Source organism: Pristis pectinata, chromosome 34 (assembly GCF_009764475.1).
Source record: "Pristis pectinata isolate sPriPec2 chromosome 34, sPriPec2.1.pri, whole genome shotgun sequence".
Classification (NCBI taxonomy): Eukaryota; Metazoa; Chordata; class Chondrichthyes; order Rhinopristiformes; family Pristidae; genus Pristis; species Pristis pectinata.
Window position 1 is genome coordinate 5,798,910 of NC_067438.1, and position 71,267 is coordinate 5,870,176.

Sequence of the window (71,267 nt, forward strand, 5' to 3'; positions counted from 1 at the left end):
GTATTGTTTCTAAGAAAAAGGGAGTGAATAGTTTTGCAGGGAAGGTAGGGAGAGGGACAGAGGGAACCGCTCGGATTGGATGATGTCAGGGTTGCCATGGGGATGAATTAGTGGTGGTCCATCTGTGATATTGGCCTAGTTTTATACCCCCCTCCATGAACACACCCCGACCTGTTATTTGCGGCACATCGTGCTGCTTTGTCGCCCTCTAACTGCCCCTATCCTTACACGCAACCCTGTCCTGACTCAGGGCTCGGCAGGACACCACCTACACCCCCTTGCAGACCCACCTTTCACACCTCAGCCGGTCCCTGCCCTCTCTCTGCCCAGTCGTGTAACCCCCATCAGTGGGGGAGGCTGGACAAGACTGAGCCACAGCCCCCTCCCACCCCGACACAGACCCTTCCTCTTATTTGCCCTCCCCCTCCTTTCTCTGCAGCTCAACTTTTTGATGTAAGGCCGTTAACCAGAAACGTTCAGGATGTCCCTCCCTCGCTGGTCGCTGACTGACCTACTGGACGTTATCCATTCCTTGGAAAAAAACTAACATACATATTAGGTTTTATACACAGGTAAAAATGAACAGCAATGATGTGCAGAGGGATCTTGTGGTCCAAGTCCATAGCTCCCTGAAAGTGGCCACACAAGTAGATTTGATGTAAAGAAGGCGTACGGCATGCCTATCTTCATTGATCGGGACATTGAGTGTAAGGGTCAGGAAGTCATGTTGCAGCTGTATAAAACTTTGGTCAGGCCACACTTGGAGTATTGTGTGCAGTTTTGGTCGCCCCCATTACAGGAAGGATGTGGAGGCTTTGGAGAGGGTGCAGAAGAGGCTCACCAGGATGCTGCCTGGATTAGAGGGCATGAACCATAAGGAGAGGTTGGACAAACTTGGGTTGTTTTCTCTGGAGTGTCGGAGGCTGAGGGGAGACCTGATAGAGGTTTATGAAATTATGAGAGGCGGATATAGCGTAGACAGAATCTTTTTTTCCGGGCTAGAAATGTCACGTACTAGAGGATATACATTTAGGGTGAGAGGGGGAAGGTTTAAAGGAGGTGTGCGGGGTGAGATTTTTACACAGAGAGTGATGGGTGCCTGGAATGTGCTGCCAGGAATAGTGGTGGAAGCAGATACGATAGTGGCATTTAAGAGGCGTTAGACGCATGAATATGCAGGGAATGGAAGGATGTGGATCATGTACAGGCAGAAGAGATTTAGTTTAATCTGGCATTGTGTTCAGCACGGACATTATGGGCTGAAGGGCCTGTGCCTGTGCTGTACAATGTTCTATATTCGATTCTCTGGGCAATCTCGCACTGTGGATCTTGCTGTGCAAGCATTGGCTTCCATGTTCCCTACGTTGCATCACCCATCTGTAAGTGCTTTGTCTGCTGGTAAAAGCTTCGGGCGACCGTCCCATGCCTGTGAAGTGAGTGTGCTTCTTCTTGGCCTGGTCTGTCTCAGTGTTACCTCCCCTTCCCTAATCCCACTGGAGAGGCTGCTGATTGCATCCTGGGTTCTGGGGGGGCAGGGCTCCTTTGCCAGGCCTCATTTGAGTAAACAGAGCACGCTATAAAAGGTGTGGAATTTGGGAAGTATTTGGCGGAGGTACAAGGTTAGCCATAAAAGGCAAGAGATTACCAAGAGGTGGATTCTTGTAATGCACTAGTCCTGTGCACTGTGGCTGAGACAGTCCAGTGGTGGTGACCTCAGTGAGTCACACAACACAGAAACAGGCCTGATGCAGGGTTTCAACCCAAAATGTCGACAAATCCTTTCCCCCCACAGATGCTGCTCGACCCGCTGAGTTCCTCCAGCAGATTGTTTGTTGTCTCCACATACTAGCATCTGCAGTCTTTTGTGTCTTCATAGAAACAGGCCCTTTGGCCCACTGAATCCGTGCTATCAAACACCCATTTACACCAATTCCATTTTATTCTCCCCACATTCCCGTCAACTCCCCCCAGATTCTACCCCTCACCCTACACACTGGGGGCAATTTACAGTGGTCAATTAATTTACCGACCTGCACGCCTTTGGTATATGGGAGGAAACCAGAGCACCCTGGGGGAATTTAGAATTGGTATTGGTCATTGTCACTTGTACCGAGGTACAACGAAAAACTTGTCTTGCATACCATTTGTACAGATCAATTCATTACACAGTGCAATGAGGTAGTACAGGGTAAAACAATAACAGAGTGCAGAATAAAGTGCCACAGCTACAGAGAATGTGCAGTGCAGGCAGACAATAAGGTGTAAGGTCATAACAAGGTAGATTGTGAGGTCAAGAGTCCATTTTATTATACTAGGGAAGCGTTTAATAGTGGGATAGAAGCTGTCTTTGAGCCTGGTGGTACGTGCTTTCAGGCTTTTGTATCTTCTGTCCGATGGGAGAGGGGAGAAGAGAGAATGTCCGGGGTGGGTGGGGTCTTTGATTATGTCGGCTGCTTTACCGAGGTAGCAAGAAGTGTAGACAGAGTCCGTGGAGGGGAGGCTGTTTCTGTGATGCACTGGGCTGTGTCCACAACTCTCTGCAGTTTCTTGCGGTCCCGGGCAGAGCAGTTGCCGTACCAAGCCGTGATGCATCCAGATAGGATGCTTTCTATGGTGCATCAATAAAATTTGGTGAGTGTCAAAGGGGACATGTTAAATTTCTTTAGCCTCCTGAGGAGGTGGAGACACTGATGAGCTTTCTTGGCCATGGAATTTATTGGTTGGACCAGGTCAGGCTATTGGTGATGTTCACTCCTAGGAACTTGAAGCCCTCAACCCTCTCGACCTCAGCACCATTGATGTAGACAGGAGCATGTGCACTGCCCCCCTTCCTGAAGTCAATGACCAGCTCTTTTGTTTTGCTGACATTGAGGGAAAGGTTGTTGTCATGACACCATGTTACTAAGCTCTTTATCTCCTTCCTGTACTCCAACTCATCGTTATTTGAGATCCGGCCCACTACATTGGTGTCATCTGCAAACTTGTAGATGGAGTTAGAGCAGAATCTGGCCACGCAAACCTGCAAACTCCACACGGGCAGATCCGGAGGTTGGGATTGAACCCTTTACTTTTAATCTGTGACCAACTCTGCCGCTGGTGGGGGGGGTGGGGGGGGCACTGGAACACGGAGTTGGAGCAGCATGAGCAGGCCACTCAGCCCCTCGAGCCTTCCCCACCATTCAATAAGATCGCGGCTGATTTGACTGTAAGTTCAACTGCACCGTCCTGCCCGCCCCATCGTTTATCCAGGATCTATCTACCTGTGTCTTAAAGACATGAAAGGAGTCTGCTTCCACTGCTGTTTGAAGGTGTTCGAAAGACTCCGACCCATGAGAGAAAAGGATGTACCTCTTCTCTGACTTAATTATTTTAGAAAATGACCCCCAGTTCAAGTCAAGTCGAGTTTATTGTCCTGTGCGCATGTACGGTGAGGTACACGTACAATGAAAAGCTTGCTTGCAGCAGCATCACAGGTACGTAGGTACAGACAACACACAAAATATCAATTTTTCACAAATTATACATAAAATTATACCGTCTAGTGAAAAAAAAGACCGTGCAAAAGCAAGACCTTAGTGCAAAAAGAAACCAAAGACACAATCGAAGACAGATGCCGCCTTCTTGAGGCAGCACCTCCTGTAGATGCTGCCGACGGTGGGGAGGGCTGTGCATGTGATGGACCGGGCTGTGTCCACTACTCTCTGTAGCTTCTCGTGTTCCTGTGCTTTGGAGTTGCCTTACCAGGCCGTGATGCACCCAGACAGGATGCTTCCAGCAGTCCATCTGTAGAAGTTTGTTGGTGTATTTGGTGATGTGTCAAATCTCCTTAAACTTCAAAGAAAGTAGAGACGCTAGCATGCCTTCTTTGTGATTGCCAACAGCCGATTCATTTCTCTCTGTATCCTAACCACCACCCCATCCAGTCCCTTCCCAATCAAGATAAAACCCAGAGTCTTAACTTGTTCTTTTAGTACTCTGCGCCAGCTTTTACTCTAGAGGTTTGATCTAATCATCTGCAAGATAAAATCTCTGATGCACACAATCATGTGAAGAGTGTCACAATGCAACTCTTCAAGCAACAGGAAGAGTTAAGCAAGATCACTGCACATTAGGCACCAGCGATTGTAGGTTAATCCCTCTGTGTGGAGCCAAACCATGCTGGGATTACACTGCCGCCCCCACCCCCCCCCCCCCCCCCTGTTCAACAGCCCACAGCCAGTGGCAGCACAGGGCCCACTATTGCAGGGTGGGAGGAGGGAAAGAAGGGACTGTTATTGAAGGGAAAGAACAGGCCAGAGGTTTGAGGAATTTCATCAGCCAGTCGCTTGATTCCTTCACCACTTCCTCACTGTCTGATTAACCCTTTCTCTGCCTCGCTTTCAGTGGTCAAAAGGGAAGTGGATTGGGTGCTGGAGAAGGAATGACTTACAGCTAAACTGCCACTGACCAGATTACAGAACATTAGAACATTACAGCACAGTACAGGCCCTTCAGCCCACAGTGTTGTGCTGACATTTTATCTTGCTCTAAGGTCTATCTAATCCTTCTGTCCCACATAGTCCCCCATTTCTTTATCACTCATGTGTCTATCTAAGAGTCTCTTAAATATCCCCAATGTATCTGCCCCCACAACCTCTGCCGGCAGTGCGTTCCATGCACCCACCGCTCTCTGTGTAAAAAACTTACCCCTGACATCCCCCTTATACCTTCCTCCAATCACCTTAAAATTATGTCCCCTCGTGTTAGCCATTGTCGCCCTGGGAAAAAGTCTCTGACTGTCCACTCGATCTGTGCATCTTATCATCTTGTACACCTCTATCAAGTCCCCTCTCATCCTTCTTCTCTCCAAAGAGAAAAGCCCGAGCTCACTCAACCTATCCTCAAAAGACAAAGACATAATGCTTCAAGTGTCCAGCATGGTCACAGAGGAAGATACGGATCAGGCTGGACAGGCTACGTTTGTATCCTCTGGAGACACATGAGACTGCAGATGTGGAACCTGGAGCATCACTGCTCGGTACGGCGATTCCAACGCACAGGAACAATAAGAAGCTGCAGAGGGTAGGGGACACAGCCCAGTCCATCACGGGCACGGCCCTCCCCACCACTGACAGCATCTACAAGAGGCGCTGCCTCAAGAAGGCAGCATCCATCATCAAAGATCCCCACCATCCAGACCATGCCCTCTTTTCACTGCTACCATTGGGCAGTAGGTACAGAAGCCTGAAGTCCCACACCACCAGGTTCAGGAACAGCTACTTCCCCTCAACCATCAGGTTCTTGAACCGACCTGCACAACCCTAACCCTACCTCAGTAACAGAAAACTACGGACCACCTCTTGCACTACCATGGACCCATCTCTGATTGTGTTTGTTTTTTGTACTGATGTCATGTTTTGCAAGAGTCTTTTTTCTTCACTGCCTGTTACAACGTACATGCAATTTATGTTCTGTGTGTTGTCTGTACCGACATGCCCGTGATGCTGCTGCAAGCACATTTTTCATTGTACCCGTACCTCACCGTATGTGTACACATTTGTATTGGTAATGGTTTATTATTGTCACTTGTACCGAGGTACAGTGAAAAACTTGTCTTGCATACCGATTGTACAGATCAATTCATTACGCAGTGCAGTACAAGGTAAAACAATAACAAAATGCAGAATAAAGTGTCACAGTTACAGAGAAAGTGCAGTGCAGGTAGACAATAAGGTGCAAGGTCATGAGGAGGTAGATTGTGAGGTCAAGAGTCCATCTTATTGTACTAGGGAACCATCCAATAGTCTTATAACAGCAAGATAGAAGCTGTCCTTGAGCCTGGTGGTACGTGCTTTCAGGCTTTTGTATCTTCTGCCTGATGGGAGAGGGGAGAAGAGAGAATGTCCGGGGTGGGTGGGGTCCTTGATTATGCTGGCTGCTTTACCGAGGCAGCGAGAAGTGTAGACAGAGTCCACGGAGGGGAGGCTGGTTTCTGTGATGTGCTGGGCTGTGTCCACAACTCTCTGCAGTTTCTTGCAGTCACGGGCAGAGCAGTTGCCGTACCAAGCTGGGATGTATCCAGAGAGGATGCTTTCTGTGGTGCATTGATAAAAATCGGTGAGTGTCAAAGAGGACATGCCAAATTTCTTTAGCGTCCTGAGGAAGCAGAGGTGCTGGTGAGCTTTCTTGGCCGTGGCACATGACAATAAACTTGACTTGACTAAAGCTTTGGTCAGATCTAATATCTGGGGAACTATGACCAGGGCCAACTGATGGAGAGGATTCAGCCCAGGGTTGCTGAAATGATACCGTGGCTTTAATGTTAGATTGCCAGATCCACAGGAAGCACAAGAGGCTGAGCTGGTAGAGCTGCTGACTCACAGTGTCCCCGGTTCAATCCTGACCTCGGGCGGAGTTTACGGATTCTCCCCGTGACCGCATGGGTTTCCCCCGAGTGCTCCAGTTTCCTCCCACATTCCAAAGACATGCGGGTCAGTGAGTTAATTGGCCGCTGTGAATTGCCCCTGGTGTGTGGGTGAAGGGTAGAATCTGGGGGGGGGAGTACTTGGGAATGTACCATAGTCACGGAACACAGAAAGAGGCCCTTCAGCCCATCATGTCCATGCCGACCCTTCCAAACTATAAGTGCTTGTCCAGATACTTCTTCAATACTGCAAGAGTCTCTGCCTCAACAGCCGCCTTGGGCAGTGCGTTCCAGATTCCAAACCCCCTCCGGGTGAAGAAGTTCTTCCTCAGATCCCTTTTAAGCCCCTTCCCTTAAACCCATGTCCTCTTGTTTTAGGTACTTCTGCCAAAAGATCCGACTGTTAACCCTGTCTATGTTCCTCATCGTTTTGTACACCTCTGCCGGATTCCCTCCCAGCCTTCTTCACTGCAAGGAAAACATTGGAGTGGGAATTGTTTTATTGTTGTCACTTGTACCGAGGTACAATGAAAAACTTGTCTTGCATACTGTTCATTACACAGTGCGTTGAGGTAGTACAAGGTATTGCACTGTACTTTCTCTGTAGCTGTGACACTTTACTCTGTACTGTTATTGTTTTTACCTGTACTACATCAATGCACTCTGTACTAACCCAATGTAACTGCACTGTGGAATGAATTGACCTGTACGATCGGTATGCAAGACGAGTTTTTCACTGAAACTCGGTACAAGTGACAGTAATAATCCAAGACCAATACCAATAAAACAATAACAGAACATACAATAAAGTGTCACAGCTGCAGAGAAAGTGCAGTGCAGGTAGACAATAAGGTGCAAGTTCATGACGAGGTAGACTGTGAGGGCAAGAGTCCATCTTGTCGTACTAGGGGACCGTTCAATAGTTTTATAACAGCAGGATAGAAGCTGTCCTTGAGTCTGGTGGTACGTGCTTTCAGGCTTTTGTATCTTCTGCCCGATGGGAGGGGGCGAGAAGAGAGAATGTCTGGGGTGGGTGGGGTGGGATTATGCTGGCTGCTTTAACGAGGCAGTGAGAAGTGTAGACAGAGTCCATGGAGGGGAGACCCAGCCTCTCCAGTCTCTCCGTCTAACTGAAACACTCCATCCCAGGCAACACCCTGGTGAATCTCCTCTGCACCCTCTCCGGTGCAGTCACGTTCTCCTTGGGGGGTGGGGGGGGGGGTTGCAACCACACAGGGAGACTAGAAAATGGGATTAGTATAAAGCAGTGGTTGGTAGTCAGCATAGACTGAATGAGCCGAAGGGGCTGTTCCTGCACTGCACGACACTCAGACTCACGTCACAGAAGGAGGCCACTCAGCCCATCTTGCCCATGATAGCCAAGCTTGGAATTGCTTCAGTAGCTCCCACAGCTACTGGTCTGGCGTCCTGCCACAGCCCTCCACGTCAGATCGGCCCACCACCAGTTCGGGGAAAATGTAGAGCAATACAGCATGGGAACAGGCCATTCGGCCCAACTAGTCCATGCCGACCAAGGTGTATATCTGAGCTAGTCCCATTTGGCCCACATCCCTCTAAACCTTTCCTAACCATGTATCTGTCTAAATGTCTTTTAAACATTGGAGTTTTACCCACCTCTACAGCTTCCTCTGGCAGCTCGTTCCATGTACCCTCCACCCTCTGTGTGAATAAGGGTCCCCTCAGGTCCCTCTTAAATCTTTCCCCTCTAACCTTGAACCTATGCCCTCTAGACTTAGACTCCCCTACCCTGGAGAAAAAGAGCGTGAACACCTACTTCATCTGCACTGCTCATGATTTTATTATAAGGTCACCCCTCAGCCTCCTTCGCTCCAGGGAAAACAGTCCCAGCCTGTCCAGCCTCTCTTTATAACTCAAGCCCTCCCGTCCCAGTAACATCCTCGTGAATCGTTTCCGCACCCTCTCCTAGCTTAAATGACATCCTCCCTATAGCTGGGTGACCAGAACTGTGCAAAATGCTCCAAGTGTGGTCTCAACGACTTGTACAGTTGCAACATGATTTCCCAACTCCTGGACTCAAGTGGCCTGACCGACGAAGGCAAGCGTGCCAAGCGCCTTCTTCGTCACTCTCTTATCGTTTTCGGGGAACTTGGTAGCTGTACCCCCTCAGTCTTCCTGTTCTGCAACACTCTCCAGGGCCCTGACAATTACTGTACCCCCATCTCCCCTCCTGACCACCTCACCAGTTATATTGGTTGGTTGCTGTTTTAAGGCAGTATCACTTTAAGAAATGTATCATGAGACAAGCTGCATGAGAAACTGGTTTGACTGTGTGGAAATAAAGCCATGACGAGGATGTAGATCCTCACTCTTAATTCTCATGTAATAAAGTAAATTCCATGATCTTATTCTTGGAACATGGTTGCAGTCTCCTTGAGAGTGAACGGAAGATATTGAGCCATAATCCTTTAACCCAAATAATCTGGTTATTACCTCATCCCTACAATCCTGCCTACTTCCTGAAACATTTAACCCTTTTGATTATGAAGAATCTAACTACCCAGCCTTAAAAATATTCTAAGGATCTTCTTTTGACAAAGAGAGTTCCACAGACTATCAAGAGAGGCTAGACAATACAGGTCTGTATTCCCTTGGAGTTGAGAAGAGGAGATTTAGCGGGATGCTGCCGGGATTGGAGAGCATGTTTTATGAGGATAGGTTGAGCAAGCTAGGGCTTTTCTCTTTGGAGCGGAGGAGGAGGAGAGGTGACTTGATAGAGGTGTGCAAGATGATAAGAGGCATAGATCGAGTGGACAGTCAGAGACTTTTTCCCAGGGCGAAAATGGCTAACATGAGGGGACATAATTTTAAGGTGATTGGAGGAAGATATTGGGGGTAAGTTTTTTACACAGAGAGTGGTGGGTACGTGGAACGCACCTCCAGCAGAGGTTGTGGAGGCAGATACATCAGGGACATTTAAGTGACTCTTAGATAGCCACATGAATGATAGAGAAATGGAGGGCTATGTGGGAGGGAAGGGTTAGATCGATCTTAGAGCAGGATAAAATGTCAGCACAACATAGTGGGCCAAAGGGCCTGTACTGTGCTGTAATGTTCTATGAAAGAGGGGTGATCTCATTCAGACATACAAGATCCTAAGGGGGCTTGACTGGGTAGACGTTGAGATGTTTCCACTAGTGGGAGAGTCATGAACGAGGGGATGTAGTTACACGATAAGGGGCTGGTCATTTAAAACTGAGGTGTGTAGAAATGTCTTCTCTCAGAGGGGATGGTAAACCTCTGAACTTCTCTGCCCCCAAGGGTGGCAGAGTTCGGGTCGGCGGCAACAGACAAATATTTGAAAGATCGAGGAATTGAGGGCTATGGAGAACTGGCACAGAAGAGGAGTTGAGACTAGCACAGATCCGCCATGATCATATTGAGAGGGAGGGCAGGCTTGAGGGGCTGGGTGGCCTACTTCCTGTGTTCTTCTGTGACTCACTAACCCCGAGGGGCAACTTTTTCACCCAGAGGGTGGTCTGTATATGGAAAGAGCTGCCAGAGTAAGTGGTTGAGGCAGGTACATTAATAACATTTAAAAGATACGTGGACAAGCACATGGACAGGAAAGGTTTAGAGGGATATGGGCCAAACGCGGGCAAATAGAACTAGTTTAGATGGACATCTTGGTCAGCATGGACCAGTTATACAGTGGAGAGCATTCCGACTGGTTGCATCACGGCCTGGTATGGAGCCTCCAATGCACAGGATCGCAAGAGGCTGCAGAGGGTTGTAGACTCAGCCAGCTCCATCACGGGCACAGTCCTCCCTGCCATCGAGGAAACCTTCAAGAGGCGGTGCCTCAAGAAGGCGACATCCATCACTAAAGACCCTCACCACCCGGGACATGCCCTCTTCTCGTTACTACCATTGGGGAGGAGGTACGGGAGCCTGAAGACCCACACTCAACGATTCAGGAACAGCTTCTTCCCCTCTGCCAGCAGATTTCTGAACGGTCCATGAACACAAACTCATTATTCCATTTTTTTTGCACTATTTATTTAATTTTGTAATTTACAGTAATTTTACATCTTTGCCCTGTACTGCTACTGCAAAACAACAAATTTCATGTCATTTAAGTTAGAGATAATAATTCTGATTCTGAGTTAGGCTGAAGGTCCTGTCTCTGTGCTTTGAGAGAGAATAAAATCGCTTCATCTCTACCTCAGGCGGCTGACCCCTCCGTTTATGGATTCTCCCACAAAGAGGGAACACCCTTTCCACCTTCCACCCTCTCAAGACCCCCGAGGATTTCCATTACCGCCCACAGCACACACCTTCTGACCCAATTACAAACAACAAGGAGGAAGTCTCACGGCGTCTGCCTCCTGATGTTCACATGACACCTGCGACGGGGGGAGTCGTAAAAGTGAATGGAGTTTAGTTAAAAGAGCCGAGAGAGACGGGGCTCAGTGTAGTCACGGTCAGTGTCTGGTGGACTTAGAATCACGGGGAAGGGTGAGTGAATGCGAATCCTGGAACGGGATAGGGAACTTGTGAAACATTTCTGCTTCCTCGTATCCAGTGTCAGTATTACTCTGAAACTTTCTACTGCTGAGAAACTCGCCTGGACTTCTCTGGAAAGTACAACCATCCATTTAACAGCCTTCAAACCAGGTAAATGTAATCACGATTTTTGAAAACTAAACTCAAATCTTAATTGAGAGAGTGAAATATTGTATTTGACAATAAAAGTTTAGCTAAATTGATGTTATGGTTGACGTTTTCTGATTTTATTTTTTATATAAGGTGGGTTTTTTGTTTTTTTGAGTTTTTTTGTATTAAATGTTTTTATTTTAAAGTTTGCTTTTCGCCTTTGGACAGGACGGTGGTTGGGGTCTCCCGATGGCTTTCCTGACGAAAAGGAAGAAGTTCAAGTTCCTGGTGAGGCTGACGGTGGTGAATCTGTCCGCCGTGCCGTTCGTGAACGGGATCCTCTTCTGTAAGATCCGTCTCCTGCAAGGGGGAGGCTTCAGCGAGCTGACAACTCGGTGAGCAAGCAACGCACGCCGGTGTGGCGATGTTCAAAGACGCTATTCGCCCCCCCCCTTCACCCGTCCATCCTAGCCCCTCTGAGAGCCCCACCCCACTTCATTCTTGTGCTCACCCCAGATAACAGGCCATTCTGCCCATCCTGTCGATGTCGGCGCTCATTCCCCTCCCCACTAATTATTCTCCCTACGCTCACAGCGGGCAATTAATCTATCGACCCCCCCCCCCCCACGCAACCGGAGCACCCGGGGGCAAACTCCACACAGACAGCGCCGGAGGTCGGGATCGAACCCGGGTCTCTGGAGCTGTGAGGCAGCGGCTCTACTCGCTGCGCCAACCGGCCAGTATAACGCGCATTCCACTGTTGGAATTGGTTCTATTTAATTAGGTTTTACTCAGAGAATCGTACAGCACAGAAACGGGCCATTTCGGCCCACCTTATCCACGATGCCCATCTATGTTAATTCCATTTGCCTGCATTAGGTCCTTATCCCCCTACACCCCTCCTGTTCAAATACCTTTTAAACGTTGTAATTGAGTCTGTCAGATATTCACCAACTTCTGTGTGGGAAAACTTATTGCTTAGATGTCCTTTAAATTTCTCCCCTCTCACCTTAAACCTGCACTGTCCACTTCTAGATTCCCCTGCCCCGGGTAAAACATGACTATCATATCTGTGCCCCTCATAACTTAAACCTTTATAAGGTCATCCCTCAGCCTCCTATGTTCCAGTGAGAATAAACCCAGCCTCTCCAATCCTTATAAGTAAAACCCTCCATTCCAGGCAACTGCCTGTTGATTCTCTTCTGCACCCTTTCTGTTGGTAAAGATGCGTGACATGCTTGCCTACATCGGCCAGGGTCTGCAGTATACGTGTCAGGAAGTCACGTTACCGCTGTATGAAACTTCGGTTAGGCTGCATCTGGAGTAGTACGTGAAGTTCTGGTCGCCCCCATTACAGGAAGGATGTGGCGGTTTTGGAAAGGCTGCAGAAGAGGTTACCCAGGATGCTGCCTGGATTAGCCATGAGGAGAAGTTGGACAAACACGGATTGTCTTCTCTGGAGCGTCAGAGGCTGAGGGGAGACTTGATGGAGGTTTATAAAATTATGAGAGGCGTAGCTAGGCTCGACAGTCAGGATCTTTTTCCCTGGGTGGAAATGTCAAATACCATAGGTTTAAGGGAAGTGGGGGGGGGGGGAGGGAGTTTAAAGGAGATGTGCGGGGGCAAGTTGTTTTTTAAACAGAGAGCGGTGGGTGGCTGGAACGGGCTGCCAGAGGTGGTGGTGGAGGCGGATATGATAGTGGTGTTTAAGAGGCATTTAGACAGCCGTGTGAACGTGTAGGGAATAGAGGGATGTGGATCATGTGTGGTAGTTTAATTTGGCATCAGGGTCAGCACAGACATCGTGGGCCGAAGGGCCTGTTCCATGTTCTGTGTTATATTGCTGTCACATTTCTTCCCGTAGTCTGGTGACACAGGGCTCCAAGTGCGACTGGATTTTTGTAAAACAAAACCCCAACTTAAGCGCGGGCAGGGTTTCTGGACCCATGGACAATGGTGTTCACTGTGGATTGTACTTTGAAATGGTCACTCAGTCGGAGGGTAATGTTGTTCTGTGAACGGATAGGTGGGGGCTGGAGGATTCTTCCGCAGGGAGCAGTGATGGTTTGGAACTCTCTGACCGTAGGGTCGGTGGAAACAGCGATGGGCACTTTCGAAAGGCAAGTGCATTAAGCGCGTCACGGAATGAACTGCGGACGGAGTTAGCAAAGGGGACTGGCGGCATTGACCAAGAACCAGCACGGATTCAATGGGCCGAATGTGCTAAGTCCACACAGACAGCGTTCCTTGGAGTCTAGATGAATGGGGGGTGGGTGGTGTCTGAATCTTGTGTCTGGTTAGAGAGGGGGTCAGGGCTGAGAGGAAGCTTCCTTCAGTGGGAGGGGCATGTTTTTGGGATAAAGTATTGCTGATTTAGGATGGAATTTCTTAGACAGCTGTGGAGGGAGACCGCACAGCAACAGGCCCTTTCGCCCACTGTCTGTACTATTTAACAACCGCCCATTTACACCAATCCTACATTAATCCCATTTTAATCCTCATCAACTCCCCCACCCCCCCCTGCCCCCAATTCTACCCCTCACCCACAGTAGGGTCAATTTCCAGTGCCCAATTAGCCTACCAGCCTGCACATCTTTGGGATGCGGGAGGAAACCGGAGCACCCGGGGAGAAACCCACGCAGTCACAGAGAGAACGTGCAAACGTCCACATGGGCAGCGCCATTGGTCGGGATCGAACCCAGGTCTCTGGAGCTGCAGCGCCACTGTGCTGCCCTATATCTTTGGGATCCTCTACCCAAGAGATCTGTGGAGCTGAATACATTGGAGGGCGAGATAGATAGACTGGAGTGTTGAGAGGATAGTGGGGCTGAGGTCAAGATCAAATTGACCATGTTGTTCCTGACTGGTGGAGCTCGTTCGGGGCTGAATGGCTGTATGGTTCAGGGTTGGGACTGGCCCTGCCATGGGGGTGCGTGATCTTTTTGTCAATGTTTTTCCCTTCTGGCTCCTCTCCCTTTCCTGTTGGGACTTGCTTTCCTTGGAAGGTTGGCTGCGAGACTTGGAGTGGAGCCCAGTTACCACTGACGGAGGCAAGTCTTGTAGTTACGTACCAAGTTAGCCTGAGGTCCGCTGAGTTTTTTTTTAACCCACTGTTTGAAGGGGTGGATTATTGAAGTACGGACTTGCAGGAAAAGGCCCATCGAATCTGTACAACAATATCATGTCTCATCTTTGATCTTCCTTTCTGGCCAATGAAAATTTATCGCTGTGATTAAAGTTAGCAAACAGAGCAGTGCTGATTGCCACTTGTGGAAGGAAGTTCCAAAGCTGAACCGCTCTCTGGCTACTTCCTGGAAAGGAGGGGTTGTGTAATACAGTGGCGCAGCAGGTAGAGCCGCTGCCTCGCGGCTCTGGAGACCTGGGTTCGATCCCGACCTCCGGCACTGTCTGCGTGGAGTTTGTGTGTTCTCTCTGTGACTGTGTGGGTTTCCTCCAGGTGCCCTGGTTTCGAGCAGGTTGGTAGGTTAACTGGTCTCTGTAAATTGCCCCCAGTGTGTAGGTTTCTGATGGGAGAGTTGGGGGTGGTGGGGGGATATGTGAGAGAGTATGGGTTGTAGGGGAATGAGGGTGCTCTGAGAGCTGGCATAAACCTGATGGGCTGAATGGCCACCATCTGCATTGCATGGAGATATGAATGTAGAATCAGCCCTTCCCCAGATGCCACCCCCTTCACACTGTGAACTGCTTCCAGTGACAAAAGTTACCAAAGTCCAATGTGTGTGGGTGAGAGGAAAATATGTGGGGGTGGGGGGGTGGTGGGAGCTGGTGGGAATGAGGTAGGGAATAAAATGGGATCAGTGTGGCATTCCTGATACATGGGTGCTTGATGATTGGTACGGACTCAATGGACCTTGTGAACCTTTGGACAGGCTAGACTTAATAGAAGTTCCAACAGTCACAAGAATGTTGCAGGAACTGGAGGGTTTGAGATTGGACAGGCTGGGACTGATTTCCCTTGTTTGGAGGAGGCTGAGTGGTGAAGTTGTAGAGGTGTATAAAATCATGAGGGGCCCAGACAAGGTGAGTGCTCACAGTCTTTTCCCCAAGGTAGCGGAGTTTAAAATTAGAGGTCACAGGCTTCAGGTGAGAGGGGAAAGATTTAAAGGGGACCTGAGGGGCAACTTTTTCCACACAGAGGGTGATGGGTATGTGGAACGAGCTGCCAGAGGAAGCTGTAGAGGGGGGTACAATTACAATGTTTGAAAGACATTTGGATAGGTAAATGTATAGAAAAGGTTTAGACGGATATGGGCCAAACATGGGCAAATAGAACCAGCTCAGAGGAGGCATGGACAAGTTGGGCCGAAAGACATGATTCTGTACTGAATAAACTCTGACTAGAAGAGTTTGAGATGAAATATAACAGGTTGATGCAAAATAGATGTGGAGGAGGTGTTTCCCCTTTTCCCTCCCAAATTAGGAGTCACTGCTTTTATATATATTTTAAAAAAAAAGAAGTGACCTATTTGAGACAGATGTGGTGAAATTCCCTTTCTCGGGGTCCTGGTCTTCGGATCTCTCTCGCTCCAAGGGCAGTGGGAGCTGAGGGGTGAAAGGTTACCGGGGGTAGGCGGGAATGTAGAGGAAGTTCCAATGAGATTAGCCAATGGCAGACCAGGATTGGAGGGGCTGAGTGGCCAGCTCCTCCTAGTCCGTATGTAACCTTTCTGCTCGCATCTAGAGCGGACGGACTTCCCCGTTACTCAGACTGAAAGCCACTTCACATAGATTTGCCAGTTGGCTGATTTTAATGCTTGTCTCTTGGTTAGCACGATCGATCTCCCATGTCAAGGGGGGAAACACTACCGAAGCACCCCATTGGCCGGGAATTGAATTGGGATCTCCTCAGGTTAGGATGGATGCACTAGATGTGGAAAGCTGCCTTTCTGATCTTCCCCTTCGAATTTCTTCCTTCTATTCTAAAGAGAGTGAACCATTACATCGGGCGAGGGAGTGGGGCCAGTTTTGAGGCAATGGTGATTGGTATGAGTGCTTAAAGCCATCGTCATACAGACCTTCAACCACTTATTTCCATCTGTCCTGTTTTATTTCTCCCCACGTTCCCATCAACTCCTCCCAGATTCTACCCCTCACCGACACACCAGGGGCAATTTACAGTGGCCAATTAACCCACCAACATTCACGTCTTTGGGATGTGGGAGGAAACTGGAGCACCCGGGGGAAGCCCACGCAGTCATAGAGCGTGCAAACTCCACACCAGAGGCACCTGAGGTCGGGATCGAAGCTGGGTCTCTGGAGCTCTGAGGCAGCGGCTCTACCCGCTGCGCCACTGTGCTTCTGAGCATGGACAGTCCCTGATTTCAAGGGTGCGACCCTTGCTTTACCCTTCTCATCTGTGGTACAGTTTGAGTGTCAATTTAGGAAGCTTGTTCACTGGGGCAGAGAGAGGGGCCACTTTGGGTCTGACTGCACCCTAAACCTGCCACAGCCGCAGAATTACAATTTCCACACACTCCAAAGCTGGAGACTGCAAGAGGAGCAGTTAAGATGACATAATTTCCAAATGTTTACCTTAGCAACGTGACCTCACTCAACGAACCACGTCACCAGATGCAAATAGCTTGTGGCAAGGGTGAGAAACCAGCTGTGCAGTGTACGAACAAGTTGGAGTCAGAGCTCGGTGTGACAGTTGGAGTGGGGGAGATGTGAATGGTTTTATTCATGACTCATGGTGCCTAACTGGTTGCTGCTTCTCTGCAGACTGCACGTCAGGCTCCCACAAGCTGTATAGGAAGGGGTGTCAGGGGTTAATATTGGCCCCAAATGCCACCCCACTCCTCTCCCATTGAACCCTGACCACAGAATCATTTCCAGCTACCTCACTGGCCAACTGGAGTCCCAGCTCTTTGACACACACCTGAGGGATCTGGCATCTAAAGAAGGGGTCGCAGAGATCTCGGAGGGTTGTAGGACTGGAGGGGGGTGCTGGAGGGAGGGCTGGAGGCATGTGAACCGGGAAAATTCAGCATGGGCTGGATACAGATCTGGGACAGTGGGAGCAAGAGGACAGTGTGAGCTGGGAGACTGGCCGGACGGTATTGGAGTAATTGAGCCCCGGGGGTAAGCTAAGGTTGACTGAGGGTTCTCAGGAGGGATGGGAAGAGGCGATGGAGATGGAGCGCGGTGAAAGGGTCACAGCGGTCGGTCTTGATGGTCAGGCAAAAGTATGCGACTTCCCATTGATTCTCCGTCACTGCATTTGGGTAGATTCTCAAAGTTGTTGCCTGTAAACTAGTTGTCAGAAAAGTGATGGCTTAATTCTGGGGTTTGGGGCCAATCCGAGTGAGTTCTCATTGCTGCCCTTCCGTACTCCTCCCCAAATGTACTCTGGGACCGGGTGGGGCAGTGGGTCACACACTGTCCCGTCCCCCTCTGGGACCGGGTGGGGCAGTGGGTCACACGCTGTCCCGTCCCCCTCTGGGACTGGAGAGGGTGCGGAAAAGATTCACGAAGATGTTACCGGGACTCGAGGGCTTGGGTTATAAGGAGAGGCTGGATGGTCTGAGACTGTTTACCCTGGAGTGAAGGACACTGAGGTGTTACTTTATAGAGGTTTATAAGATCATGAGGGGTATGGATAAGTTGAATAGCCACAGCCTTTTTCCCCAGGATAGGAGAGTCTAAAACTAGAGGGATTAGGGTTAAGGGGAAAGATCTAAAAAGGACACATTTTTCACACTGAGGGTGGTGGGTGTGTGGAACGAGCTGCCAGAGGAAGTGGCAGAGGTGGGTACAATTACAACATTTAAAAGGTATTTGGCCAGGTATGTGGATGGGAAAGGATATGGGCCAAATGCGGGCAAATGGGACTGGCTTAGATAGGCATCTTGGTTGACATGGACGAGTTAGTCTGAAGGGCCTGTTTCCGTGCTGTACAACTCTATGTCTGGGTGGGGCAGTTGGTCACGCACTATTCTTTCCCTGTCTATCGGGGCTGTGGGTCACCCACAGTCCTTTCCCCCCCCGATCACACTCCCTATCCCAATGACTCCATTCCCCCTTTGGTACTTATCCAGATCCCGAGCTGCTGAATCTGTATCCACATCCTTGCAATCAGAATTCAAATCTTCATATGAAAACGACCTCCCTTTCTACCTAACCTCTGGACCTTAACCTGCGGTTATCGACGCCTTGGCAACTGGAATCGATTTGAGGCAGAGATAATTTTAGTCTCTGTGAGCCTTTCCATATATTTTCAATTCTCTCTGTATTTCTCTACCCGTGTCTGTGTCTCTCTCTCTGCCCCTAATGGCCTCTCCCTCTCTCTGTCCCGCTGACTGACCTGCATCCCTAATGTGTCTTCCCCCCAACCCCCACTACCATCATTCCCAGGGAAGAAGTTCAGGAAAACTGTGTGCAGTGGCAGAAGGAATCGTGCTTCACGTGCAAAATGAATGCCAGCCCAGTCACGGGAGTCCTGGATCCGAGCATCTGCCGAGTGTCTGTCCGTAAGGTTAGTGCGCTCTCCGCTATCTCCTGTTGGGTGGTGATGAGAGGGGGGAGCTGTGGTCAGTCAGTGCCTTGACCAGCTGGGACGGTGGAAACAAGTTCTACCCCACAGGATCTGGATAAATGGCGCAGTCGACGGTAAATGGCATCGATGTACAGAGGGATCTTGGGGTGCAAGTCCAAAGCTCCCCGAAAGTTCAACACAAATGGCTAGGGTGGTAAAGAAGGCGTACGGCATGCTTGCCTTCGTTGGTTGGGGCACTGGGCATAAAAGTCGGGAAGTCATGTTGCAGCTGGATAAAACTTTGGTTAAGGCCACATTTGGGGCATTGTGTGTAGTTCTGGTCGCCCTGTTACAGGAAGGATGTGGAGGCTTTGGAGAGGGTGCAGAAGAGGTTCACCAGGATGTTGCCTGGATTAGGAGTGTACTAGTTATCAGGAGAGGCTGGTCAAACTTGGGTTGTTTTCTCTGGAGTATCAGAGGCTGAGGGGAGACCTTGTAGTGGTTTATAAAATTATGAGAGGCATAGATAGGGTAGACAGTCAGTCTTTCTCCCCGGGGTAGAAATGTCAAGTACTAGAGGACATGTATTTGAGGTGAGAGGGGGAAAGTTCAAAGGAGATGTGCGGGGCAAGTTTTTTTACACAGAGAGTGGTGGGTGCCTGGAACGGGCTGCCAGGGGTGGTGCTGGAAGCAGATACGACGACAACATTTAAAAGGCATTCGGACAGGCACATGAACAGGCGGGGAATGGCGGGATATGGATCACGTGCAGGCGGATGGGATTAGTTGGACTGGCATTGTGGGTGGTGTGGACACGATGGGCTGAAAGGCCTGTACCTAAGCTGTACTGTTCTGTGTACCAGGGGAACAAGAGGTCATGGGGACAGGGAGTGCATGTGGGTGGGTGTTGAACTAACCTGCAGCAAGCTGACTCTGTCCCCAAACCCTTTCCTTCACTCCTCTCCTCCCCTATCCCGTTATCTCCAGTGACGTTCTGGTCAGCTTGTAGATACGTTTTTTTGTTCCCCCTCTCTGTCCATGGGATGTGTTCCTTCCACTTGCTCCTGGGCGTGATGTGACTTTGCGATTACTGTCACCTGACGGGGGAGGTTGAGACTCCAAGGCACGTCCCAGCAACTTCATCCCGTAAATCGTTGTTGATGAAGCCGCTGAGACATGAAGGGAGCATCGTGCATTCAGCCGAACTTTATATTTAACCCCATTGCCCAAAGAATGTACCTTTTAGCACAGAACATGCTGTTACTGGTGTGTCAATGTGTGTGATTATATTGTCCCATTGGACAGAAGAGTTCTGTTGGTGTGTCTGCAGCTTGGTAATGACGCAGACAGTTTGATGGACATTCAGTCTGCAGCAGGAGTTTGAAGTCTCAACATGTAAATGGTTTTAAATGAACCTTTTGCATCTTTTAGGGGTGGTTTTATCGCTATCTCATTTCTTTCATAAAGACATTACCCCCTCTGCAAGGTTTGAATAGCAACTTAGGAGATCAATCTCTCGTGCCCCAGGATTTTGTCTCCACACTATAGGAAGGGTGAGGTTGTGCTGGAGAGAGTGCAGAGGAGACTGGCCAGCACGTTGCCCGGATTGGAGGACTTCAGTGACGGAGAGAGATCAGATAGGCTGGGCTCCTCCTCCCTGGAGTGGAGGAGGCTGGGGGGGGGCGGGGTGACCTGATAGAGGTGTGAAAGACTAGTTGGGGCAATGAGTATAAAAGTTGGGAAGTCATGTTGCAGCTGTTTAAAACTTTGGTTGGGCCACATTTGGAGCATAAGATAAGATTTCTTTATTAGTCACGTGTATATTGAAACACGCAGTGAAATACATCTTTTTGCGTAGTGTTCTGGGGGCAGCCCGCAAGTGTTGCCACGCTACTGGCGCCAACAGAGCATGCCCACAACTTCCTAACCCATATGTTTCTGGAATGTGGGAGGAAACCGGAGCACCCGAAAAAAAAACCCGCAGACACGGGGAGAACGTACAAACTCCTTACAGACAGCGGCCAGATTTGAACCCGGGTCGCTGGCGCTGTAAAGCGTTATGCTAACCGCTACACTACCGTGCCTGTCATTGTGTGCCGTTCTGGTCGCCCCATTACAGGAAGGATGTGGAGGCTTTGGAGAGAGTGCAGAAGAGGTTCACCAGGATGTTGCCTCGATTAGAGAGAACTGGCTATAAGGAGAGCTTGGACAAACTTGGATTGAAGCTTAAACTGCTTAACAAAGGAAATGTACCAGTAGTCAAAATAAAAATCAGAGAAACACAGTGTTATGCTGTGGAGTTCGAACCAAAGTCTCATAATGTGCTCAGTAGTCCACTTGCCTTCTTCCTGACAGTCACCGTTCCTTCTTCCAGTGGAAGATAGGGAAAGGAGTCAGAATCTTTTTCCCTATGGTCGAGGTATCAAAAACAAAAGGGCATAGGTTTTAAGGGGAGAGGAAGGAGATTTAAAGGGGACCTGAGGGTTAAGGTTTTGTATGATTTATGTCCTGTGTGTTGTCTGAATCTGTGTCTGTGATTCTGTTGCAAGCAAGATTTTGGTATTGGCTTATTATTGTCACTTGTACCGAGTTACAGAGAAAAGCTTGTCTTACAAACCGATCGTACAGGTCAATTCATTACACAGTGCAGTTACATTGGGTTAGTACGGAGTGCATTGAGGTAGTACAGGTAAAAACAATAACAGTACAGAGTAAAGTGTCACAGCTACAGAGAAAGTGCAGTGCAATAAGGTGCAAGATCACAACAAGGTAGTTCGTGAGGTCATAATCCATCTCATCGTATAAGGGAACCGTTCAATAGTCTTATCACAGTGGGGTAGAAACTGTCCTTAAGCCTGGTGGTTCGTGCCCTCAGGCTCCTGTATGGAAGAGGAAAGAACAGGGAATAACCCAGGGGGGTGGGGTGCCGGCTGCTTCACCAAGGCAGCGAGAGGTAAAGACAGAATCCAAAGAGGGGAGGTTGGTGTCCGTGATGCACTGGGCTGTGTCCACAACTCTGCATTTCACTGTATGTGTACCTGTACCTTATCGAACTTGTGCACAGGACAATAAACATAACTCGAGTTGGAATTAATGTCTTTTTTTTACACAGAGTGGTTGATATTTGAAAGGACTGCCAGAGGCGGTGGTGGAGTCCGATACTGTCACTATGTTTGAGTGATACAGACAGGCACTTAAGTAGGCAAGGCAGAACGGTACGGTCCTAACGTGGGATTAGTGTAGATGAGCAGAAAGGTTGGCATGGACATGATGGGTTGAAGGGTTTGTTTCTGTGCTATACGGCTCTGAGGCTTCTAATAAGGATGTCCTGTGTATGAAAATAATGTACAAAGAATGTTACTGGCCTACGTTCACCCTTCACTAACGGCATGTAAAACACAATGACTCTGCAAGTATTGCTCTGCTACTTGTGGGAGCCTGCTGAGCCCAAATTGTTTGCCATTTCCCACGTGACAACAGGAAGCGTTGTTCGTTTGTAAACTAAAGATCCACCTTGGTTGCCAAGTGTTGAGACATCCTGGGATTGTGCAAAGCTGTGGTGGGACTGTATAAACTCGCAGGGAGACGTCACTCTTGGCGTCTGAGCCCTTTCCACATGACCTTTGTCTCATTTCTCTACACCTACACCAACCCCCACCCACAACTCCCGAAAGAGAGGTCGGGTGCCGTGCTGGACTCGGGGCCATCCTTCCACACTACCCGCTGACACCCCCCACCACCCCCCCCCCACACACAGACACAAACACCACCCTCATGCAGGGCCCTAACCTGTTGTCTGGTTTCTTCCCCCACAGGAGCTGAAGGGCGGGAAATCATTCGTGAAGGTAGGGTCGTTTCTCTGTTCTTGTCTTGGGGGGGGGGGGGGGGGACCAATGGTGGGCATGACTGGGATAGGGAGCAGGAGTGCAGGCTGGGTCGAGTTGGGGAGGTGGAGGGAGGGAGGGTAGGAGCCGTGGGAAGGCATTGGTAGGTGGGGTGGGGGGGTGGAGTGGGGAAGTGTTTGGGGGGGGGGGTCGGAAGGTGGGGGAGGGGGGTGGGAAGGTGCGGGGAGAGGTGGCGAAGGGGTTGGAGTGGGCAGGTGGCGGGGGTGTTCGAAGGAGGGGGTGGAAGGCTGTACGTAAGGGGAGGGGTGACGGTGGGGTGTAGGGGAGGGGCAGTAAGCAGAATGAAGGGGGGGGGGAATGTGGGCAGAGGGGCAAAGGTAATGATGAGCAGGGAATGGGAGGGGTTGGGTGGGGAGGGTGGGGGCCATGGCCTACCTGGGATAATGGGGACAGAAGGGAGACTCAGGCAGGTGAGGACTCTGCCACGGGTGGGGGAGAGGGGTTGGTTCTGCAAGTTTATGCAGTGTGTGGGAGGGAGGGAAGTAGGTGGGGGGAGGAGGATTGGGTCAGTGGGGGGAGGCACTGTGGTGGGAAAGAGATTGGGTGGGGTAACTTTCCATTGCCTTGAGTTGGGTTTGTCTGCAGGATGTACTGGCTGGTTCCTTGAAAATGCAAATGCCTCTTTGCATACGCTGTTTTGTTTAGATTGTAAATCAAACCATTGTCTAGTGTGTAATCAATGGCGTGTGTGGTTTTTAGAGTCATACAGCATGGAAATAGGCTCTTCGGCCCATCAAGTCCTTGCCAACCATCAACCACCCATTTCCACCAATCCCACGTTATCCTCCCCCACCTTCCCAACAACTGTTCCCCCACCACCCTGGATCGCACCCCTCACCTACACATCAGAGGCAATTTAGAGCCGCCAATTAATTTGCCAACCCGCGTGTCTCTGGGAGGTGGGAGGAAACCGGAGCACCCAGGGGAAACCCACGCGGTCACAGGGAGACCGTGCAAACCCCACACACGGACAGCGCCGGAGGCCGGGATCGAACCTGGGATGCTGGAGCTGTGAGGCAGCGGCTCTACCCACTGTGCTGCCTAGAGAGGTGCTCAACCAGTCAAGGAGACAAGGGGTAGAGCAGGAAAGTTGATTGGATTAGCCGAGGTCTGATTGAATGGGAGGGCAGACTCGAAGGTCCGAGTGGCCTAATCCTACTTCTATTGGTCTTGGCTCTCATGGCGATGGTGCGGGATTGCTATCCCCACAGTCATGCTCCTGAATAAATCGAGGTTAGGATCCACAAAGACCTCGTGTGCATGAACAAGAGAAGGAACTCGATTACTATGGTAGTTGGTTTATTATTGTCACATGTACTGAGGTACAGTGAAAAACTTAGTTTTGCACGCTATCCATACAGATCATTTCACCCCATCAGTACATCGAGGTAGTACAGGGTAAAACAATACAGAATGCAGAATAAAGTGTTACAGTTACAGAGACAGTGCAGGCAGACAATAAGGTGCAAGGCCATGACGAGGTAGATTGTGAGGTCAAGAGTCCATCTTATTGTACAAAAGGTCCGTTCAATGGTCTCATAGCAGCGGGATAGAAGCTGTCCTTGAGCCTGGTGGTACGTGCTTTCAGGCTTTTGTATCTTCTGCCCGATGGGAGGGGGGAGAAGAGAGCATTTTTGATTAAGCCGGCTGCTTTCCCGAGTGCAGATAGAATCCATGGAGGGGAGGCTGGTTTCCGTGACGTGCTGAGCTGTGTCCACAGCTCTCTGCAGTTTCTTGCCGAGCAGTTTTGGTTGATGGAGGAATGACTAACCAAAGAGGCAATGTGACGCGGGATTAATTCCCCCAGAATATTGATAGTGGGGGATCCAGTGATGGTAATTGAATGTTGGGGGGTGATAGCTGGATTTTCTCCTGTTGGATATCATCACTGCTTGGCACTTGTATGGTGTGGATGTTATTGCCACCTATCCGCTCAGGCTTGGATATGGTCACAAGACTGTAGGCACAGGCAGGAGGAGACAACTCCACAGCCTGACCGTTATATTAAGTGAAACCACACTAAAGGTCCTGACAGTCCAGATTACGGCTCTCGACCTGAAACGTTGACTGTCCATCTCCCTCCACAGATGCTGCCTGACCCGCTGAGTTCCTCCAGCAGCTTACTTGTTGAACTTGAGACAAGATGCACATTAGAATAAAATTCTAAAAGTAGTACACCTGATTAGAAGCTGGAAAGGGTGCAGAAGAGGTTCACGTTGCCGGGACTAGAGGGCTTGAGTTATAAGCAGAGACTGGATAGGGCTGGGTCTTTTTTCCCTGGAGCGTTGGAGGCTGAGGGGAGACCTTATAGAGGTTTATAAAATCATGAGGAGTGTAGATAGGGTGAATGGTCAGTCTTTTTCCCAGGGTTGGGTAGTCTAAAACTGGAGCCCAAGGTGAGAGGGGAAAGATTTAAAGGTGACCTGAAGGGCAACTTTTTCGTACAGAGGGTAGTGGGGATGTTGAATGAGGAAGAGGCAGGTACGATTAGAGCATTTAAAAAGGCATTTGCACAGGCACCTGGATAGGAAAGGTTTGGAGGGATATGGGCCAAACATGGGGAAATGGGACTAGCTCAGGTGGGTAACACGGATGAGTTGGGCTGAAGGGCCTGTTTCCCTGCTGTAACACTCGATGACTCGCTCTGGAGCATTTCAGCTTTTGTTCTTTTGGAGTTGGAGAACGTAGGGAGAATAAAATGGGATCAGTGTAGGATTGGTGTTACTGGGTGTTTGATGGTTGGTGTGGGCTGTTTTTGGGCTACATTTTCTCCCGGAGTCATTCGGTTTGCTTGAGGAATTTTCCACACTCTGTTTAGTTTTTGTGTCCCTCCTGGGGGCAAGAAAGAAGAGTTTGATCCCTGTAAGGTGCCAACCATTGGGGGCTTGCCAGCCATGTTAATGTTGTCTACACCCTTCCCTTGTCTTGCCCCAAACCTGGATGTCAATGGGTCTGAGTTGCTGGGAGGACAGGAAGGGTGGGAGGGAGCCTGTGTGTGTACATTTCTTGCTGCTTACCATATGTTCTATCCCTCTTCTCTCCCCCACCCCAGCTGGGATTCGTTGACCTGAACCTTGCCGAGTTTGCCGGTGCTGGCTCCACTGCTCGCTGCTGCCTCCTAGAGGGCTACGACACCAAGAACACCCGGCAGGACAACTCCATCCTCAAGGTACACGGAGGCTGCTGGAAAGGGCGTACTTAAAGAGAGATGCACCCACATTGGAGGCAGTTCAGAGAAGGTTCACTGGGATGATTCCCAGGATATATTAGGAGCAGGCCTAATGGAGCCTGTTCCGCCATTCCGTAAGAGTCTAGTCTGATTGTAAGCTCAGCTCCAAGTTCTTGCCTGCTCCTCTATGTGGAGTTCGCACGTACTCCCTGTGACTGCACGGGTTTCCCCCAGGTGCTCCGGTTTCCTCCTGTGTCCCAAAGACATGCGGGTTGGTAGGTTAGTTGGCTGCTGTAAATTGCCCCTTGCGTGTAGGGGAGGGGTAGAACCTGGGGGGACTTGATTGGAATGTGGGGAGAATAAAATGGGATTAGCGTGGGTTTTGTGTGAATGTGTGATTGATGGCTCAACATGGACTCGATGGGCTGAAGGGCCTGTTTTCCCCAGGTGCTCTGGTTTCCCCCCCACATCCCAAAAAAGTGCTGGCAGATTAAATTAACCTGAGCTTTGGTGGGCAGTAGAGAATCAGAGGAGGAGGGAGGAGTTGATGGGAATGCGAGAGGGATTAAGTTACAAGGAAGCAAGTGGGCAATGGGATTGTTCGGATTGCTCCAAAACTGGAATAGACTCGGTGGACCAAGTGGCGACCTCCTATGTTTCGAGAGAAATGAGGGGTGACCTAGTAGAGGTTTATAAAATCATGAGGGGCATAGATAAGGTGAATGGTCAGTTTTTCTTGCAGGTTGGGGAGCCTAAAACCATAGGGTGTAGCTTTAAGGTGAGAGGGGAAAGGGGATTTGAGGGGTAAGTTTTTCCACACAGAGGGTGGTGTGTATATGGAGTGAGCTGCCAGAGGAAGTGGTAGATATGAGTACATAGAACGTAGAGCACTACAGCACAGTGTGGTGCTGACATTTTATCCTGCTCTAAGATCTAGCTAATCCTTCCGTCCCACATAGCTCCCTATTTTTCTAACATTCATGTGTCTATCTAAGAGCCTCTTAAATGTCCCTAATGTATCTGTCCCCACAACCTGTTCCGGCAGTGCGTTCCACACCCCCACCACCCTCTGTGTGTAAAAAAAAAACTTACCCCTGACATCCCCCTTATACCTTCCTCCAATCACCTTAAAATTATGTCCCCTCGTGTTAGCCATTGTCACCCTGGGAAAAAGTCTCTGACTGTCCACTCGATCTATGCCTCTTATCTTGTACAATGTTTAAAATGCACTTGGACAGGTACATGGATAGGAGAGGTTTAGCGGGATGTGGGCCAAACGCAGGCAAATGGGATTAGCTCGGATAGACAGCTTGGTCAGCCTGGGACGAGTTGGGCCGAAGGGCCTGTTTCCGTGCTGTATAACTCTGTCCCTTCTGCATCCTCTCCAAAGGCTTCACATCTTTTGTAAAGTGTGACGCCAGGCCTGGACACTGCTCCAGTTTGGGCCCAAGCCCTGTAAGGGTTTTGTCATGACTCCCTTGCCCTTGTATTCCATTTTGAAATTGGGAACAGGAGGATTCCTGTGTCGTTTTCCCGCATTGGTTGAACAGGTACTGCCTACTGTAATCCTGGACGTGTGCCCTAATGATTCTACCCCCCCCCCCACCCCCCCCCCCCCTTGTCTCCTCGCACAGGTCTCCATCAGCATGCAACTCCTGTCGGGCGACCCTTGCTTCAAGACGTAAGTGTGAAAGTGGGCGGATTGTGGTCTGCCTGTTATTAGTTGTAGGAGGGTGATCGTCGCTTTAAGGATATTGTCTCTAAGTGCACCGTCAGCTGACTGGCTGCTGTCTGGGTTACTTCTGGAGGAGCCATTGGAATAAGTTTTTTGTGTTGGTGCTCTGAATTGGTTCAACACGTTGCCCTCTTGTCTACCAGGGGACCCAGGTGCAACTGGGGCTGAGTTAGTGGGTCAGATGGTAGTTAATCTGATGAGGAGACACCATTTTGGTCCCATTAATTAAATTGGTTTATTATTGTCACATGAACTGAGGTACAGTGAAAAACCTTTGTTTTGCATGCCATCCATAGAGATCATTTCATCCCATCAGTACATCGAGGTAGTACAAGGGAAAAGCAGTAACAGAATGCAGAATACAGTGTTACATTTACAGAGAAAGTGCAGTGCAGGCAGACAATAAGGTACAAGGGCCATGATGAGGTAGATTGTGAGGTTAAGAGTCCATCTTATCATACTAGCAGACCTTTCAATAGTCTTGTAACAGCGGGATAGAAGCTGTTCTTGAGCCTGGTGGTATGTGCTTTCAGGCTTTTGTGTCTTCTGCCCAATGGGAGTGGGGAGAAGAGAGGATGTCCGGGGTGGGTGGGGTCTTTGATTATGTTGGCTGCTTTACCGAGGCAGCGAGAAGTGTAGACAGAGTCCATGGAGGGGAGGCTGGTTTCCATGATGTACTGAGCTATGTCTACAGCTCTCTGTAGTTTCTTGCAGTCTAGACCATAACATAGAACATTACAGCACAGTACAGGCCCTTTGGCCCACGACGTTGTGCCGACCTTTTAGCCTACTCTAACATCAATCTAACCCTTCCTTCCCACATAGCCCTCCATTTTTCTATCATCCATGTGCTTATCTATGTATCTTAAACGTATGTGCGTCTACCAGCACCCCTGGCAGCACATTCCACGCACCCACCGCTTGGGCAGAGCAGTTGCCATACCAAGCCATGATGCATCCAGAGAGGATGCCTTCTATGGTGCATCGATTTTAAAAAAAAATTGGTGAGGGTCAAAGGGGACATGCCGAATTTCTTTAGCCTCCATAAGAAAGGATATACTGCCATTGGAGGCATTCCAAAAGAGATTCACTGGGATGAGAGGCTTGCCCCATCATGAGCTGTTAAAGAAATTGGATCTGTATTCATTGGAGTTTAGAGGAATGAAGGGTGATCTTATTGAAACACAGAGGGTCCTTGGGGAGTGCGGCAGGGTAGATATTGAGATGCTCCCACCAGTGGAAGAGTCTTGAATGAGAGGACATAGTTACAAGGTCAGAGGGATGGTCGTTTAAAACAGAGGCGTGTAGGGACTTCTCCCAGATGGTGCTGAATCTCTGGAATTCTATCCCCCGAAAGGCTGCGGCAGTTGGATCAAGGGCGGGTATAGGGCCAACTGTGAGAGTTTCCCCACGGGTGGTCCGGTTTCCTCCCATATCCCAAAGATGTGCCGGTTGCTGGGTTAGTTGGCTGCTGTAAGTTGCCCCCTGGTGTGTAGGTGAGGGGCAGAATCTGGGGGGAATTACTGGGAATCTGGGGAAAATAACGAAAATGGTATTAATGTAGGAATATTGTAAATGGCTGGTTTATGTAAATGGGTCAGCACAGAAGATGGGCTGAAGGGCCTGATTTTGTTCTGTATCCCTTTATGACTCTAGGTAGAGAGGCCGGTTAAGGGACTGTGCATGATACTTGCCTTTATTGGCTGAGGGAAAGAATACAAGGGCAGAGAAGGGGTCTAGCCATAACTCAAAGCAAACACTAGTCGGGCCACAGTGAGACTGAACATGTACTTCCAAGCGTGAGAGTATGTGACAGCATTAGAGGGTGCAGGGATTTACGAGAGACTTGCCACGGCTGGAGGATTATAATTGCAAAGAAAGACTATCTGGGTTGGGAGTGTTTTACTTAGAACAGAGGAGAGATTTAATTAAGTTGTATAAAGATTTGAGATGCTTAAACAGGGACAATTGCCCTTGACGAAGTTCAATAATTAGAGAAACAATCTGCTGGAGGAACTCAGCAGGTCGAGTAGCATCTGTGGGAGTAAAGGCATTGTTGACATTTTGGGTCGAAACTCTTAATCAGTCCTGATGCAGCGTTTCGACCCGAAATGTCGACAATTCCTTTCCCCCCCACAGATGCTGCGCGACACGCTGAGTTCCTCCAGCAGATTGTGTGTTGCTCCAGATTCCAGTATCTGCAGTCTCCTGTGCCTACAATAACTATAGGTCTTGGGCACTTTAAGGTGTAGTATAAAACAAGGGTTGAAAATATTGTTTAGTTTTGGTCACCCTGTGATAGGAAAGATGTCGCAAAGCTGGATAAGATAAGATATCTTTATTAGTCACACGTACGTCGAAACACACAGCGCAGAGTGTTCTGGGGGCAGCCCTCAAGTGTCGCCACGCTTCCGGCGCCAACATAGCATGTCCACAGCTTCCTAACCCGTACGTCTTTGGAATGTGGGAGGAAGCCGGAGCACCCGGAGGAAACCCACACAGACACGGGGAGAACGTACAAACTCCTTACAGACAGCGGCCAGAATTGAACCTGGGTCGCTGGCGCTGTAAAGCGTTATGCTAACCGCTACACTGCCGTGCAGAGAGTGCAGAAGAGATTGACAAGGATATCGCTGGGACTCGAGGGACTGTGTTATGGAGAGAGGTTGAGGAGGTTGGGACTTTATTCCTTGGAGTGTAGGAGAATAAAGGGTAGTCATATAGAGGTGTATAAAATCATGAGGGGCACAGATAGGGTGAATGCTCACAGTCCAGGTAGAGGAATCAAGAACCAGAGGGCATAGGTTTAAGGTGAGAGATTTAATGGGAACCTGAGGGGAAACTTGTTCACACAGAGGGTGGTCAGTATATGGAACGAGCTGCCAGAGGAAGAGTTTGAGGCAACATTTAAAAGGCACTTGGATGGGCACATTGGATAGGAAAGGTTCAGAGGGATATGGCTCAAAATGGGACTATCTTAAATGGGAATCTTGGTCGTCATGGACCGGTTGGGCTGAAAGGTGTGTGTCTGTCTCTGTGTGTGTGTGCCTCGGTGTGTGTGTGTGTGTGTCTCTGTGTGTCTCTCTGGTTCTCCTCTGGAATTTGGGTGCCTGAAATTTAGATCATAAACTGCTGGAAACACTCAGCAGGTCAGGCAGCATCTGTGGAGAGCGAAACTGAGTTAGCACTTCATTCAGAAGGTTGTGGGTTCTGAGGAAGGGTCGCTGACCTGAAATGTTCACTCTGGTTCTCCGTCCATGGCTGCTGCCTGACTCAGTGAGCATTTCCGGCCATTTTCTGCATTGATTCCATTCCCTGCCCTGATGCCCCTGGTTGGGTTTGAACCTACTTGCTTTGTTCTCCCTGCAGCCCCCACTCCATGGCCAAGCCGATCGAGGTCCTGGGTTGTCAGAGCTCCCTGGCGCTGGATTGCAAAGGAGATGACGGGACAGGGAGTTCTGTCCCGGAGACTGAACCCATCCGGCCGGACTCCTGCAAGCTGAAGAGGGTCAGGTCCCTCCTGGGGACAGGTGAGCATCCCACACACACCAGCCCTGATTATCTCAACCCCCTCCGTACATCACACCCCCACAAACTAGTCGAGTCCGTTTCTCCGGGATGAATTAGCCAGCACCCTGACACTCTGGGCTTTCAAACCGGAATTGGAGGGCGGAATGGCCTCTCTGTCCTGATGAACAGTTCTGCGGTCCTGCAAAGAAGCCGGTGTGACTTGGTGTGAAGCTGCTCCTGCCTCTGGTTGCGGATTAGAATCTGGCTCCAGGGCACGAGATTCCAGCCTGACGTTCCCGGCGCTGGGCTTGAGGGGACTCAGAGTTTTGGGAAGAGATGGGAAACTGAACCCCAGCTTCCTGCTTGGATGGATGTATTTTTTTTTGAAAATCAATATTTAACTTTGGGGTTGCCTGCTAACTCTCCATCTATCAGGAATGCAAGAACTAGGAGGAGGACATTCAGCCCATCATTCCTGTGCTATCACAGGTCATGACTGATCCTCTGCCTTGTCCATTTCCCACCTGGTCCCCAAATCCCACGGCGCCCTTGACGTCCAAAAGCCTTCCCCCATCCCACTGTGTCCAGCATCGAGATCCGTGAATTCTGGGACCTTTTCGAGGGGTGGGATGGCTGGAGCTGGGAAGCGGGAACGGCTGTTCCTCAGAATTGTTCTCCCCTTGCCCCGCGTCCTCACCTGTTGCCCGGTCCTCTCTCCCAGCAGGAATACCCGAGAGCAGCGACCGCCCGCCAGAGCAGGTGATCCGGAAAAGGCATTCAAGAAATTCCAGTGCATCCAGTCAGCTCTCTAAGGTCTCAGGTGAGTGGGCATTCTCAAGGTCAAATTCAAGGTTATTGTCGTCATCATACATACCCGAGGTATAAATGCCATGGACACTAGCTTTCTGCAACAGCAGCACAGTACATTACAGACATAAGTTAATATAAACTTAAATTTATATTATACATAGCGCACAACAAATTAAACATAACCACACCAGAGACACAGGAGACTGCAAATGCTGGAATCTGGAGCAGCAAACAATTTGCTGGGAAAAACTCAAGGGGTCGAGCAGCATCTGTGGGGGGGGGGAAGGAATTGTGGATGTCGTGGGTCCTGATGCAGGGTTTTGACCTGAAACATCGACACTTTCCTCCCACAGATGCTGCTCGACCCGCTGAGTTCCTCCAGCAGGTTGTTTGTTGACAACAGCACTAGTTCAAGTTAAGAGAGAGGACAGAAAATAGTCCGAGGTGGTGTTGGGGTTTCTCAGGTGGTTTCAAGAACCTGACGGCAGTGGGGAAGAAGCAGTTGTTGAACCTTGAGGTGTGGATCTTCAGGCTCCTGTACCTCCTACCTGATGGTGGCATGGCCCGGATGGTGGGGTCCCTGATGATGGATGTTGCCTTCCTGAGACATCGCCTCCTGTAGATGTACTTAATGGTGGGGAGAGCTGTACCTGTGGTGGAACTGGCTGAGACCCACCGCTCTCTGTAGCCTCTTGCGCTCCTGTGCACTGGAGCTCCCATCCCAGGCCGTGATGCAACCAGTCGGAATGCTTTCCACTGGACGTCTGTAGAAGTCTGTCAGAGTTTTACTTGCGGGAAGGTGGAGCTGAGGTTAGAGTTGGGTGAATGTGACCTTGTGAAATGGTTGTGGAATATATCTGTGGAATGTTTCCATTGTAGAATGGGTTTGAGGGGCTGACTGGTTTGCATTCTTGTAATGTTTAACTCTACGTGGTGCTGCTCTGTGTGTGTGTGTGTGTGTGTATATGTAGGGTGAGGGAGGGACGGAGGGGAACACGGGTGACTTGACTCTCGACACTTCAAGATCCCCACCATCTGGGTCACGTCATCTTCTCACAGCTACCGTCAGGCAGGAGGTACAGAAACCTGAAGTCCCACACCACCAGGTTCAGGAACAGCTACTTCCCTTCAACCAATCGGTTCTTGAACCAACCAGCACAACCCTAACCACTACAGTCTGGCAACACTATGATCACTTTACACTTAAATGGACTATCTTTTTTGTTTTTCTCATTATTTTTTGGTTACAGTATGATAGGGTGGCATGCTTACCTTTATCAGTTGAGGAACTGAGTTCAAGAGTCAGGAAGTTGTGTTGAAGCTTCATAAAACTCTAGTTAGGCCACATCTGGAGTATTGCATTCAATTCTGGTCACCCCATTACAGGAAGGATGTGGAGGCTTTGGAGAGGGTGCAGAAGAGGTTCACCAGGATGCTGCCTGGATTAGACGGTATGAGCTATAAGGAGAGTTTGGATAAACTTGGGTTGTTCTTTCTGGAGCAGCAGAGGCTGAGGGGAGACCTGATAGAGGTTTGTAAGATTATGAGAGGCATAGATAGAGTAGACAGCCAGTATCTTTTCACGAGACAAAGGAGCAGAAGTAGGCAATTCGGCCCATCGAGTCTGCTCCATGAGCTAAACTAAAACTATTTCTATCTAGCCCCAATTTCCGGCCTTATCCCCATATCCCTTGATACCTTGACTGATTAGATACCTATCTATCTCCTCCTTAAACGCCCCCCAATGATCGGGCCTCCACAGCTGTGCGTGGCAAAGAATTCCATAATATCACTACCCTCTGGCTAAAGAAATTTCTCCTCCATTTCTGTTTTAAACCGGTACCCTCTAATTCTAAGGTTGTGCCCTCTAGTCCTGGACTCACCCACCAAGGGAAACAGCTTAACCACATCTACTCTGTCCAGTCCTTTCAACATTTGAAATGTTTCTATGAGGTCCCCTCTCATTCTTCTGTACTCCAGTGAGTACAGTCCGAGAGCCGACAAACACTCATCATAAGTAAGCCCTTTCATTCCCGGGAATCATCCTCATAAATCTTTTCTGAACCCTCTCCAACATCAGTACGTCCTTCCTAAGATGAGTATCTTTTTCCCAGGGTTGAAATGTCTAATGTCTTAAATGCTGCATGCATTTAAGGTGAGAGGGGGAAAGTTCAAAGGAGATGTGTGGGGCAAGTTTTTTTTACACAGAGAGCGGTGGGTGTCTGGAATGTGCTGCCAGGGGTGGTGGTGGAGGCAGATACGATAGAGGCATTCAAGAGGCTCTTAGATAGGCACATGGCTGTGCAGAGAATGGATTAGATTAGTTGGGGATCTGATTACTAATTTAGAACAATACAGCACAGGAACAGGCCCTTCGGCCCACTATGTTGTGTCGAACTATGTTCTAATTGTGTTCTTTCTTGTAAAGATTGTTTAATTTATATTTAATTTATTTTTTTTCTTGTGAATGTTGCGTATCTGATGCTATGTGCCTGTGACGCTGCTGTAAGTTTTTCATACATGTGCTTGTGACAGTAAACTTCACCTTGACATTGGCGCTCTCTCCCCGAACCCCACCGCTGCAGGTTACAGCTCGGAGGGCTCGGTCTGCACCCCCCGCTTCGAGCTGGCTCACCGGCGGGAAGGATCTGGCAGCAGTGCCCTATCCTCAGGGACTGGCAGCATGGCTGATGTGGGCGATGGGGCTCTGGAGGGAGCGGCCCCGCTCCACAGGATCGCCTTCCGCTCGGAGCGGCTGTCAAGGTGAGGGGTGTGGATCGCGGGGACCGTCTCGGGGGGGGGGGGGGGGGGGGGGTCAACTCAGCGGGAACTGTCCCTGTCCCCTGCTCCAGATGCCGGGGAGGCATTGAGGAGGCCTCACCCCCTCTGGTTCTGGGGTCCCATTCCCTCGATTGGGGTGGGGGTGGATCCCAGCTCCCGTAGGAGGGAGGGGGTCCTGTGGGCACTCGTGGAGAGGAGTGGGTTCCTTCGCCTCCCCCCACCGCGGGTGTCACTATATCCCACCAGCTGACCTCCTGGGGCTCCCACATAGCTGGTGGCAGTGGGATCTTGCTGTGCATTTCCTGATGGGGTGACTGGCTGGGGTGTCGGTGATCTAGAGCTGACCAGTTGGTTTAGTTCTTGGGTATTAACAGCTCTGCCTCCAGAACCAGTGGGGTTGGCTACATCTCTGTGCTTGTCTCTGTATGAATTCGTGTGTGTGTGTGAGTGTGAGTGTGTGTGTGTGAGTGTGTATCAGCTCATCTGTCAAAGACTTATAGAGCATGGAAACAGGCCCTTTGGTCCAACTCCTCCATTCTTACCTGAGCTGGTCCCATTTGCCCGTGTTTGGCCCATATCCCTCTAAACCCTTCTTATCCATGTACCTGTCCAAATGTCTTTTAAATATTGTAATTATACCTGCCTCTGGCACCTCGTTCCGGATACGCACCACCCTCTTTGCGGAAAACTTGCCCCTTGTGTCTCCTTAAATCTTTCCCCTCTCACTTTGAACCTGTGCCCTCTAGTTTTAGACTCTCCTACCCTGAGAAAAAGTCCGCGACCGTTCACGTTATCTCTGTGCCTCGTGATTTTATAAGCCTCTGTAAGGTCACCCCTCATCCTCCTGAACTGCGGGGGGGGGGGGGGGGGTTGTTGGGGGGAAAAGATCCCAGCCTCTCCTTATAACTCAAGGCCTCCAGTCCCGGTAACATCCTCGTGAATCTTTTCTGTGCCCTCTCCAGCTTAGTGACGTCCTTCCTATAAACCAGGCGACCAGAACTGTGCACGATGCTCCAAGTGCGGTCTCACCGACGACTTGTTCGGCTGTAATGTGTCGTCCCAACTCCTGTACCCGATGCCCTCGCCGATGAGGGCCAGCGTGCCAGACGCTGCTTTCACCGCCCTTTCTATCTGTGTCACCACTTTCAGCGAACTGTGTACCTGTACCTCTAGGTCCCTCTTGTATAAACACCCTCCAGGGTCCTCCTATTTACTGTGCAAGTCCTGCTCTGGTTTAACTTGCCAAAGTCCAACACCTCACACGTGTCCGAGTTGAATTCCACCTGCCATTCTTTGGCCCACTTCCCCCAGTTGATCCAGATCCCGCCGTGATCTCAGATCGTTCTCGCCACCGATCTTGGTGTCATCAGTGAACTTGCCTTGCATGCGTGTGCTTCAGCTCTGCCTCCCTGGCTGTTCCTCCCTACCCCGAGGGAGGACTGGGCTTTGAGATTCCCCCTATCCTGAACCTCCTCTCTCCCGTTGCAGGCGGAAGAACGAGGAGCCAGAGAGCCGGCCCACGCAGGTGGACGACACTCGGGTCAACGCAGACGACATCGTGGAGCAGATCCTCCGGGACCAGGACTTCAGCCAGTGCGGGAGCGCTGAGGGTGAGGGAGGAGAGGGGGATGGGGGAGGTCGGGTCTGGGAGCGACACGCATGCAAATGTCTTGGATCATTAATGTAATGGAACAGAATAGGCCATTCGGCCCATTGAGTCTGCTCCGCCGTTGAATCACAGCTGATTTTTTTTTTTCAATCCTGTTCTCCTGCCTTCTCCCCGTAACCCTTAACTCCCTTTTATCAATCACGAACCTATCAACCTCTGCCTTAAATAGACCCAATGACTTGGCCTCCACAGCCCTCTGTGGCAACGAATTCCACAGATTCACCACCCTCTGGCTGAAGAAATTTCTCCTCATCTCAGTTCTAAAGGGACATCCCTTTATTCTGAGGCTGTGCCTCAGAGCCTCGACTCTCCAACTAATGGAAACATCCTCTCCACGTCCACTCTATCCAGGCCTTTCAGCATCCGCGGTATGTTTCAATGAGATCCCCCGCCATCCTTCTGAACTCCATCGAGTACAGGCCCAGAGACATCAAACGCTCCTCATACATCAAGCCTTTCATTCCCAGGATCATTCTTGTGAACGTCCTCTGGACCCTCTCCAGGGCCAGCACATCCTCCTCAGAGACAAGGCCAAAAATTGCTCACAATATTCCAAATGTGGTCTGATCAACACCTTATAAAGTCTTAAGTTCAAGCTCATTGTCAGAGGCATACATAAACAGAGCACTAATGCCATGAAAATGAATTTTTTGCAGCATCAGCACAGTACATTACAAGACCAGGGTAAACATAAATTAACAAACTAAAGTTATGTATAATTAATGTTAATTTGTATGTGCAAATTAAACAACACTGCTGGTTCAAGATTGAGATATAGTGCGAGGTAGTGTTGGGGTTCTTCAGGTGGGTTCAAGACCCTGACGGCAGTGGGGAAGAAACTGTTGTTGAACCTTGAGGTGTGGGATCTTCAGGCTCCTGTACCTCCTGCCTGATGGCAGCGTGGAGAAGAGGGCATGTCCCGGATGGTGGGGGTCCCCGATGATGGACGTCGCCTTCCTGAGACATCGTCTCTTGTAGACGTCCTCGATGGTGGGGAGAGCTGTGCCCGTGATGGAACTGGCTGAGTCCACTGCCCTCTGTAGCCTCTTGCGTTCCTGTGCACTGGAGTCCCCACACCAGTCTGTGATGCCTCTGGTCAGAATACATCCCCCACTGTGCATCTGTAGGAGTTGGTCAGTCTGAAACAGGAGCCAGCAGTAAACCCCTCGAGCCAAGATATTGGCTGCTGTGGTCTTGTTCTTCATTACCTTTCACTCATGTATTTCCCTCTCCACTGATCCTGCCCGAACTTTCCACCGTTTACAGGGTCTGTGGTTTGGGGTCGTACTTTTGCTTTTTGATGACCTTGTCTGTTTTCCTTCTGCTCTAGACAGTGGTCTACAGCTGTATGTGGGAAGAGACGGGACTGTCAGACTGGGCAGCCTACAGACCGATAACAGGTAAGGGCAGGCTGTAGCCTGGGGCATCTGCTGTGGGTCAGTGGGTAGTGTTACAGTCATTGTCACACAGCACGGAAACAGGCCATTCGGCCCACTGAGATTGTGCCGGACCCACACGTATGTGGGGAGGTGTTGGATTCGACTGTTTTAAGTAGTTTTTTTAACATGTATAGTACTTAATACACCTCAAGTGGCTGCACAAGGAACGGCCGCTTCCTAGCTTATTGGTTCGTCCATCAGGTGAATACGTGTTTTCTCCTTGGTTGGTTTGGCCACAGGTATCTGATAGGTTTCCTGATTGGACTATTGCTAGCTAAGGAGTACCTCTCATCTCAGGTATAAAAGGTGTTGTTTTTGTTAATCTCTCACCTTCCCCCTCCCCCCCCCCCCAGCTCATCTTTAGTTCCTTTTGTCTCGGCTCATCTCCCAGTAGTAAAGCAAGTGCCGTGTGCTCTGTGACTGTTTCTTTCTTTTAAACTATTCCAATAAAACTTTGTGAAGCACCAAGTTGTTCTCAACTCATTCTTGGACTCCTGAAAGAACCTGTGGATTTGAAAATAACCGGATCCGACAGAGGAAAGCGGAGTGCCTGGGAGAAATCCACAGCGAGAACACGCAAACTCCACACACAGCGCCAGAGGTCGGGATCGAGCCCGGGTCTCTGGTGCTGTGAGGCAGCGGCTTTACCCGCTGTGCCACTGTGTGCCTGCTCCTGTCTTGTAAGAATCATAAACTTGTACAGCATAGCAACAGGCCCTTCGGCCCACCGTGTCTATGCTGACCTTTTTTGCCCATCTACACTAATCCCACTTGCCCGCATTAAGGTGAAACGACATGGGGTGAAATCCTGCTCTGGACATTTGCCCCTACTTGGGGAGATCTGAAGTGCCACTTTGGAGGATGAGGTGTTAAATGAGGGGTTGGGAATGCAAAGTACTTCCAGGTGTTTGAGCCAAAATTTAAACCTTCACTAACATCACCACTTTAAAAATAAAATTAATGTGTGTAAACTCCCAGCGAGAATCCTGATGCTTTGATAACTCTGCCCCCTCTCAGGCCTTAGATCAGTCACGGTTCCATGGCCAATATTCTCCATGTCTCTGCCTCTTTCAGTCCCTGCTTCACGTATTCAGAAGTTCAGGGGTTGGTAAACTGGTTTGTTATTGTCACGTGTACTGAGGTACAGTAAAAAACTTTGTTTTGCATGCCATATGTACAGATCATTTCACCACATCAGTACATTGAGGTAGTACAAGGGAAATGCAGAATATAGTGTTGCAGAGGAAGTGCAGTGCAGGCAGACAAATAATCGGGTGACTGGGAGATCAGGAGTTCACCTTTTAGCGTATGAGAGGTCCGTTCAAGAGTCTGAACTTGTCTTGCATACCATTCATACAGATCAAGTCATTACACAGTGCATTGAAGTAGTACAAGGTAAAACAATTACAGAATGTAGAGTAGAGTGTTACAGTTACAGAGTAAGTGCGGTACAGGCTGACAATAAGGTGCAAGGGCCGTAACAAGGTAGGTTGTGAGGTCGAGAGTCCATCTTATCGTACAAGGTGATCATTCAATAATAACAGCGGGATAGAAGCTGTCCTTGGGTCTGGTGCGTGCTTTCAGGCTTTTGTATCTGCTGCCCGATGGGAGGGGGGAAAAGAGAGAATGTCCGGGGTGGGTGGGGTCTTTCTATTATTGCCTGTCAAAGATGAGAAATGGATTGGAAGACTTATCTATTTTGTGTTTGAAAGGACACTATACGAGAGGCTTTGTCTCTCTACCGGGATGTGAGGATACAATGGGGAATGAATGAATATTTCCCCGAAATATTTTACAATTTTAGGATGAATTAGATGTCCTTCAACTTGCTGTGTTCATCGATTATCTGCAGGAAGATGCAACCAGTGCTTTGAGAAGTTGCATCATGGATGGAACATATCCTTAATAAATTAACACACTTTTATAAATACTCATTAACTTATCAATGATGATATTTTGCCATTGAACACAAGATGATTATAGCCATCGACTCCCAGCACTGGGGATCGCAGTCCAAGATGGAATCCCAGAACAAAATGGTCACCCTCCTCCTCCCTACCCCACCATGACCTTTGGGAATGGCTGATCTTCCCTTCCAAACTGGAAGTGATGCCTGTGGCATCATTTTTAATTCTCCCTCCATGGGGATTTAAACACCCTGGATTAACATTGTTCCGTCAACCAACATCACTAAAATTGGATGATCTGGACATTAAAAGTTGGACAGGAAAGGTTCAGAGGGACGTGAGGCAAATGGGACTGGCTTAGATGGACATCTTGGCCGGCATGGATAGGATGGGCTGGGCTGAAGGGTCTGTTTCTGTGCTGTATGTCTGCAGGCGCTTGGTTTAGGTAACTTGGCTGCCTAGTTTGGGACCTCTCTGAGTGTAAAACCTGAAGCTCTCCCTATTTTGCCCGCAGATGGTATGACTACAAGCCCGTGGTGATCGACAGCCATTGAGCCAAACGCACCAACAATTTCGGATTCACCTTCCTATTTTCTGCTGCCCTCGTCACCCAGAATAGTGCAAGGTCCTGGATCTCCTACTGCGGAGCACGATGGCCATTTTTCTTTTAAAGGAGGGCGAACGATATTTGGCGGAAATGTCGGGGGAGAGCAGTGTTCACCCTACCCCAGGCTACCAGCCCAAGAGTGAAGAGTTGGGATCCGGACAGTGTACTCATAATAAAAGTTAACGATTATAAAATTAATGAACACTAGCCAGTGTTTCTGCAAGGAATTATCCCCGCTTGACTGGAATTGTTAATTATTCTCTTCTGTCCAATTGTAATGAGACTTTGCTCAGGGTCATCCTAACCTAAAAGTCTAATATAATGTGTGAGACTTGGTTCTGATGACTTGGGCTATGGGGTGTGTATGGTGAGCAATTGGTGCAAAATTCCCAAATGGTTGAACAGTGCCAAGGTTCTTGGTGCCTATCGATGCTGATTAAACCCCTCCTTTCTAATCCCACTCCCCACCCCACAACATGAGGCTCTTTAGGAGTGTGAGGATGTCAACTCTGCCCACGACCTGTTCATCATCTCTCCGTCCTTGGGTATCCTCCCCATCCAATTGGAAAACAGAATGGCTCCTGTTTTATCTGATTGACAGAGGCAGGGTTTTTAAAAAGCATCAAGCATCCTTCAAACTATTAAATAAGGAAAGGATTTTTTTGTTTTTGAGGCCTATCCTGTTTTGTTTTTTTTTTAATTTGTGGATTCGTGGAGATTCCAGGAAAACCTTGCAGAGGCTGGCGATGGTCATCTTGTTTTGGGATTTCATCTTTGCCCTGTTCTCTCTGACCCTGGGGGCAAAGGCAACCTTAAGCCAACTATCCCTTGAAAGCAGGGTGACTTCCACGCCCTGAAGTGGTTGTTGGGAAAGGGATTTCTCCCCATTTTAATAACCTAAAATAAGGAATGGCAAAATAGCCTAAATATTGGGGTTCGCCATTGGGATATCTAATGATATTCCTGCAGGTTTTGTACCAGGCAAGTTGTCCTTTCTCCCCCTTCCCATCTCTGATGGGTTTGGTTCAAAGAAAAACAGGAAAAGATGGCCACATTTTTGTTATTTAATTGTAGAAATGTGAAAATTCTTCTTGGATTCCTTGCAACTCCTGGAAAATTCCCAATGGCTCCAGGGTTATTCCTGGAAGGTTGACAACAGACTTTAAACCCTTGGCCGTCTTTTACCCCGGTTTCCCTTCTTTGTTTGATCGTCCCGATCCAAGTGGAGTTGGGATTGATTGCGGGCAGGGTGAGTGAGGAATGGTCCCTTCCAATGAGAAGGGAATTGGTCCTGGGCTTGATCACCACAGGGTTGTGGAGGTAAGGAGGAGGGAGAGGGAGTTTGGCTCAGCCCTTCTTAAGAGGGGTGATGGGGAGAGTAGGTTCTGGGCCCACCTGGAAGTCTGCAATCAAACATTTAGCTAACTTCGGATGAGAGGGCAGGAGCCCTTCCTCATCTGTCCTCCATTCTGGGTCTTTCCCTTCCAAAGCTAAGGCACAATCACAAGGCCCCAGAGACACCATCTTTGGGTGGGGCTCCAGACTTGGGGCTCCCATCTTGCGTGAACAGACCTTGGGGTAAAGAAGACAACAAAATGACTTTTTTTGCCGCCCAGATAAAGAAATTTTGTAAAGAAGTGGAGAGGGACTCAAGTGATGGAACTCCCCGTAGCTTAGAATTTGAAATTCATGACTTTTTTTTCTTTTAAAACTACGTGGACACTGGGAATAATTATTTAGTGGGGTTGGAGGTCCTGTGGAGGTCCAAATTAAACAGTTAATTTGGAGTTAACTGTTTAAGCAATTCTTTCTTGCCAGTGTTCCCCAAGTGATCGGTGATCCAGAAGGTATCAATAATTCAGTGTTTGGGTCATTTCTTGTTTAATCCAATTTTTTTAACAATATAAAAGCCAACAATCCAATTGAATGTGTGAAAGTAATTGTCTCCCTGCTCATTCCCACCCCTTGGAGATCATAATCTGGGGTTTCCCATCCTTAAAGGGGCAGTGCCCTCTTAAAGGACACTATAAGTGGCTCACCTTTAGTGCAAGAGTGGTTAATGAAGGGAGGAAGACGGTGACCACTGATGTCATTTCCCTCTTTGCCAATTGAAGTAGTGAGTTCCTGAGGTTTTTTCTCCCCCCTGTTGTATAATCTTTTCCCTCTTCCAGAATTGTTGCTGGGATCTAGAAATTTCAGCTCCTTTAAGGGCAGCATGCATTTAATACTTTTAAACCCTCATGGGGGAGAGAGGCACAGAGGGTTTAAATGTATTAAATGCATACCGCCGTTAAAGGGGCTGTGAACCCTGTCAGTGCTAAATGTTCTCTGAGTGTGCTGCCTATGGGATTGACCTATGTGTGTGTTTCCTGAGAATGGAATTGACTTATTTTCATTATTTTAGAAATGGTAATTTATCAATAAAATATCTTTTTTTAAAAAAAGAAACATGTCTTTTGGGGAAAAAAAAATTAAGTGTTGATTTGCCTTGAAGATTTTAATAATTGTCTTGGGTCCCAATAAGCACACTTCTATGATGTCTGTATGGTCATAGAGTTGTTCAGCACAGAAACAGGCCCTTTGGCCCACTATGTCTGTGCTGACCATGGCGGTGTTAACACTATGTCTGTGCTGACCGTGGCGGTGTTAACACTACGTCTGTGCTGACCGTGGCGGTGTTAACTCTACGTCTGTGCTGACCGTGGCGGTGTTAACTCTACGTCTGTGCTGACCGTGGCGGTGTTAACACTACGTCTGTGCTGACCGTGGCGGTGTTAACACTACGTCTGTGCTGACCGTGGCGGTGTTAACACTACGTCTGTGCTGACCGTGGCGGTGTTAACACTACGTCTGTGCTGACCGTGGCGGTGTTAACACTATGTCTGTGCTGACCATGGTGGTGTTAACTAATAGGTAAAGAAAGGCAAATGGTAGGTTGGTTTCTGTTGTAAAAAGATTTGAGTTCAAGAGCGGAGGTGCATTGCTTCAGTAACATGGGGCCCTGCAGAGGCTGCATCTGGGATCTTGTGTACAGTATTGGTTTATTATTGTCACTTGTACCGAGGTACAGTGAAAAACTTGTCTTACAAACCGATCGTACAGGTCAATTCATTACACAGTGCAGTTACGTTGAGTTAGTACAGAGTGCATTGAGGTAGTACAGGTAAAAACAATAACAGTAGAGTAAAGTGTCACAGCTACAGAGAAAGTGCAGTGCAATAAGGTGCAAGGTCACAACAAGGTAGATCGTGAGGTCATAGTCCATCTCATCGTATAAGGGAACCATTCAATAGTTTTATCACAGTGGGGTAGAAGTTGTCCTTAAGTCTGGTGGTACGTGCCCTCGGGCTCCTGTGTCTCCTACCCGATGGAAGAGGAGAGAAGAGAGAATGACCCGGGTGGGTGGGGTCTTTGACTATGCTGGCTGCTTCACCAGGACAACGAGAGGTAAAGACCGAGTCCAAGGAGGGGAGGCTGGTGTCCGTGATGCGCTGGGCTGTGTCCACAACCCTCCGCAGTTTCTTGCAGTCCCAGGCAGAGCAGTTGCCATACCAAGCTGTGATGCATGCAGATAGGATGCTTTCTATGGTGCATCGGTAAAAGTTGGTGAGAGTCAAAGGGGACAAACCAAATTTCTTTAGCCTCCTGAGGAAGTAGAAGCACTGGTGAGCTTTCTTGACCGTGGCATCTACGTGATTTGACCAGGACAGGCGGCTGGTGATGTTCACTCCCAGGAACTTGAAGCTCTCAACCCTCTTGACCTCAGCACCATTGATGTAGACAGGTGTATGTACACCGCCCAAGTATGCAAGTCTCCGTACTTGCAGTCGAGGGAATGCAGAGAGCGCTCACCAGATTGATTCTTGTGATGTTGGGTTTGTCCACTGAGGAGAGATTGGGATTTTACTCCTTAGAGCTGGGAAGAATGAGAGGCGATCTTATTGAAACGTGTAAAATTCTGAAGGGAGGATGTTTCTCCTGGCTGGTGTGTCGAGAACCCAGGGGTCACAGTCTCAAAGTTAAGCGGTCAGCCATTCAGGGCTGAGTGGAGAAACTTCTTCACTCAGAGGGTGGTGAACCTTTGGAATCCTCTACCCAAGAGTGTGGTCACTGAATTCATTCAAAACAGAGGTTGATGTATTTTTTAGATGTTGAGGGATAGGTGTTGATGCAGAAAAATGGGCTGAATTCAAGGCTTGGTCGTGATCTTATTGGCGGCCTGCAGAGCAGAATAGCCAACGTCTGATGACTATAACCAAGGGGTAAATGGGCAGATGAAGATTTTACAAGAGACTGATATGATTTATGTGGTACCTTTTTTCCAGCCTCTTGGGTGGGGTGGAAGCTAAAGGATTTTGCAACCGATCGATTATGTAGATGAGGCGCAGCAAGCTCCCACTGATGGCAAAGTGATGGTAATATTTTTTGGTAATAAAGCTCAATTATGATTGGTAGGGTCCGAGAGCGTATTGAGGGATTGTGCACAAGGCCTAGAACTGCAGGCACAGTAGTGTAAAGGTTAGCGTAACGCTTTACAGCGCCAGTGACCCAGGTTCAATTCCGGCTGCTGTCTGTAAGGAGTTTGTACGTTCTCCCCGTGTCTGTGTGGGTTTCCTCCGGGTGCTCCGGTTTCCTCCCACATTTCCAAAAAGACGTACGGGTTAGGAAGTTGTGGGCATGCTATGTTGGCGCCGGAAGCGTGGTGACGCTTGCGTCTGCCCCCAAAACACTATGCAAAAGATGCATTTCACTGTGTGTTTCGATGTACATGTGACTAATAAAGATATCTTAGATAGAGTGGTGAAGGAGGCATTTGGGATTCTTGCCTTTGTTAGCTGGGGCATAGACTACAAGAGCAGGGAGGTTATTGTGAAACATTGGTTAGGCCACACGTGGGCTATTGCATTTAGTTCTGGTCACTGCACTATAGGAAGGCTGTGACGCAGAGGAGATTCACCAGAATGTTGCCTGGAATGGGCTGTTCCGGTTATGAAGAGAGAGGGGGTTTGTTTTCCTTGGTGCTGAGGGTAATAAATAAAATTGAGGGTCATAGATAGAAACTTGTCCCCATAGCAGAGATGCCTATAAATAGTGCACGTGTGTTTGAGAAAATCGAAGGAACTGCAGGTATCGGGAATTGGAAATAAAAATAGAAAATGGAAAGATGATATAATGATTGGTGGAGTCATGGACAAAGGTCATCAAAGGATGCTGTGGGATATGGATCAATTACAGACATGGGCAGAGAAGTGGCAGATGGAGTTTAATCCGGAAGGTAGGAGGTGTTGACTTTGGGAGATCAAACGTAACAGGAAAGTATACAGTTAATGGCAGGACCCTTAACAGCGCTGTTGTACAGAGGGATCTTGGGTGTAAGTCCATAGCTCCCTGAAAGTGGCCTCTTTCAGGTTGCCTCATTAGAAGAAGGATGTGGAGGCTTTGGAGAGGGTGCAGAAGAGGTTCACCAGGACGCTGCCTGGATTAGAGGGCATGAGCTATAAGGAGAGGTTGGAAAAACTTGGGTTGTCTTCTCAGGAGCGTCGGAGGCTGAGGGGAGATCTGATAGAAGTTTACAAAATTATGAGAGGCATAGATAGGGTAGACAGAATCTTTTACCCCAGGTTAGCAGAGGACATGCATTTAAGGTGAGAGGGGTGAAAGGTTAAAGGAGATGTGCGGGACAAGTATTTTACACAGAGTGGTGGGTGCCTGGAACGGGCTGCCAGTGGTAGTTTTGGGAAGCAGATGTGATAGTGGTGTTTAAGAGGCTTTTAGACAGAGACATGTATATCCAGGGAATGGAGGGATATGGCTCATGTGCAGGCAGAAGATAATTAGTTTAATTTGGCATCCTGTTTGGCACAGACACTGTGGGCCGAAGGGCCTGTTCCTGTGCTGTACTGTTCTGTGTTCTATTTGCAGCATCCGATTTTCAATCTTATGGAGTACCTACATTTCCGCCGGATGTGTATTGTCAGACCCGTCTCTCCCAGGAGCTGGAAGGATCAAGAGATCCATGTCTGGCACACTTTGTAAATGAAACATGACTTCTTGATACTTGTTATTGAGTCTTAATACACTTGTTAGAAAACAGCACCTGGGAACTTTTTCCCCGGTTGGAAATGTCAAACACCAGAGGTCACAGACTTAAAGAGCAAGGGGGAAAGTTTAAAGGAGGCAAGTTTTTTTTACAGAGAGAGTGGTGGGTGCCTGGAACACGCTGCCAGGGGAAATGTTGAGGATAATCGTGCTGGAGGTGTTGCTGCCGATCCTCACTGATTGCGGTCTGTTGGTGTAGTGTGAAATGTCATGGCTGTCATTTGACAGTGACGGCACTGACCCCTCTGGTCAGATGACAGCACTGCTCATCGGGTCGGAAGACACACCACTGTGAATCGAGGTTTGGCTCCACCCCACCCTTCAAGTGCACACCTGAACAATTGGCTCGTTTAAGCAGCTTTGTCCTTGCTGGCACTGAGCCATTGGCTTGTTGGAATCACCTGGGCCCTCCAGCAGTATAAAAAGTGCTGCATGCTTGGTTCTCTCTCTTTTTGTCTCTCTGTTGAGGTAAGTTATGCATTACTTAAGGGTAATTAGTTAAGGATTCTTGGGACCAAAGAGCCGACGCTTGCACTGAGTCAAGGAGAGTGGCAGGGGTCGTACTGTCTCTTCCTTGATTTGTTTGTACCCAGTTTGTTGTGTGTGTGTGTGTGCGCGCATCTCAGCCCCGTTGCGATATCCGCCAAGTTCACGATCACCCGTGTGTGCGAGTGTGTATTGCCCCTGTTATCCTGTCCCGCGTTTGTCTTTGTGAATAAACCATTTTTAAACTCCAAAGACTGTGTCCCGAGTCCTTGCCCTTTAAGACCTCAAAGAACCTTTCTCACAACAGTTGGTCAGAAAGTCAAGGATCCAGTTGCAGAGGGAGGTGTTAAGTCCCAGGTCTCGGAGTTTGGTGGTGAGTTTGCTTGGAATTATAGTATTGAAGGCAGAGCTGTAGTCAATAAACAATAGTCTAACGTAGGTGTCTTTACTGCCCAGATGCTCAGAGATGAGTGTAGGGCCAGGGAGATGGTGTCCACTGTAGACCTGTTTCAGCGGTAGGTGAATTGCAGTAAAGAACACTGTGGGCTACCTCTTGCGCTGCCATGGTTTGTTTCTAATTGATTTTTTGCTATAATATCTTGTTTTGCACAGTCTTTTGCTTCTCTGACTTGTATAATTTATGTTCTGTGTGTTGTCTGTGCCTACCTGCCTGTGATGCTGCTGCAAGCAAGCTTTTCATTGCACCTGTACCTCACTGCACTTGTGCACATGACGGTAAACTCCACTTGACTTTACAAGCGTGAGTGGCCTGGGATAAGGGGATGGTGTCTGACCCAGGTTACCGATGTTGAGCACTAATGCATCCTATATTAGAGCATTCTACTCGCACAGCATCATGGCTTGGTGTGGCAACTGCTCTGGCCCAAGACCGCAAGAAGCTGCAGAGAGTTGTGGACACAGCCCAGTCCATCAGGAAAAACCAGCCTCCCCTCCATTGACTCCGTCTACACTCCCCACTGCCTCAGGAAAGCAGCTGACATAATCAAGCACCCCTCCCATCCTGGACATACTCTCTTCTTCCCCCTTCCATCGGGCAGAAGCTACACGCACTCCCAGGCTCAAGGACAGCTTCTATCCCGCTGTATAAGACTCTTGAATAGACCTCTTGTATCAGAATCAGGTTTATTATCACTGACATAGGTCATGAAATGTGTTGTTTTTGGCAGCAGTACAGTGCAAGACATAAAGATGTAAATTACTATAAGTTACAAAATAAATAAATAGTGCAAAATAAATGAATAGTGCAATAGTGAGATACAACTGCAGAGAGTTGTGGACACAGCCCAGCGCATCACGGACACCAGCCTCCCCTCCTTGGACTCGTCTACCTCTCGCTGCCCTTGGTGAAGCAGCCAGCATAATCAAAGACCCCACCCACCCGGGTCATTCTCCTCTCCTCTCTTCTCCCATCAGGTAGAAGATACAGGAGCCTGAGAGCACGTACCACTAGGCTCAAGGACAGCTTCTACCCCACTGTGATAAGACTATTGAACGGTTCCCTTATACGATGAGATGGACTCTGACCTCAAAATCTACCTTGTTATGACCTTTCACCTTATTGTCTACTTGCACTGCACTTCTCTGTAGCTGTGACACTTTACTCTGTACTGTTATTGCTTTTACCTGTACTACCTCAATGCACTCTGTACTAACTCAATGTAACTGCACTGTGCAATGAATTGATCTGTACGATTGGTTTGTAAGACAAGTTTTTCACTGTACCTCGGTACAAGTGACAATAATAAACCAACACCAATACAACAATTCAATAAATATGAACACATGATCTCACAGTCTACCTCATCATGGCCCTTGTTCCTTATTGTCTACCTGCACTGCACGTTCTCTTTAATTGTTATACTATATTCTGCACTCTTTTATTGCTATTCTCTTGGTATTGGTTTATTATTGCCACTTGTACCGAGGTACAGTGAAAAACTTGTCCTGCATACCGATCGTACAGGTCAATTCATTACACAGTGTATTGAGGTAGTACAGGGTAAAAACAATAACAGAATACAGAGTAAAGTGTCACAGCTACAGGGAAGTACAATGCAGGTAGACAATATGGTGCAAGGTCATAACAAGGTAGATTGTGAGATTAAGAGTTCATCTTATCATATAAGGGAACCATTCAATAGTCTTATCACAGTGGGCTAGAAGCTGTTCGTATTATGTGCTCTCAGGTTCCTGTATCTTCTGCCTGATGGGAGAGGGGAGAAGAGAGAATTGAACCTGGGCGGGTAGGGTCTTGATTATGCTGGCTGCTTCACCAAGGCAGTGAGAGGTAAAGAGAGAGTCCGTGAAGGGGGGTTGGCTGGTTTCTGTGATGTGCTGGGCTATGTCCACACTCTCTGCAGTTTTTTGTACTACCTCGATGTACTTATGTTTTGAAATGATCTGTATGGATGGCACACAAAACAAAGCTTTTCACTGTATCTCGGTACATGTGACAATAATAAACCAATTACCACACACAAGACGCTGGAGGAAACTCAACAGGTCAGGCAACAACTATGGAGGGAAATAAACACTCGACATTTTGGGTCGAGACCCTTCATCAGAACTGAGTCCCAAAACATCGACTGTTTATTTCCCTCCATGGATGCTGCCTGACCTGCTGAGTTCCTCCAGCGTCTTGTGTGTGTTGCTCCAGATCCCAGCATCTGCAGAATCTCTTGGACTCAAGATGGTGTCGGAGCACGGCGACTCGTTGCAAGCTGCTCTCTGCAGGTTTACTCATTACTTCTACTGTAATTATTCTACGCCTTTAAAGTTAAATTCTACTTAAGTATACACTTTACTCTGTATTCTGTTATTGTTTTTACCCTGTACTACTTCAATGCACTGTGTGATGAATTGACCTGTACGATCGGTTTGCAAGACAGTTTTTCACTGTACCTCGGTACGAGTGACAATAATAAACCAACACCAATACCAATAAACCAATTACCAATTCTTTGATTCCATCCAGATCTGTCCTGCAATGCTGCACAGAAGCACTAGATGGCAGTCAGTTGCCATGTGCTGCTTCTGGCTGGTGTCGCCTATTCATGCCCCTGGTAATTTTCATAAACTACCAGGGACGCCAGGTCAAGCCCAGAGAATTCCCAGATGCAGCTGATCGTAGTTGAACAGGATGTTTAAAGGGAAAACCCACGAGGACAGGTGGAAGCAATTCTTTCCACTGGTGTGGGGGTGTTGTCAGTCAGCAACTCCTGTTGATAAGAGGTAAGGAGAAAGCAAATTGGAACAAGGGAATGAAATTAGGGGACTTACAAAGGGTGTTGGACATGGGGGATCCAGCACCCTCTGTAGGGGTATGTTGGAGACATGGTGGTTAACTTACTGGTTTACAAGAGGCAGAAGAGATTCTGCAGATGCTGGGATCTGGAGCAACACACATAAAGTGCTGGAGGAACTCAGCGGGTCAGGCAGCATCCGTGGAGGGAAATGGACTGTCGACGTTTCGGGCCGAGACCCTTCATTCTGGACCTCCCGACCTCCGGCGCTGTCGGTATGTGGAGTTTGCACGTTCTCCCCTGTGACTGCGTGGATTTCCCCTGGTGCTCCGGTTTTCCCCCCACATCCCAAAGACGCACAGGTTGGTAGGTTAATTGGCCGCTGTAAGTTGCCCCTAGTGTGTGGGGGAGCGGTAGAATCTGGGGGGAGTTGATGGGAATGTCAGGAGAATAAAATAAGTTGAATGTGAGGTTAGGGTCAATGGGTTCCTGATGTTCAGCATGGACTCATTGGACCGAAGGTCCTGTTTCTGTGTTTTACGATTCTATGTTCTCTATCTAAGAGATAAGATATCTTTATTGGTCACATGTACATCGAAACACACAGTGAAATGCACCTATTGCGTAGAGTGTTCTGGGGGCAGCCCGCAAGTGTCGCCACGCTTCCGGCGCCAACATAGCATGCCCACAACTTCCTAATCCGTACGTCTTTTTTTTGGAATGTGGGAGGAAACCGGAGCACACAGAGGAAACCCACTCAGACACGGGGACAACGTACAAAGTCCTTACAGACAGCGGCCGGAATTGAACCCGGGTTGCTGGCGCTGTAACAGCGTCATGCTGACTGCTACACCACCATGCCTGCCCCTAAAAACTCTACACACAGGCAGCGCCGGAGGTCAGGATCGAACCTGGGTCACCAGGGCTGTAAGGCAGTGGCTTTACCCTCTGTGCCACTGGAGATGAAAGATACCCAGCAGGTCAGACAGGATCTGTGGAGAGAGAAACAGAGTCTCATCTTTTCATCTCCAGTCAGTTCTGATGAGAGATCATTGACCCAAAAGCTTTGCTTTGCGTAGATGCTGCCTGACCTGCTGAGTATTCCCAGAAGTTACTGATTTTATGTCAGATTTCCAGCATCTGCAGCATTTGATTTTGAACTAAGGACACAGAAATCCTGAGATGTGAGTTCAAATCCACCAATTCCAGTTAACAACCTGGAATTTTAAAAGCTAGACTTAGTAATAAAGCTGACCATTGAACAACCCTGACAGTTATAAACACAATCTGCTTCATGATGGTGCTTCAAGGAGGAGATTTGCCAACTTGACATGGCCTAAGTGTGATTCAAGAGCCAGGGCAATATGGTCGGCTCATCAACCTTTTTAGAGTCATCGAGTTATACAACATGGAAACAGGCCCTTCGGCCAACTGGTCCATGCCGACCAAAATACCCCGTCCAAGTTGATCCCATTTGCCAGCATTTGGCCCATATCCCTCTAAACCTTTCTAATTCACGTACCGTCCAACTGTCTTTTAAAAGTTGTCATTGTACCTGCCTCAAACTACTTCCTTGGCAGCTCGTTCCGCATACATATCACGCTTTGTGAAAAAAAAAAATTGCCCCTCAAGTTCCTATTAATCTTTCCCCTCCCACCTTAAACCTACACACCCTCTAGTTCTTGATTTCCCCAATCCTGGGGAAAAGACTGTGTGTGTTCACCCCATCTATGCCCCTCATGATTTTATAACCTCTATAAGATCACCCCTCAGTCTCCTACGCTCCAAGGAATAAAGTCCTAGCCTGCCCAACCTCTCCCTATATTCAGTCCTTCAAGTCCTGGTAACATCCTGGTAAATCTTTTCTGCACTCCTTCTGGTTGAATAACATCTTTCCTACAGCAGGGCGACCAAACTGAGCACAATACTCCAAGTGCGGCCTCACCAGCGTCCTGTACAACCACATCATGATCTCCCAACTTTTATACTCAGTGCCCTGACTGATGAAGGCCAGTGTGCCAAACACCTCCTTCACCACCCCATCTACATTTTGTTCAATGCGGTTAGGGATAGGTGATAAATGCTGGCCTTGCCCATCCCCAGAAAATTGAATAATTAAAAATAACTTGACACAGGATCGGTTGCTAATCTTAGATCGGACTTTGATAGATTAAACGGAAATCGAAAAATCCCGATGCTGGAAATCTGAAACAAAAGCAAAACATGCTGGAAATACTCAGCAGGCCAGGCAGCATCCGTGGAGAGAGAGAGAGAAACATTTCTGTTAAGACTCCAGACCAGAAGTGTTAACTCTGTTTCTGTTTGATTAAGTTAGACTAAGAGGCAAGGGTCGAAGTCAGATGTGCTGAGTTTGCTCAGAGATCAGATATGATTCTCATGGAACGGTGGAAGGATTTGGGAATCCGGAGGGATTAGTTTAATTAGGCATCATTAGTTTAATTAGTTTGGCACAATGTGGTGGGCTGAAGGTCCTGTTGTAGGTTCTCCTGCACCTCTTCCCGTGTTTCACCCACACTGCACTTGACTGCTGTCTAGTGGTTCAATGCAGTACTGCAGAAGCCATCAAAGCTCCCCCGTTTCCCCACACCAGCTGACCTCATCCACCTGTCCGTTCCATTCAAGACTGGGTCAGTACCAATGGGGACACGAGAGACCACAGGTGCTGGAATCCGGAGCAACAGACAACGTGCTGGAGGAACTCAGTGGGCCGAGCAGCATCTGTGGGGGGAGAAACGAGTTGTCAATGTTTCGGGTCGAAACCCTGCCTCAGGTCTCCCCAAATGCCAGGGACCCTCCCTTCGCACACCCCACCCTCGAACTGTTGCCCTCACTCCGAGGGTTGGATAAACTCCAGCAATATTGTCAGGAAAGGAGGCCATCAGCCAGTGGGAACATACTGGCTCCTGACAGGGGAATCCCATCAGTTCCCTGTACCCCCTACAACTTACCCTCTCTCACATCAACTCCCCTTTGATTCTTTTGCCACTTATCTACACTGGGGGGGTGGGGTGGGGTTGGGGGGTGGGGTGGGGTGATTACAGCGATCAGTTAACCGTCCCACATGGATTTGGGATGAGACCGGAGCACCTGCGGGACATTTACACTAATCCGACCCTAACCCGTTTTATTTCTCCCCACATTCCTGTCAGCTTCCCCCTCCCGGCCCCCCAGATTCTACCCCTCACCTACACACCAGGGGGGCAATTCACAGTGACCAATTAACCCACCGACCCGCACATCATTGGGATGTGGGAGGAAACTGGAGCACCCGGGGGAAACCCACACGGTCACAGGGAGAACGGGCATCTTTTGCTTCTATTCAGAGTTCCTTAATCTATTAAACTCCACACACAGACACACAGACACACACAGACACACAGACACACAGACACACACACACACACACACACACACACACACACAGTGCCGGAGGTGGGGATCGAACCTGGGTCGCTGGGGCTGTGAGGCAGCGGCTCTGCCCACTGCGCCGCTGCGGTGCCCACAACGTCAGTAGGAGCTGAGGTCAGCTTTGACTTTGAACTGGATGTTTGGGGTGCAGAACGATATGAAGCACAACTCCTTGCTTTCAAGTGTCGCCAAGACCTCCTCCCTCGATTCTGTCCCCGTAGTCTTCTCCAGCCTATAACCTGCAGAACCTTCGGTGATGTACCTCTTCCATCCTGAGAGCTAATTAGACAAGATAAGATTTCTTTATCAGTCACATGTACATCGAAACACAATGAAATGCATCTTTTGCGTAGAGTGTTCTGGGGGGCAGCCTGCAAGTGTCGCCCATGCTTCTGCGCCAACATAGCATGCCCACAACTTCCTAACCCATATGCCTTTGGAATGTGGGAGGAAACCGGAGCACCCAGAGGAAACCCACGCAGTCATGGGGAGAACGTACCAACTCCTTACAGACAGCAGCGGGAATTGAATCCGGGTCGCTGGCGCTGTAATAGCGTTACGCTAACCGCTACACTACCGCGCCTACCACTGGTGGCTCTCCCCTCAGTTGCTTGGGCCCCGAGCTCTGGAATTCAATCTTTGAACCTCAGGGCTGCTGTCTGTCTCTCTCCTCTAAAATCTACCGGTGTGGCCGAGCTCTTCACGAAACATTGGTTGACAGTACTTCTGTGAACTACCGGGAGGCATTTCTGCTGAAGGTGTTGTACATGGGTGGCGCAGCGGGTCGAGCCGCTGTCTCACGGCGCCGGAGACCTGAGTTCGATCCCGACCTCCGCCGCTGTCTGTGTATGGAGTTTGCACGTTCTCCCTGTGACCGCGTGGGATCCCCCCCTCCTCCCTGCCCACCGGGTGCTCTGGTTTCCTCCTCCCTCCCACATACCAAAGACATGCAGGTCGGTAGATTAGATGCAGGGAAATGGGGGGGGGGATGGGATGGGGCTGATAGAGTTGCTCCCCTGGGATCTAGCATGGATACAATGGGCTGAATGGTCTCCTCCTCTGCACGAGTATAAACACACACACACACACACACACACACACACACACACACACACACGTACGTACGTACAAAATGGCTCCACCACCATTCCATTTGTGCTTGCGTCAGCTCACATCTCCAGACACGCACCTTGGCACTCATAACCAATACTCCCACACATACATGCACGCACACGTACACACACCTTGTGCATAGGCAATGTGTGTGTGTGGGAGTGTGTGTTGTGTGAAAGCGCATATGTGGGAATGTATGTGCACGTGTGGTGTCTGTGCGTGAGTGTCCGTGTGTGAGGGTGTTTTGTACATATGCATAAACACACTCCCCTGCCTGCCCAGCACACACAGGTGCACGTACACAGGTTCCGCGTGCGCACGGATACCGACAACACAAGCGTGTTCACAGAGTCGATTTCAACCCGAGCTCTGGCAGGGCAAGAGTTTTTATCCAAGTCCCGTCCCTCCTGAGTGCAGCCTTCTCCTGCTTATACTTTGACATCCACAGATGAGGTGTTCTGCCCTGAGGTGGTGAGATGCCAGCTGCTGGGACAAGCCGGCATCCTTGGGCCCAGAATAGATCCTGGGACTTTCCGTAAACCCCAGCGCAGGTGACACACTTCCCAGTCTCTACTTCAAGGGAGAGGCAGCGGCAAGGATAAGCGGCCAACTCCCTCCGCTTACAATGGGGAAGCTGAGTCAGTTCCTGTGAGTGGGAATTCCGATGTGTCTGAAATTCCAGGGTGTGGGAAAGTGGTTTGCGTGTGTGTGCGTGTGTGTGTGTGTGTGTGTGTGTGTTGTGTGTTGTGTGTGTGTGTGTGTGGTGTGTGCGTGTGTGTCCCAGAGGGAGACAGGACAGTGTGTGACCCACTGTCCCAGCCAGTCCCAGAGGGGGGGAGGACAGTGTGTGACCCACTGCCCCATTAGAGGGGAGGGGACAGTCTGTGACCCACTTGCCACACTCTCCCTCCTGTTTACTTCCCTCGAGCTGACAGGCACACAGCTTCGAGTGGGATCCCTGGGTCGGTGTTCACGACTGCTGTCTCTGCCCACAGGTGCCCCGTTGGATTGTGTGCGGCATACCAGGTGCCGGAGGGACTCAGTGGGTCGGGCAGCATCTGTGGAGGGAGACGGACAGTCGACGTTTCGGGTCGAGACCCTTCCTCAGGACTCCGCCTCCGCGCCTATTTCTTCGGCAAGGACATACCCCCCACCCCCCGTCCATGTGACCCCTTCTCCTGACTCAAGCTCTCCTCTTCTTCTTGGACACCTCCCTTCTGTGGCCTTCTGCCCTCTCTGGATCTGATTCCAATGGTACGTCAACCCCAAATCCTGATGAAGGGTCGTGACCCGAAACGTTGACTGTCCACTCCCCTCCACGGATGCTGGCTGACCCGCTGAGTTCCTGCAGCAGCTTTGTGTGTGTGGCTCCAGATACCAGTATCTTGCCATCTCTATTGTGACTCCATTAGATTGCGTGCCTGGTGAGATTCCTTGTCTGCCCACAGGCAGCTGGGCCAGTTCCCTCTTCGCCTGAAGCCGTCAGTTTGTGGCTCTGTCATTTGTGGTTTGAGGTCACATTGTCAGGGTAAATATTTGCAGTTATGGGCTGGGCTGCCCTCTGGGAGAAGTCTAACCTTTCAAACTCAGTAGCTTTGGGAGGAACAGTGTGGGGCACTGAGCCCATGAATCGACCCCCGGCCTCCCTGACCCCTCAGAGGCCTGTAATAGTCTTACTTCTTTAGAACATAGAACATAGAACATAGAACAGTACAGCACAATACAGGCCCTTCGGCCCACAATGTTGAGCCGACCTTTAAACCTCGCTTAAGGCTATCTAACCCCTTCCTCCCACATATCTCTCTATTTTAAATTCCTCCATATGCTTATCTAGTAATCTCTTGAATTTGACCAATGGACCTGCCTCCACCACCACCCCAGGCAGCGCATTCCATGCACCAACCACTCTCTGGGTAAAAAACCTTCCTCTGATATCTCCCTTGAACTTCCCACCCATTACTTTAAAGCCATGCCCTCTTGTGCCCGTGATGTACTGGGCAGAGTCCACTACTCTCTTACGTTCCTGTGTATTCGACTTGTCGTCCCAGACATCATTGGTGCCCTGGAAAAGAGGTGCTGGCTGCCCACTCCATCTATTCCTCTTAATACTTTGTACACCTCTATCATGTCTCTTCTCATCCTCCTCCTCTCCAAAGCCCTAGCTCTCTTGGTCTCTCCTCATAATGCATACTCTCTAGACCAGGCAGCATCCTGGTAAATCTCCTCTGCAGCCTTCTTTCTTACCTCTTGTGTTTTATTGTCACTGACGATGCCTTGGTCAAACTGTAATAACTGCAAAAGCTCTTTGGAGAAGGAACACTGACAGGTTGCATCCTGGTCTGGGACGGCAAGTCGAATGCACAGGAACGTAAGAAGCCGCGGAGAGTAGTGGACTCTGCCCAGTACATCACGGGCACATCCCTCCCCCCCATCGGAAGTATCTACAGGAGGTGCTGCCTCAGGAAGGCAACATCCGTCATCAAACATCCCCACCATCCGGGCCACGCCATCTCCTCGCAGCTACCATCGGGCAGGAGGTACAGAAGCCTGAAGTCCCACACCACCAGGTTCAGGAACAGCTACTTCCCTTCAACCATTTGGTTCTTGAACCAACCGGCACAACCCTAATCACTGCCTCGGTATAACAACACTATGGCCACTTTGATCACTTTGCACCGAAATGGAATTTGTTATTTTTCTTCTAACTGAGTTATCTGTACTAATCTCACTTTCCAACACTTGGCCCTTAGCCTTCAATGCCTTGGCGTTCACGGGAATAATCGGGGATCAATAAACTTCCGGCCTCCACATCGTGATCTGGAGGCCACAGCCTTCCGCTCTGCTTGTGAACCCAACCTCAGGGCCCAGTGGTGGCCATTGAACTTGGAGCGAAGTAGAACCCTCCAACCTTGGGCCTGGACATGGGTGTCCAACCTCACGGCCTACCTGTGGACACTGAGCTTGGGCCTGCGCATTGGCATCTGACCTTAGGTCTGGTCCCACGCAAAAACCTGACGCTATCAGGCTGGCTGATTATGGTGAGCTGTACATGTGCTTATTGGTATTGATATTTTATTGGTATTGGTTATTATTGTCACTTGTACTGAGGTACAGTAAGAAACTTGTCTTGCATGCCGTTCGTACAGATCAATTCATTACACAGTGCATTGAGGTAGACAATAAGGTGCAAGGTCAAACAAGGTAGATTGTGAGGTCAAGAGTCCATCTCATCGTATAAGGGGACTGTTCAATAGTCTTATCACAGTGGGATAGAAGCTGTCCTTGAGCCTGGTGTTATGTGCCCTCAGACTCCTGCCTGATGAGAGAGGGAGAAGAGAGAATGACCCGGGTGGGGGTGGGTCTTTGATTATGCTGGCTGCTTTACCGACGCAGCGAGAGGTATAGACAGAGACCATGGAGGGGAGGCTGGTTTTCGTGACGCGCTGGGCTGTGTCCACAACTCTCTGCAGTTTCTTGTGGTCCTGGGCAGAGCAGTTGCCGTACCAAGCCGTGATGCATCCGGATAGGATGCTTTTTATGGTGCATCGATAAAAGCTGGTGAGTGTCAAAGGGGACGTGCCGAATTTCTTTAGCCTCCTGAGGAAGTAGAGGCGCCGGCAAGCTTGCTTGGCCGTGGCATCTACGTGGTTGGACCAGAACAGGCTATTGGTGATGTTTACACCTAGGAACTTGAAGCTCTCAACCCTCTTGACCTCAGCACCATTGATGTAAACAGGAGCATGTACACCACCCCCTTTCCTGAAATCAATGACCAGCTCTTTTGTTTTGCTGACATTGAGGGAAAGGTCGTCGTCATGACACCATGTCACTAAGCTCTTATCTCCTTCCTGTACTCTGTATTGGAGCTTGAAGACTGAAAAGGGGCCAGGATCAACTCATTGAGATGGTGCCCACTTCTCGTTGAACATGACAGAGGGACTTGCAAACCAGCTTGAGAATCTTAACTAATAAAAGCCGAAAATGAAAGCTACAGGTTCTGGAACCCTGCAACAGAAACAAAATACTGGAAATACTCAGATCAGGATCAAAATCAGATTTATTATCACTGGTTTATATGGTATGAAATGTGTTGTTTTGTAGCAGCAGTACAGTGCAAGACATAAAATTACAAAAATAAATAAACAGTGCAAATAAAAAAGGAATAACGAGGTAGTGTTCATGGACCGTTCAGAAATCTGATGGCGGAGGGGAAGAAGCTGTTCCTGAATCATTGAGTGTGGGTCTTCAGGCTCCTGTACCTCCTCCCTGATGGTAGTAACGAGAAGAGGGCATGTCCCGGATGGTGAGGGTCCTTAGTGATGGATGCTGCCTTCCAGAGGCACCACTTCTTGAAGATGTCCTGGATGGTGGGGAGGGTTGTGCCCGTGATGGAGCTGGCTGAGCCTACAACCCTCTGCAGCCTCTTGTGATCCTGCACATTGGAGCCTCTGTACCAGGAACCAGTCAGAATGCTCTCTACCGTATATCTATAGAAATTTGCGAATCAGCAGGTCAGCCTGCATCTGTGGAGAGAGAAACAGGGTCATCGTTTCAGATTGAAGGGTCTCTGTCAGAATTTAACGTCAAGGCCACACTGATTGGGAGCTGGAGTGTGGGATAGATGGGATGGCCAGGGGTCAGTGACGGTGTTTGCACAATCTCCAGCCGGCGAGGAGAGTGTTCCCGACCACGTGGCTCCGCTGCAGTGACAGGGAGAACGCAGCCGCCGACTGGTGAACAGCAAGATCCAACAAATAGGTGAGTGCGGCCGGAATGTGTCATGGAGTCATACGGCATGAAACAGGCGTTTTGGCCCAACTCGTCCATGCTGACCAAGGTGTCTAGTCCCATTTGCTCGCGTTTGGCTCCTATCCCTCTAGACCTTTCCTGTCCAAGCACGTTTTTCTTATCTCCTGAGGGATATCAGACAAAACTTCAAAGCGAGAGGACTAAAAAAATATATATTCTTTTAATTAGAAAAAAATTGAAATTAATGAAAGATTAGTGTACGCGGGGGACTGATGATCAGGTTGGCTTTGATGGGCCGATTTCCGTGCTGTGTCTCTCTGTGTCTCTATGACTTTCCCAGTGTCCTGGATCTTTCCAAAAGGCAGTCTCAGATGGTCCAGAGACAGTGAAACAGAGAAATAGGATAAGATAAGTTAAGATCTTTATTAGTCACATGTACATCAAAACACACAGTGAAATTAATCCTTTGCGTAGTAATTTTTTGGGGGGCAGCCCACAAATATCGCCACGCTTCCGGCACCAACGTAGCATGCCCACAACTTCCTAACCTGTATGTCTTTTTGGAATGTGGGAGGAAACTGGAGCACCCGGAGGAAACCCACGCAGACACGGGGAGAACGTACAAACTCCTTACAGACAGTGGCCGGATTTGAACCCGGGTTGCTGGCGCTGTAAAACGTCATGCTAACCACTATGCTACCGTGCCTTATGTGGAAGGGGGAGGGTTGGCAAGTTGAAGTCAGCAATTAAGAAGACATTGCTATTTTTAACTTCCTGTTCCTGACATGACTTTGGAAGTTCTCACAGGTGTGGTGAACCTTTCTCACTGTCCTCAGTTTAACGAGGGCAGGGTGGAGGGAGATGAGAGGGAAGACTTTTTTTAAGTTATCCATTGAAGGGATGCCGGCTTCGCAGGCTGAGCCAGCATTCATTGCCCATCCTCAGTTGCCCTGGAGAAGGTGGCGATGAGCTGCCTTCCTGAACCGCTGCAGTCCTTGAGGTGGGGGTAGACCCGCACTACTGTTAGGGATGGGAGTTCCGGGACTTTCACCCAGCGACGGTGGAGGAACGGCGATATATTCCCAGGTCGGGATGGTGTGTGGCTTGGACAACTTCCCGGCGGTGGTGTTCCCCATGACTTTGCTGCCCTTGTGCTTCCCACTGCTAGAGGTGGTGGGTTTGGAAGGTGCTGTCTACGGAGTCTCGTTGAGTTGCTGCAGTGCATCCTGTAGATGGTACACACTGCTGCTGCTGTGCGTCGGTGGTGGAGTGAGTGAACGGTCGTGGGTGGGGTGCCTATCAAGTGGGCTGTCTTGTCCTGGGTGGTGTCGAGCTTCTTGACTGTTGTTGAAGCTGCCCTCACCCAGGCAAGTGCAGAGTGTCCCAGCACACTCCTGACTTGAGCCTTGGAGACAGAACATAGAACACTACAGCACAGTACAGGCCCTTCGGCCCACAATGTTGTGCCGACATTTTATCTTGCTCTAAGATCTATCTAGCCCTTCCCTCCCACATAGCCCCCTAGTTTTCTGTCATTCATGTGTCTATCTAAGAGTCTCTTGAATGTCCCCCACAACCTCTGCAGGCAGTGTGTTCCACACACCCACCACTCTCTGTGTTAAAAAAAACATACCCCTGACATCCCCCTTATACCTTCCTCCATTCACCTTAAAATTATGTCCCCTCATGTTAGCCATAGTTCTATAGCCCCTAATTTTCTATCATTCATGTGTCTATCTAAGAGTCTCTTAATGTCCCTAATGTATCTGCCCCCACCCACCTCTGCTGGCAGTGCGTCCATGCACCCACCGCTCTCTGTGTAAAAAACTCTACCCTGACATCCCCCTTATACCTTCCTCCAATCACGTTAAAATTATGTCCCTCCGTGTTAGCCATTGTCACCCTGGGAAAAAGTCTAGAACTGTCCACTCGATCTATGCCTCTTATCATCTTGTACACCTCTATCAAATCACTTGTCATCCTCCTTCTCTCCAAGGAGAAATGCCCCAGCTCCCTCAACCTATCCTCATAACACTTGCTCTCCAATTCAGACAAAATCCGAGGAAATCTCTTATGCACCCTCTCTAAATCTTCCACATCCTTCCTTTAATGCGGCGACCAGAACTGAACACAATACTTCAAGTGTGGTCTGACCAGAGTTCTACAGAGCTGCAACATCAGCTCGCAGCTCTTGAACTCAATACCCCGACTAATGAAGGCCAACACTCCATATGCCTTTTTAACAATCCTATTGACCTGCGTGGCAACCTTGAGGGATCTATGACGTGGACCCCTGTTCCTCCACACTGCTAAGAGTCCTGCCTTAACCTTGTATTCTGCCTTCAAATTCGATCTCCCGAAGTGTATCACTTCACACTTATCCGGGTTGAACTCCATCTGGTGGACAGGCTTTGGGGTGGTTAGGAAGGGAGTTACTCCCCCCAGCCTCTGATCTTTGGCGTGCTGGCCTTCATCAGTCAGGGCATTGAGTATAGGAGTTGGGAAGTTATGTTGCAGTTGTATAAGTCATTGTTGAGGCCACACCTGGAGTTTTGGTCACCCTGTTATAGGAAAGATGTTAGTAAACCAGAAAGAGTGCAGAAAAGATTTACCAGGGATGTTGCCCGGACTTGGGGGCCTGAGTTACAAGGAGAGGGTGTGTAGACCGAGGACTTTATTCCCTGGAACATAGGAGATTGAGGGGTGACCTGATAGAAGTATATAAGATCATGAGGGGCATAGACAGGGTGAAAGCGCACAGTCCTTTTTCCCAGGGAAGAGGTGCTAAAAACAAGAGGGCATAGGTTTAAGATCAGAGGCGAGAGATTTAAAAAGGACATCAGGGACAGCTTCTTCACGCAAAGGGTAGTGTGGTATTTGGAATGAGCTGCCAGAAATAGTGGCTGAGGGCGGTCACATTAGCAATGTTTAAAATCCATCTAGATAAATACGTGGAAAGGAGAGGTTTAGAGGGCTATGGGCCAAATGTGGGCAGATGGGACTAGCTCGCTGGGCAACACAGTCGGCATGGACGAGATGGGCTGAAGGGCCTGTTTCCGTGCAGTATGACTATCTCACCTGCTCTCTCAGCCACGTTGTGTATACGGCTACTCCAGTTCAGTTTCAGCAATGAGTGAACAAGAAAAAGGCTTCAGCAACTGTGATGACACTCTTGCTGTTCTGGGAAGCTTCCTCAGTTCCTGTACAGCCCATGATTGTTAACGTGAAGGGTAGATTACCAGGATGGGACGGGCTTTCTAGTTAGAAGTGGGCAGCCCCTTATCCTTCCCTCTTCTGAGGAACAGAAAGGCTACTGTCAGTGCGTCTTGGGAGGCTAATGATATCCCACACCAGGCTCTGGTGCTGAGGGACCATTGCAGTGACAGAGGTGTGGGGGACAAGATGCGAAGTGCAGGGTGTCCCTTGGATAGTGACTGTGTGCATCGCAGCAGGGGTTCAGTAGTGGTGCTGGGATCATCTCTGGGCAAGAGGATTGGTGGGGTTGACTTCCAACCCTCTTAAACCCTGTGGGGAGGGGTGGTGGATTTTGTTTTAAAATATAGGTTGAAACTCTCTCGAGCTTCAGGCATACTGATGCAGGGTTTCGACCTGAAACGTCGACAATTCCTTTCCTCCCACAGATGCTGCTCGAGCTCCTCCAGCAGATTGTTTGTTGCTTCAGATCCTGGCGTCTGCTGTCTCTCTATTGAAACTCTCCAGTCTGGCAAAGAAGGTCTGGACCATAGAAATCGCTTGCCATCATCTTCCTTTGAGCAGGAGAACTATTTTTTTTACAGTATAGATGCTCCACGGGTTACATCAGGGTTTTGAGGGCTGTTCCATAATCTGAAGTTTCTGTAAATTGGCTGAGGTCGCAAAGTTGCACTGGTAGATTAACTAGCTACAGGTTAGTACAGATCTTAGTTAATTGTGGATCTTAGTTAGAATTAGTTAATTAGTAAAGATCTGTACAACAGATTCAAAACAGACCTGACCATGAGAATGCCAGACTAGAGAGGTTCAATCTGCATATTCATTCAAAGTCAAAGTCAGAGTTCATTCCGGCCGCTATCTGTATGGAGCTTGTACGTTCTCCCCATGTGTCTGAGTGGGTTTCCTCCAGGTGCTCCGGTTTCCTCCCACATTCCAAAGACATAAGGGTTAGGAAATTGTGGGCATGCTGTGTTGGCGCCGGAAGCGTGGCGACACTTGCGGGCTGCCCCCAGAACACTCTATGCAAAAGGTGCATTTCACTGTGTGTTTCGATGTACATGTGACTAATAAATAAATATCTTATCTTATTGTCATGTGTACAAGTCCATGTGTGCACAGGTGCAATGAAAAACTTACTTGCGGCAGCATCACAGGCACAACCCCACCCACCTGGGTCATTCTCCCTTCTCTCCTCTTCCATCAGGTAGAAGATACAGGAGCCTCAGGGCAAGTACCACCAGGCTCAAGGACAGCTTCTACCCCACTGTGATAAGACTATTGAATGGTTCCCTTATACGATGAGATGGACTCTGACCTCACGATCTACCTTGTTGTGACCTTGCACCTTATTGCACTGCACTTTCTCTGTAGCTGTGACACTTACTCTGTACTGTTATGGTTTTTACCTGTACTACCTCAATGCACTCTGTACTAACTCAATGTAACTGCACTGTGTAATGAATTGACCTGTACGATCGGTATGCAAGACAAGTTTTTCACTGTACCTTGGTACAAGTGACAATAATAAACCAATACCAATACTAGATAGCAGCATTCACAAGAAAAACATAACATTAACACACAATATTTATAAGAAAGAATACACTTAGAAAAAAAATCCATTTTAGAGCAAAGTGATCAAAGTGGTCATAGTTTTGCTAAACTCTAGTGATTAGTTTACAAACTGTGGTGGAGTTTGTAAAGGGGGGCACACTGCTAGTAAAATAGACCATATAAAATAGACCGTGGCGACATGGTAGTGTAGCGGTTAGTGTAACGCTATTACAGCGCCAGCGACCTGGGTTCAATTCCAGCAGCTGTCTGTGAGGAGTTTGTACGTTCTCCCCGTGTCTGCGTGGGTTTCCTCCGGGTGCTCCGGTTTCCTCCCACATTCCAAAGGCGTACGGGTTAGGAAGTTGTGGGCATGCTATGTTGGCGCTGGAAGCGTGGCGACACTTGCGGGCAGTCTCAGTAACACAAAAAGACGCATTTCACTGTGTGTTTGGATGTACATGTGACTAATAAATAAATATGTTATATTGAAAATAAGGCACCATCAGGAAGCAGACAGTGAGGGAGGTCTGGATTGGGGTTGGTGGGAGAGTGGGGGGTGGGGGTGAGGTAGTCTGCAGGAAAGGAGGGACGTGGAGGAGGAGTGAAGCGAATGGGCCGCTCCGGTTTGAGGAAGCTGCGCGGGAAACAGGAGGAAAGCCCTGAGCGGCAGAGGAGGAAGTGGTGCAGGCAGATTACTGTAAGTCCACAGAAGGTGGAGTTTTTGCAATTTCCCAACATGGAAACTAGAGAGACAGCCAGTGTGAGCTCAGCGAGGTCACATGTAATGCTGCAAAATGTCCACAAAGTGCTCTGATGCTGCATCTGGGGACTCTCTAGAGAAGAGATTTTTTTTTAAATTCCAAAATAAACTTTATTCATCATTAAAAACAAACTATATACAACAATAAAACAGTGCAAACCTTTACATTCGTGTACAGATCAATCATTAGTGTTACCCTTTTATATAAAAAACACAGGGCACCGATACCACTCGTGTGGCTCCCTGGGGTGATACCCCAATCTCATATTTACAGTATTTAAGGGGCTTTCTCACCTGACCCCGACCCCCCTCCAGTGGCAGAAGAACCCTAAACTGTGGTCCTTCCCCACCGAGTCCCTGCATTGGCTGCACCTAGCTTCAGTGCGTCCCTCAGCACGTACTCCTGCAGCTTGGAATGTGCCAGCCGGCAGTGTTCCCCTACGGACATCTCGCAGTGCTGGGAGACCAACAAGTTTGCCTTTTTTTGGTCCTCTCCACATTGAGGTCACCCAGGAGTCTTTCTCCCAGGGTAGAAATGTCAAATACCAGAAGGCGTGCATTTAAGGTGAGAGGGGGGAATGTTCAAAGGAGATGTGCGGGGCAAGTGTTTTTACACAGAGAGTGGTGGGTGCCTGGAACGGGCTGCCGAGGTTGGTGGTGGAAGCAGATACGACAGAGGCGTTTTAGAGGAACTTAGACAGACACATGAATATGCAGGAAATGGAGGGATAGGGATCATGTGCAGGCAGAAGGGAGTAATCTAATTAGGCATCGTGCTCGGCATAGACACTGTGGGCCGAAGGGCCTGTTCCTGCGATGTACTGTTCTACGTTTTATGTTCTATTTCCAGCATCTGATTTTCAATGTACCTACATTTCCCCTGGGCAGGTATACTCAGTCTAATCCCCCCCAGGAGCTGGAAGAACATAGAACAGTACAGCAATAGAACAGGCCCTTCGGCCCACAATGTTGGTGCCGACATAGCTATTCCCTCCTACCTACAGAATGCCCATGTCCCTCCATTTTCCTCTCATTCATGTGCCCATCCAAGCCCCCAATGAGTTTGCCTCCACCACCCTATCAGGCAACGCATTCCAGGCACCCACCACTCTCTGAGTTAAAAACCTACCCCTCACGCCTGTTCTGATTCTACCCCCTCTCACCTTAAATGCATGCCCTTTGGTATTGGATCACTCAATAATGGGAAAAAGATTTTGCTTGTCCACCCTATCTCTGCCCCTCATAACTTTTTACGCTTCCAACAGATCACCCCTCAGCCTCCACCGCTCCAGAGAAAAGAGACCAAGTTTGTCCAGCCTCTCCTGATAGCACATGCCCTCTAATCCAGGCAGCATCCTGGTAAACCTCCTCTGCACCCTCTCTAAAGCCTCGACATCCTTCCTATAGTGAGGTGACCAGTATTGTATGCAGTACTCTATATGCGGCCTAACCAGAGTTCTATAGAGATGCATCATACTTCTTGACTCCTGTACTCAAGACTGAGGAAATCCATGTTTTTCACACTTTGTAAATGAAACACAACTTTTTGCTATTTATTAGAACATAGAACATAGAACACTACAGCACAGTACAGGCCCTTTGGCCCACAATGTTGTGCCGACATTTTATCCTGCTCTAAGATCGATCTAACCCTTCCCTCCCACATAGCCCCCTATTTCTCTGTCATTCATGTGTCTATCTAGAGAGTCTCTTAAATGTCCCTAATGTATCTGCCCCACAACCTCTGCCGGCAGTGCGTTCCACGCACCCACCACTCTCTGTGTAAAAAAACTTACCCCTGATATCCCTCTTATACCTTCCTCCATTCACCTTAAAATTATGTCCCCTCGTGTTAGCCATAGTTCTATGAGTCAAAGTATCATTCAGCACAGAAGCAGGCCGTTTGGCCCATCATATCCAGACTGACCTTCAAGCGCCCATCACTATTGCCATATTTACTTTCACATCCATGTCAACCCACACCATTCACAAGAAAATAAGAGCAGGAGCAGGCCACTCGGCCCCACCATTCAATGTGATCAGGGCTGATCTATACTCTCCTGTGCCAGTTCCCCACAATCCTCAATTCCTCGATCTCCAAATATCTAATGATCCGGTCTCCACCACCCTCAGGGGACAGAGAATTCCAGAGGTTCACCTCCCCCTGAGGGAAGAATTTCTACGCACCTCGGTTTTAAAAGACCGGCTCCTTATTTGTAACCAAGTCCCCTTGTACGTGATTTCTCCTGCTTCTCACTTACACCCCAGGGGCCATCTAATTAACCCACCAAGCCGCACGTCTTTGGGATGTAGGAGGAAACTGGAGCACCCCGGGAGGGGAATTGCACGCAGTCGCAGGGGAGAACGTGCAAATTCCACACACTGGACAGCGCCCGACGTCAGGATCGAACCTGGGTCCCTCGAGCTATGAGGCGGCGGCTCTATCCGTTGTGCCACTGAGCCGCCCCAGCGATTATAAAAACGAAATCCCCAGGCAGGACAAAATTAGACAGCACTCCTTCTAAAATGTTAGGACAGATAAGGGAAGGGGTGGATTTTGAGGAACTTGTAAAGGTCAAGAGAGGTGGGGAGGTTGTGGGAGGGAATTTCGGAACCAGGTTGGTGAAGGCACAGCTGTCTAGGGTGGAGTGATTATGGCGTGGGGATGAGAAAGGAGGCCAGTATTGGGATTGGGATTGGTTTATTATTGTCAATTGTACCGAGGTACAGTGAAAAACTTGTCTTGCATACCGATCGTACAGGTCAATTCATTACACAGTGCAGTTACATTGAGTTAGTACAGAGTGCATTGAGGTAGTACAGGTAAAAACAATAACAGTACAGAGTAAAGTGTCACAGCTACAGAGAAAGTGCAGTGCAATCAGGTGCAAGGTCACAACAAGGTAGATCGTGAGGTCAGAGTCCACCTGATCGTATAAGGGAACCATTCAATAGTCTTATCACAGTGGGGTAGAAGCTGTCCTTAGGTCTGGTGGTATGTGCCCTCGGGCTCCTGTATCTTCTACCTGATGGAAGAGGAGAGAAGAGAGAATGCCCTGGTTGGTGGGGTCTTTGATTATGCTGGCTGCTTTGCCAAGGCAGCGAGAGGTAAGGAGAGAGTCCAAGGAGGGGAGGCTGGTGTCTGTGGTGTGCTGGGCTGTGTTCACAACTCTCTGCAGTTTCTTGCAGTCCTGGGCAGAGCAGTTGCCGTACCAAGCCGTGATGCATCCGGATAGGATGCTTTCTATGGCGCATCAATAAAAGTTGATATCGGAGGAGGGTGGGCATCTTAGAAGGTTGAACATCTAGAAGGGGTTGGAGGGGAAGGGGCTGGAGGGGAAGGGAGGAGATGGGGTGGGGAGTCCACACAGTGAACTGAAAACAAGGAGTTTAAAGCTGAGATCTTGTCAGATTAGGGCCCACGGGGAGCGTTGGGCAAATGGGCAAGTTGGACACCGGACGGGAGAGATGTTGGTGTGCCAAAGTTCATGGAGGGAAGGAGAGAAGCTGGAAAAATGTCGGAGGAGCCAGGTCTGGAACGTACAGGGATGAGGAGGGGTGTAGCAGGAAGGGACGGCGTCAGGGGACGCAAGTGAGTCAGAAGCAACCAATCAAATGCCGTGGCTTTGACGTCTCCCATTGTCACGGCCTGCGAAGGCAGCTGATTGGCCGGCCCGACCCGTGAAGGCTGCTGGTTACCATGGACTCACGAGGGGTTGTTCTCCGAACCATCCCATGGGCTGCTTCAAGTTCAAGTTTATTGTCGTAGGCATATGGAGTGTAAATGCCATGAAAATTAGCTTTTTGCAGTAGCAGCACAGGACATTATGAACATAAGTTAATTTAAACAAACTGGCATAAATTACACATAACTGACTGTGAAAATAACTTACTGCGGTACCTGTGAAAGCATCAGGATGAACCAAAGTTAGTCATAGGGTCATACAGCACAGGAACAGGCCCTTCGGCCCATCTCACTCATGCCAACAATCAAGTATAATGTGTCACTTTTCCTCTCACACTCCCAGCAATCCCTCTCCCAATTCTCCGGCTCTCCCCCCTCACCTATACCAGTGGAAAATTAACCTATCGACTCCGCATGTCTTTGGGGATGTGGGAAGGAACCCGAGGATTCGGGAAAAAGCCACAAGGGTCACAGGAAGAACGTGCGAACTCCCCACGGACAGCGCCCGAGGTTGGGATCGAACTCGGGTCGCCGGAGCCGCCAGGCAGCAGCATTACCCGCCGCACCACGGTGCCGCCTGGTTTCAGAACAAGACTGAGACGGAGGAATTTCTTCCCTCAGAGGGTCCGGACTCTTTGGAGTTCTCTGCCACGGAGAGGTGTGGAGGGGGAGTGAAAGCTGAGCTTCCTGAGAGTTGTTGAAGCTGCACTCAGTCGGGCAAGTGGAGATCATCACACTCCCGACATGTGCACTGTGGAAAGGGCCTCGGGGGTGTCAGGAGGTGACTCACATCACCACAGAACATTCTGTCTTTGAAAATCAAAAATTCTGCAGACAGTTGAATCGGAAACAGGAACAGAAGCTGTGGGAAACATTGAGCAGGTCAGCATGGCCTGTGGAGAGAGAAACTGCATCAGTGTTTCTGGTTGAACACACTTCATCAGAAAGAGAAAAAATAAGTTTTGTTTTAATTTGCAGAGAGGCTGAGGAGGGATGGATCAGACAAAGGGAATATCTGCAAGAGGGAGAGATAGGGTGATCTCATTGTGTGTGTGTTTGTGTGTGTGTGTGTGTGTGTGTGTGTGTGTGTGTGTGTGTGTGTGTGTGTGTGTGTTGTGGGTGTGTGTATCTGTGGGTGGGTGGATGTGTGGGTGTATTTGTGTGTGTGTATCTGTGTGTGGGAGGGGGTGTGTGTGTGCATGTGTGTGCTGGTGTGTATGTGTGGGTGTGTGTGTAGGTGTATGTGTGTGTGGGTATGTGTGTGTACATGTGTGTGCCTGTGTGTTTGTGCATGTGTGTGTGTGTCTGTGTGTATGTCTGTGTGTGTGTTTGTGTATGTGTTTGTGTGTGTGTGTGTGTGTTGTGGGTGTGTGTATCTGTGGGTGGGTGGATGTGTGGGTGTATTTGTGTGTGTGTGTGTGTGTGTATCTGTGTGTGGGAGGGGGTGTGTGTGCATGTGTGTGCTGGTATGTGTGTATGTGTGTGTGGGTGTGTGTGTGTGGGTGTATGTGTGTGTGGGTATGTGTGTGCATATGTGTGTGCCTGTGTGTTTGTGCATGTGTGTGTGTGTCTGTCTGTGTGTATGTCTGTGTGTGTGTTTGTGTGTGTGTATGTGTGAGTGTGTGTGTCTGTGTGTGTGTATGTGTGCGTGCGTGAGTGTGTGTGTTTGTGTGTGTGTGTGCGTGTGTGTGTGTCTGCGTGTGTGTCTGTGTGTGTATGTGTGTGTGCGTGTGAGTGTGTGTGTGCGTGTGCGTGAGTGTGTGTGTCTGTGTGTGTATGTGTGTGTGCGTGTGCGTGAGTGTGTGTATGTGTGTGTGCGTGTGCGTGAGTGTGTGTGTCTGTGTGTGTATGTGTGTGTGCGTGTGAGTGTGTGTGTGTGCGTGTGAGTGTGTGTGTGTGTGCGTGTGAGTGTGTGTGTGTGCGTGTGAGTGTGTGTGTGTGTGTGTGTGAGAGAGACAGTGAATGGTAAGAGAGAAGGAGGGGGGGGGGGGAGGATAGGAGGGAGAAATAGGGAGGGAGAGGGGAGAGAGAGAGGAGGAGAAGGGAGGTAGAGAGAAGAGAAAGGAAGGGAGGCAGAGAGCGCAGAGAGGGTGAGGGGAGAGGAGGAAAAGTGAGGGAGAGGGGGAGGGAGATGGGAATGAGGGAGGGAATGGGAGTGAGGAGAGGGAAAGAGAGGGGAGGGAAGGGGACAGGGAGAGAAACTAAGGGTGTGAGTGAGCCGTTTATTTTCAACTGAAGAAGCATCCTCTCCCTTCCCACCCACATCCTTTCCTTTGTCTGTTCCAAATCCTCCACCCTCCTGTGGAGGCCAGACTCGCTGACAACCCCCTTCTCTGTACAGTCATTGGTAAGTGAGCGAACACCTTGGGCCAGACGAGCAGGAGCCGGATAGAGCAGGGCAGCATACGAGGACATGGCACTTTACAATGTTGTAGGTGGCTCGCTGTGCAAGAGCTTGCACACAGCTCGAAGCAGCAGGCTTCCTGCTGCCCTGATGGGAACTGCAATTGAGGAAGTGATCCCAGACACAGTCCCCAGTGCTGCATGTGTCACTTGCACAAGCCTCGGTATGTAGCCCTCGCTCCATTGCCAAGTAATACAGTGGGAAACTGGAAATAAACTGACCGCCAATTACCAGCATGTTACCTTATCTCAGGACAAACAGACCTTGCAATTTTCCTTCCCGAGTGAATCTTGATGTAATCACGTTAGAAAATTAGGGAAGGACTCTCAGAGAGGGCAGTCTATTCACTCAGTGGAGTCTGCTCAAGCAGAGAAAATAGCCTATAGAGTCTACCTAAACAGGGTCTCTACCAACTGCGGCAAACAAAAGTCATGGACAAAACTACAG

General features: G+C 49.1%; 1 protein-coding gene across 4 annotated transcripts; it reads left to right on the forward strand.

Annotated features, from left to right (window-relative positions):
• Positions 1 to 10,708: 10,708 nt before the first annotated feature.
• Positions 10,709 to 40,263, forward strand: LOC127586123 (protein FAM102A-like). 4 transcript variants are annotated; one of them, XM_052043979.1, is made up of 13 exons: positions 10,806 to 11,059; positions 11,267 to 11,433; positions 12,074 to 12,088; positions 18,413 to 18,533; positions 22,349 to 22,378; positions 25,491 to 25,607; positions 27,242 to 27,288; positions 30,712 to 30,872; positions 31,577 to 31,672; positions 34,248 to 34,425; positions 35,932 to 36,053; positions 37,443 to 37,512; positions 39,973 to 40,263. In XM_052043979.1, exons 2-13 carry the CDS (start codon positions 11,288 to 11,290, stop codon positions 40,010 to 40,012), a joined length of 1,143 nt encoding a protein of 380 aa, XP_051899939.1. In that variant the 5' UTR covers positions 10,806 to 11,059; positions 11,267 to 11,287; the 3' UTR covers positions 40,013 to 40,263. The 4 variants fall into 4 exon arrangements, with proteins under 4 accessions (XP_051899940.1, XP_051899939.1, XP_051899937.1 ...); XM_052043977.1 differs by having other exon boundaries at positions 10,807 to 11,059; positions 31,574 to 31,672; XM_052043980.1 differs by lacking the exon at positions 12,074 to 12,088 and having other exon boundaries at positions 10,709 to 11,059; positions 31,574 to 31,672.
• Positions 40,264 to 71,267: the final 31,004 nt, after the last annotated feature.

Bases quoted from the DNA above. Each gene is read 5' to 3' on its own strand.
- LOC127586123 (XM_052043977.1), top strand. From the start codon at position 11,288: ATGGCTTTCCTGACGAAAAGGAAGAAGTTCAAGTTCCTGGTGAGGCTG. The intron at 30,873-31,573 runs GTGAGCATCCCA...CCTCTCTCCCAG, and splicing joins CAGGTCCCTCCTGGGGACAG to CAGGAATACCCGAGAGCAGC. The intron at 31,673-34,247 runs GTGAGTGGGCAT...CCACCGCTGCAG, and splicing joins TCAGCTCTCTAAGGTCTCAG to GTTACAGCTCGGAGGGCTCG.